This window comes from Malus sylvestris, chromosome 16 (genome assembly GCF_916048215.2).
Source record: "Malus sylvestris chromosome 16, drMalSylv7.2, whole genome shotgun sequence".
In the NCBI taxonomy this organism is placed as follows: domain Eukaryota; kingdom Viridiplantae; phylum Streptophyta; class Magnoliopsida; order Rosales; family Rosaceae; genus Malus; species Malus sylvestris.
In genome coordinates, this window is record NC_062275.1 from 27488283 (window position 1) to 27560371 (window position 72089).

At 37.7% G+C, this 72089-nt stretch overlaps 3 protein-coding genes, 2 long non-coding RNA genes and 1 pseudogene across 16 annotated transcripts in view; 4 read left to right on the plus strand and 2 right to left on the minus strand.

Annotated features, from left to right (window-relative positions):
• The first annotated feature begins 6988 nt into the window (after positions 1-6988).
• Positions 6989-16524, plus strand: LOC126609381 (uncharacterized). 9 transcript variants are annotated; one of them, XR_007618129.1, is made up of 4 exons: positions 6989-7385; positions 7469-7802; positions 8500-8558; positions 16318-16524. It is a non-coding gene; the product is annotated as an uncharacterized LOC126609381 (long non-coding RNA). The 9 variants fall into 9 exon arrangements; XR_007618123.1 differs by lacking the exon at positions 8500-8558 and adding an exon at positions 14571-15325; XR_007618128.1 differs by lacking the exon at positions 8500-8558 and adding an exon at positions 15267-15325.
• Positions 16525-20153: 3629 nt separating this feature from the next.
• Positions 20154-20705, plus strand: LOC126609256 (uncharacterized mitochondrial protein AtMg00820-like). The gene has a single exon (XM_050277222.1). It carries the CDS (start codon positions 20154-20156, stop codon positions 20703-20705), a length of 552 nt encoding a protein of 183 aa, XP_050133179.1.
• A 9067-nt stretch (positions 20706-29772) lies between these two features.
• Positions 29773-37142, plus strand: LOC126609257 (uncharacterized; annotated as a pseudogene).
• Positions 37143-47044: 9902 nt separating this feature from the next.
• LOC126606505 (probable receptor-like serine/threonine-protein kinase At5g57670) lies at positions 47045-52102 on the minus strand. 3 transcript variants are annotated; one of them, XM_050273892.1, is made up of 7 exons: positions 51764-52102; positions 51401-51634; positions 51061-51218; positions 50885-50964; positions 50569-50704; positions 48829-48978; positions 47045-47259 (listed from the first exon to the last, which is right to left on the minus strand). In XM_050273892.1, exons 1-7 carry the CDS (start codon positions 51969-51971, stop codon positions 47098-47100), a joined length of 1128 nt encoding a protein of 375 aa, XP_050129849.1. In that variant the 5' UTR covers positions 51972-52102; the 3' UTR covers positions 47045-47097. The 3 variants fall into 3 exon arrangements, with proteins under 3 accessions (XP_050129849.1, XP_050129848.1, XP_050129850.1); XM_050273891.1 differs by having other exon boundaries at positions 51401-51637; XM_050273893.1 differs by lacking the exon at positions 51401-51634 and having other exon boundaries at positions 51764-52087.
• Positions 52103-60136: 8034 nt separating this feature from the next.
• LOC126608284 (uncharacterized) lies at positions 60137-61020 on the plus strand. Its single transcript, XM_050276148.1, has one exon. The coding sequence runs from the start codon at positions 60190-60192 to the stop codon at positions 60799-60801; it is 612 nt and encodes a 203-aa protein (XP_050132105.1). The 5' UTR covers positions 60137-60189; the 3' UTR covers positions 60802-61020.
• A 10184-nt stretch (positions 61021-71204) lies between these two features.
• The window catches only part of LOC126608285 (uncharacterized), a 2436-nt gene continuing 1551 nt past the window's right edge, over positions 71205-72089 (minus strand). Inside the window, exon 3 of one of the 2 annotated variants that reach the window (XR_007617814.1) lies at positions 71205-71450. This is a non-coding gene — a long non-coding RNA (uncharacterized LOC126608285). Of the gene's footprint in view, positions 71451-71502 lie in introns of those variants that run through there. The other variant, XR_007617813.1, reaches the window with a different exon arrangement.

Below are 72089 nucleotides of genomic sequence, written 5' to 3' on the forward strand. Positions count from 1 at the left end.
TGCCCTTTATATTTAAACTACATTAGTTTAACTTTGTGAAATGTCCGTAAAGTATCATCATATGATTGGTTTTAGGGCACATTTCCAACAATCTCCCACTTGCACTAGAGCCAATCAGCTTGGTCATCAGTGATGATACCTCTTCTGTAGTCATTTCATAAATGGTTGAGTAGTAGGCCTAGACAATGGATATCTATATGTTATCCATAGAAGCAACCTTGAGAATAACGACGTCACCATTATACATGATTCTCAATCTTGTGGTTCAGTCTCTCATATGAGTTCGGATCTTGATGAGACCTTGATTCCCTGGCTTGAGCTATCGCCCCATTAGTGTCATAGTGTCGATACACTAGATACACTTTCTGGTTGGAACCGAATAGAGAGTTCATAAATGAACTTTCCCATCCAAACAACATTGTTGTAAGCTTCTATATGGCAATATATTTTGCATTCATAATGGAACACACTAAAGTCATTACTTTAATGTTTCCATCCAAATATCTCTTTAGTCATAATAAAGAGATATCTGATTATTTCTTCATTCATAATGAAGAAACATCCAATGATGGATTAGATTCATAATCTAATACATTTACGCTTCCATTACGCTACTCTAATTCTTCCTCAATTATTGAGGAATCTATCCTTTAGTATTTCTTAAATACTTAAGGACTTACTTGACAGTTGCCATGGTTTTGATCCTGGGCTTGCACTGATATCGTCTTGTACCGTTCTAGGTACAACTCATATCAATGTTTTTCATACAATATGAAATACATAAATCACCTTTATGCGTATGCATAAAGGATTCTATTTACGCATTATTTCTTTGGGAGTCAAAGAGTACGTTCTCTTTGAGAAGAGCAACTTCTTAGTCTCACTAGAGTTGTCCTTCTAGTTGAAGTTTATCATCATATGAGAAACTTCCTAGCATCTATTGTCTATTATTAGGGATTGATATAATCCAATTATATCATGAAATATATCATTATAGATTTCCATCCCATGTATATAGACTATATCTCCCATATACATTCTATCTTCATATAATGTTTTAAAGTCATAACTTTAACGAAGAAGAATTCTTTTCATTTCCAAAATTAATATATCATATATATTAAATTTTAGGAACATGATTAACTCTCATATACATTCTATCTTCATATAATGTTTTAAAGTCATAACTTTAACGAAGAAGAATTCTTTTCATTTCCAAAATTAATATATCATATATATTAAATTTTTGGAACATAATTAACTCCCATATACATTCTATCGTTATAGAATGTTTAAAGTCATAACTTTAACGAAGAAGTATTCTTTTCATTTCCAAAATTAATATATCATATATATTTAAATTTTAGGAACATGATTAACTCCCACTAATCTTTTGTAAACCTAGTAAACAAAAGATTCATTTACATCTTTATGAGAAATCAAACGATTTGATCCTTTTTCTCATAAGATAATTATAGCTCCCACTAGCTTGCTAAGATTCATGATGGATGGATCTCTACAACTTACATGTCTTGTGATTTATAGTTTTAGACATATATTATCAAGTCTATCTTAATAATGGTTTCGGAAACCCATATTATGTCCAAACATTGAATCACCATTTAGTTGTAGCTAGCAATCTTCGAATTAATTGAAACCAAGACTATCTCAAAGATGGTTTCTTCAAAGTCAACCATTCTCTTTGATTGTAGTCACCTTAAGCTACCAATTAGCTTATGAAGGTTTCATTATTTCGGGTCAAATGGTACTTTACCATTTCCTTGAGTATATATCATATATACACTCAATGTAGTCATAAGGATTTTCATTCTTATTTCTTTCGAATTAAGAGGTGCAACTCTATGACATAGTCATAAAGTTCAAACCATTCAACTGAGACGGTTTATAAATCCTTCTCGACTACCTTGGAGCTTTTGGTATAGGAACTAGGTTGTTATATTTGTTGATTATTATCTTGTCTTTCAAAGAACCCATTCTTTGAGTTCTATCTCTCGTTCATTTGCACTTAGGCAAATCACATTGTAGGATTACAATGAACTACCCAACAAAACAACATTTGTTAGTTGGTTTATAGAAGCGATATCCAAAAGTTAATTTAAGGATATCCCACAAGATTGTTATCAAACAAATATTGCTTATTAGCACACAACCCCAAATCTTAACATGCTTAAGATTTGTCTTTCTTTCCAACTACATCTTATGGAGTTATGAAAATTTTGGAAGATCTTCTAATTGACAATCATATTGTCTTAGAAGTATATATCTTATATATGGGTAATAGATAACATCTAACGAACTAAATCTTATTCGAGTTCGTTCTTCTCCTAATGGAGAAATTTATTATCTTATGATGCTTCTTTCCTTGATATCTTTCAAGGAAACTCATCTAAAGTGTTACCTTTCCTTGGATCAAATCTAATGAGGTCAATACTTTAGATGTCTTACTCATCAACTTACATTTCTTGAATTCTTTGAAACCTTTTGCAAAGTATTCGGACTTGTGTTTATTCAAAATAAACTATAGTCCAACCGAGAGTGATCTTCGGTGAATGTCATACAACATGAGTAGTATTATGTTGTGGACAAGTGCCACTAACATCTAAGTGAATTAACCTCAACAACTTTGTGATTCTTTCTTCTTTCCAAAAGAATAAAGATTCAAACATTTCGCCTCTATACAATTTTAACAATAAGGTATTGGATCCGGATCTTACGATCCAAAGCATCCATCTATAACCAACTCGTAATTTATGTTTTAGAGGTATCACAACTCAGTTGGGATTAGTCACTACCTTGCAACCTTTTGGGTTTTAAGCATCATTATATTCTAAATAGTTAACACTACCATATCATCTCTACTATAGAGACAATCAATTAGATTACTATAATCCAATCATTGATTAATAAAGAACAATGTTTTGTCAAACAAAACATTCATCCATCTCTACTATAGTGACGGAATTAAGTTCCTTAAAATTGGAATGTAAAGACTATCTTTGGTTTTTCCAATTTCTTTGGTAGTTCATATGAGGAAATAAGTACTATCTGCTTTCGCAGAGATCTATATTTTATTCACGTTCCGAATGTGAAGCACCTTTTCTTCTCTCATATATCTTCTACTTCTTATTAGTCACACTTTTACAACGATTGTAAAACATAGTTACTAATACAGAATCAAGCATTCAAGTAGAAGAACCAACTGTTTTGAACTATTCAAGAACAATTTACAACACCTTCGAAAGGTGTGTTCTTGACACTTGCAAGACATTTCTTGCAAATAACCCTTCCAATGTCCATCCTTTCATAAAGAAAGTTTGTTCCCTTGGAGTTAATTTTATCTTCTTCATTTGACTTCTCCTTTGACTACAATAGTCATGGTCCCTAAACTCCCACTATCTCTCTTGAAACTTATTTCAATTGTGTTATACACATCAAACATTTTGGAGAGCATGTGTTTATTGTTCACTACATAGTTTACAATAAACTTAGTGAACCATTAGGATAGGGACATAAAGGTGAAGTCCTAGTCTAGTTTCCGTCTCCTTAAGTGGTTTATCACTTCAACACTCAATGATTCAAAATCATCATAAGTCCATGTTAATGGACTATTTTTGTCAAACAACCATTATGTTCTAAACATAATTACAAACTTTCAAGAGTTGTACAAGGCAACTCTCATTTCTTCATACAACAATTTGTAAGTGAAGAATCATGGCACATAAAGTGTCCATGCCCTTGTGCTTACTTCTAAAGTTCCTTGTTCATGTAACAAAGAAACAAGCACTAAGTGTTTGTATTGACTAAGCGTTGTTCAAAGCAACTCTTATTTCTTCATACAACAATTTGTATTTGAAGAATTATGACATAAAAAAGTGTTGTCCTCTTTATGATAGACTTTTTCTAACATATTCTTCTAATGATACATTATCAATAGGAAGATTGTGAGGATGAGACTACTTAGGTACATTTACAAGCCATTAAAGACAATATATGGTTTTGTAGTACCAAGTCCGGAGACTAAAGCTTTCGGCTTTTATTTGTCAAGTGTTGGATAGCGTTTGCAAATATATTGGTAAATAAATACATAACGAATATAAATTGATTGATTTTAAGCCATTTGATCCGGGTCTTTAAATCAAATAGCACCACCCACTATTTTTGGCAAATTCCATATCCCTCATTGGAATTCGAGAGTTTTGGATAAACTCTTGGTAGGATATGAGAGACTCACTATTACCAAGCCCACCTCACAATGATATGATGTTGGCTAGCATTAATAATAATGAGAAAGTACGCTTACTCATTTGCATCTCTTGGAAGTACCCATCTTATTTGGCCTCTAGAGAATGTTACCTCACAATGATATGATGTTGGCTCCATTCCTCTTAGTTAAGTTCTTTCCCACCATGCCGGTTTAGAAAGGGGTTCAAGTATGACCTCACAATGATACGATGTTGGCCACACTCATTGCCTACCTTAACCTCATCAAATGTTTTAAATAAACTCCTCCTGAGTATAAGCATGCACTTTGCACTCCCCCATGATAGGGTGAAGGCGGTGTACAAGTCATAAACGATTGGAGTCTACCATGGTGGAAGGCCACGAAAGAGTGTTCAAAGCACTCTCACGCTTATCAAACTTAATAATGGTTTGGTTTGAGGGTTTTAGGTCTCATCACATTTAAATATTCATTTTAATCTTTATTAAAACAATTTTGGTCCTATTACAACTATTGGTCCATTTGATTGTTTTAGTTGTATATAATACTCCCACTATGCTTATAAAACGGTTTTTTAAAGTAAGAGTATATGATACTACTAACATAACCTTTTGCATTCATTTGATGGACTATATAGTTGCCTTAGGGCCTTAGGATGACTATGAACCTTTGATTAGATTCAACACGAGCCTTGTGTTGAATCTCGATCTAGGGATGGTGATTGATTTTAGTTACGCGTTTAATCACATTAAGGCGTGTTGTCTTAGGGGCGTTGGACCCAACTACTTCATTTTCATGCATATCAAATAAAGCAAGAAAGAAGTACTTCAAAGTAAAGGTGAGCTTATGCTCATTACAACATTTGAATAATTCAAATTACTTTAAAGTAAAGAAGAGCTTATGCTCTTTTACAACATTTGATCAAATCAAATTACAACCAAAATCTAATCTACACATTTCCATGGTTCAAACAAATTTGAAACGGCCTATCACATAGCTCAATTATCATAGGCTTAGGTTCATAATCACCCTTTAATTAATTAACACTTTAACTAATTAAATTGAATGCAACATTTTCATTTGGTTTTTGTATCCATAAAATTGATTTAAAGGGAGCTAAATGAAATGAAAATCTAATTCTCATTTAAAGAGACAAAACAATTTTGTTCCCAACCTAATTTGGGCCAAAATGCAATTACCACAACTTTTGGGCCATATTGCAAAAACATAAACTTTTGAGGTCACTTTGTAAAAACACAAAAGTCCACTACTTCATGTAATTACAACTAGAACCCAAAATTTAAACAATGCAAAAACTTCATTAAAGGAGCAAAACAATTTGTCCTTTAGCGTTTTTGGACCTAAACGTAAAAACGTAAACTTTTGGGCCAAAGTGCAAATACACAAAAGTATCAAAACTTTATATAATTGCATAAAAACCCCAAAAGTACTCCCTTTGAGGGAGTGGCCGGTTATAGGAAGCAAATGGAGTGATGTGTGTGTTGATTTGTAGTTTTAGACATAAAGCATGCAAGTGGTGCATGACATAAATGTCATGCAAGTGGTGTGTGTGAAAGGAAATTAATCCTTTCACACCCACCAATATTTCTTACACCTTTTAAATAAATATCTAATACATTTAAATATATGATAAATCATAAAACAAAAACTTTATGAAATAAATCAAAACACCAAACTTTTTGTTCTTGGCAAAAATGTCAAGAACAATGAAGAACACTCATGAAAAACTCAAACATTTCCATGAACATTTTTCACCCAAAAAACATCCCAAAACCACTCAAACTTTAGGGAAATAACATATAACCAAACTAGGGTACATAGGGGTTCCAAAAGTCACTTGAAAACACTTTTAACAAGTCAAACAAGAACCCAAAAATCCACCCTTTGGATTTGGCCGAATTTTCCCAAAAACATGGCACCAAATTATAGCTCAAATATTCATGCTCATATGAACTACATCTACAACATTTGAGATGGCAAATTTTCTAACAAAATTTACATTCAAAGAAACAAGAATAAAGCTTGTAACATATTACAACTTTTAAATCAAAACTATGAACTACAAAACCCAAAAGGATTCACCAACTACTAGACGTAGGCTCTGATACCACTTGAAGGATGATTTTGTGAAAACATGTTCATTTGAGCAACATCTATAAGCATGCAATTAACAATTAAAGGCGGAATCATGCTAGCATGCACTCAAAAACAAAACATTACCCATGAAATTCAAAGCCTAGTAGATTGGTGAACCAAGACTCAACTCAAAACAAAGTGAGTTGAGAAATTTATACCTTTGTAGATTCCTCTTTGCATAAGCAAAGGCTAATCACCCAAAGAGAGGGCCTTCATTCCTTGCATCTTAAATCTATGGATTTGGATGGATGAAAAGGTTTCTCCAAGTTCTCAAAATAGAGAACCTCTAAATCTCCACACCAAGGTTAGATTGGAGAAGAAATGAGTGACCTTGGAGGAGTGGGATTGCTAGCTAATCCCTCCAAGGGGGCCGGCCTCCTAGAGAGAAAAGGAGAGACATGTTCTCTCCAATTTTCTCCAAAAGAACACTTAATGAATTTAGGCTATAAAGTCCTTTATATAGTCCCTTCAAATAAGTGACCTAAAGAACCAAAAAGCCATTCTCTCTAACATGGCCGGCCATAAGGGTTTTATTGGGATTTTGGGCCTTTGTGAATTAAGTTGTCATACAACTTAAGTCAATGTGTCACAGCCCGTCCCGGAATTTTTAATTCCGAGGACATGAAATTACGAAAATGTCCCTAATACGTGACTAAGGTATAATTTTCACGTTCGTTATATCTAAGCTCCAAAAAAATTTGGTAATTAGAGTGGAGACTTAGACTTAAATTTTATGATGGAATTTTATGAAATTGGGATTGGATTGGACATGTGGGATCCCCACACCTCAAAACCCTCCCCATTTCCCGTATACTGTCCTTCACACTCTCTCTCTCTCCTCCCTCACGATTACTCTCAGTTCTCTCTCTCTCACCCTCTCGAACACACAGGCAACCACCCAAAACCACCTAAAACTTATACCAACGTCGGATTTAAAGCTACCATGGCATTCCTGAGGACTCCACGATCACGTAGACACCAATTTCAGGTAAGTTTTACTTCGGAAAACCTAGATTCTAAACTCCCCGTGAAAGTCCACTGTTCATGATCTTCGAATTGACTTTGTTTTAGGACAATCCAAGCTCATAGCAAGCTTGGTGAGGTCCCAAGGAAGCTCGGAGTGCTTCGTTGGAAGTTTTTGGACGTAAGAACACGGAGATCGACAAGTTCAAAGTTTGGCCGGAGCTTTCGAGGCGTTTTCCGGCGAATCCCTGGCGAGTTAGGAGTCAAGGTAGGTATCAATCTCTTCGTCTCGTCAAGTACTACAACTTTCCTTTTTGTTTCACTCAATTTCGTTGAGTATTGAAGAAGTTATACTCATTTGAAAAATACCCAGTTTCCGGCGACCTCCGAGGCTTTCGAGGCAGTTTCCGGCCAAACCACGGCGAACTAGGTGTTGTGCAAGGTACCATTATCTTTGTATCTTCAAGGGCTACAACTTTCGTTTTTGAATCACTTGATTTCGTTGAGAAATGACAAAGTTATGGCAATTTGAAAAACTGCCCAGAATACGGCCGCCGGAAAAACCAGTCCGGCGACCCAAGGAAGAAGAAGGTGCTACAGTAAAAAAAAAAATAAAAATAAAATTATTTTAAAAATATGTCGACGTCCGTGACGTCGAGTAGATCACTGTGGTATATTCATATACCTAAATTGAACACCGTATGAGAAAGTTATTGAGGATTGTTGGTTAGGTGTTCAAATAACGTTTTATAGTTTTCACATTTAGGTGAAAATGTGAATTGATGATCCGACCGTTGGATCATCACCAAACTTTGATACGTTGTAATACGTAATATTTGAGGATTATTGGAACTTACGGATTGGGAATCCGAGTTACGGATCTTCCGGAATTGGAATTGTAAGTCCATAATATAAAATGTTAACCGTCACTTAGTTTTGGAAATTGACGGAGATCCGACCGTTGGATGGTAATGAAATTTTAGGATGTTGTCCTAGAGGTATAATGTGGACCTCTGGAAGTTATGGATTTAAAATCTGAGTGGCAGATCTTCCGGATCGATCAACGTAGTGACGTATTTTATATAAGTTATGTATTCTATCGATATGAATTCTGAGCCTGGATTTGATTACTATTCTAGGCGGCGATCGTCATGACGCCTTGATGTGTGGTGCTAGGGAGTTGTTGGACGAACTCCAGGTGAGTGGGCAGTTTTGTTTTCCGTATATATATACTTGACGTTTCCCAGAAATTGAATTGAAATGAAAATATGTTTAAAATGAAATGCATATGAGTTATGTGGAAAAAAAAAACGGGAAGTGAAATACCATGCATAGAATTGATATGAAAAGTATATAGAAATGTGAGTTGAAATGCCATGCATGAATTAATATATGATGCATATGTATGAATTGGTGCGGTGGACGCACATGTAAGAATTGATTTATGATGCATATGTATGAATTGGTGCGGTGGACGCACAGGTAAGAATTGATTTATGATGCATACGTATGAAATGGTGCGGTGGACGCACAGATGAGTATTTAATTACTGTTATGATGATGATGATATATATTGAGCTCAAATCCTGCACCATGGTTTAGTGCTTATAGTATTCACCGCATCGCACGCTCGCCTTGGATCCAAGTAGATGCTAGTCGTACAGTCCACGCGGAGTGGGTACGACAGACCAGTCGCGAGAGTGTTAGTGAGATTCCGACTGGTGGGTGACCTTAGATTATGTGCACAGATGATTTATGAGAAGCACTAGAGCGTAACTTGCGTGCAGAAGGCCGGACGGGTCACAGAGGTGACTCCGGTAGAGTGATAATGATAGATTTTGAGCTCTAGGTTCAACCGTATAGGGCTATTAGAGGGCCTACGGTTGATTACTTTCTTGCACCTGATATGATTATGTTGATGCATTCATACCTTATTACTGTTGAGATGATGTGGCATGGCATAATTAATATGAGAAATGTTGAGATGACATGGCATGGCATGATTGATAAAGAGATAATGTTGAGATAGTAAAAATGAAGTTTTGAGAATATATATGTATATTTATATTTTACATTTCTGGGAAAGTATACAGGTTTTACGGAGAGGGGTTACAACGTTTTGAGAAATGTTTGGATTTGGAAAAGAATTGTTTTACTGACCCACTCAATTTTGGTTTTGCGCCCCTCCAGGTTCAGGAATCACAAAGGTGTGGTGACTACGAGGAATTCGACGGTGTTCTGACAGATTGGACAAAATTAGGACTCACCTTCGGGTGTATCAATTTAAATTGTATCTTAAAGCTTCCGTACTGTGCAAATGGTTACGTCACTCTCACGTGACGGCCAGCATGCCCTCCTTCGGGACGGGGTGTGTCAGTTGGTATCAGAGCATGGTTGCAATCTTGGACATCTTGAGAAGTTTCTAGTGAATTCTGTCAGAACTACACCGCCTCGTAGCAAACCACGTAGTTAGAGGAACTTAGTCTCCTTGATTTAGCGGGTTAGGGGAAACTATTCTTATGGTGATTCAGTATATTAGAAAAATGGACATTTTAAGACGGGTTATAAGTTGAATTTGAATCACTTAAGAGAAATGATGAACCTGAGGGAACAAAGTGACGGATTAACCAATTGGAAAAGATGTTTCGGAATATGCAAGTCAAAGGAATCTTCCTTCTGACAAGGGGTCGAGACGACTACTTGGTTTTGGTTATGAATTTGTATCCTGGTGGAAACAGGAGTATGAATTGTTGTCACCAGAGGAATCAGTCGATTGAGAATTGTTTAAGGACTTGTTTAAAGGAAAAGTTTATCCCTCCGGCATTTATCGATGGTAGTAAACAAGAGTTTACAAATATGAGACAAGGAAGGTGATGATCGAGGGATATTATAGAAAGTTTTCAGACTAGCCTCGTTCCATCCAGATATTGTTGTTAATTTGGTGGAGGTGTTATGTTGTTTTAAGCTGGGTGACAAAAGGGAAGTGGTATTTTGGGTGACCACTATCCATTGTAGTTCTTATCAGGAGTATGCTAGATGTTGTTGAATCTTGAGGACTCTGAGAACATGAGCAACGAGAATAAAGAAGAATAAGAAATGAATGGGAATTAAAAGAAGACGATAAAGTTAATGATTCGTCATATCAAGGATATAGAAAGATTTAGAGCTTCGAAAGAAGTGAAGCTAGAGTTAATTCTTCTAGCTGAGGTTTTAATGTCGCTGGTCAGAATAAAAGTGATGGATATACTGGTAATCCCAGATATTTGAGACAAGGTGTCTCGAGTAAAGGAAATGTACCTTGTGCAGCAGGTACAAAATTAACACTTTGGGAAGTGTGAAATTAATGAATGTGTTTATGTGAACAGAGGGGACACAGAATTGTGAATCGTCCCTAGAATCAGTTGTACTCAACAATTTTCCATGATATCATAGTGTCGATTCAGCAGAGTTATGGATTTAGTAGTTTGGTCGGATTGACCGTGGGTACAGAGAGATTTGATGAGTTATATGTTCAGTCGTACAGACCATGAGAAGTGGATTCGATTGACACATGAGAAATTGGTGAGTTATAGGCTCGGCCGTACCGACCACGCGGAGTGGATCCGGCTGACGTATTATTGAGATAAGAGTTAAATCAGCCGTATTGGTCATTCTAGTTGACTTCGGCTGATATATTTCTTATTATGTATGTTATTACCTAGAGAGTAGTAAATAAATGTAGTTGAGACGAGTGTATGTATTTTGCCTTGAGTAACAAAATAGTAATGTTATATCTTTGAGAGTGGTTGCCTACTTATCGAGACAACGATGATTTATCAGTATTGCGGGCTGCAGACCGTAATATTAATAACTCATTCGTGGATTCGTTAAGCAAGCAAACCGGTAGGTTATTTTATGTTAGTGTTGTACTTATTTAGAATGCTTAATAATAATAGAATATATATTGTATCAGTTAATTCTGTTCCATTAGATTGGTTGGTTATAATTGTGACAAGACGGAATGTTACGGGAAACCAGTACTTTCCATCGATCTGGATGACCAGAGATTACTTTTGTAAGTATGCAAAGTGGATTGAGTCAGGCCGTTATTTATGCTGTGAGAGCAAAGAGATTGTTTTCGAAAGGCTGTCAAAAATACTTAGCTCATGTGGTGCTAAATGATGTTGTTTGGAGTAGTGTGAATAATGTCGAAAGAGTTAGACTTTTCTTGATGTCTTCCTTGAAAGTATACCTGGATTGCCTTCAGGCAGAGATATGAGGTTCATTATTGATTTGTTGCCAGGTATAAATTTATATTGGAGATTGGTTCAGGATGAGTTAAGGGAATTGGAAATTCAGTTGAAAGAATTGGTTGATAAAAGTTTCATTCAACCTAGTACAACACTTTTGAGGAGCCCTAGTTTGTTGGTGAGAAAGAAAATGGACTTAGAGATTGTTCATTGATTATAGACAATGAAGTCGGGTAACGATTAAGAACCGTTATCCATGGTGATGTACTGATGTTTATTTAACCAGCTCAGAAGTAATTGCGAAGATTCAAAGATTGAATTGAGATCTGGTTACTACCAATTGAATATTATAAGTGACGTTGATCATAAGATGGTTTCTGGACTTGTTATGGTCCTTATAAAGTTTGGTGATGCTATGTGGATACTCATGCGGTTTTATGAGTTGATGGATGAAGTATTCCAATAATGCCTTGATAATTGATATCATTTTCATTGAAGATATTCTGGCATATTCTGAGCCAGAGCAGAGCATGTAAACGTATTAAGTCGGTAGAACAAAGATTGGAAGAATGTCGATTGTATGCTAAGTTTAGCAAATGCGAATGTTGGATGAATCAAGCAGCATTTCTGGGATATGTTATATATTCTTAAGGTATTCAAGTGAATCCTTAAAAGGTAACAGAAATTAAAATTTGGAACAACCACGAGTCGTAATTGAGATTTGGAATTTCTTAGCTTACCAGGCTATCTTGGATGGTTGTGAAAGATTTTTCAGTCATTGCTTTGTCATTGACGAGACTGTTGAGAAAAGAGGTTAGGTATGAGTGGGAAGGAATTGTAAGCAAAGGATTCAACAACTGAAGTATTTCCTCACTCATGCACGTATTTTGGTATTCCCAGAGAATAGTGGTAATCATAAATTTTTAGTGATGTTTCTTGAATGGTATTGGAGGCATGTTGATGCAAATGTTAGGGTGATTGCATACGTTTCACGATAAAAGGAACCTCATGAGATGAATTACCCTACGGGTGACTTGGAAGTCATGATTACCATTCTTGCTGTGAAGTTATGAAGGCATTATATTTGATAAGAATGCAAGATTTTACAAATCAAAAGAGTCTTCAATATCCATTACTTGGAAGGATTTTGATATGAGGCAGCGAAAGTGAATTGTATTGCTTAATGAACATGATTGTACGATCAGGGTGATCGTAAAGTTTGTTCTAGCTGAAGCACTTGGTGAGAAGACTACAGTAAGATTAATGTCTGGCACGTTTGCCAAGAGTATCATCTTGTGGATTGAAAACCAATGGAAGAAAAATTAAAAATGCAAGATCGAGAAGAAGTTATACTTGTTAAATTTCAAGTTAGGCATTTTTAGTAAGTTCGTACTCGAAACTTAAATGTTTGACGAGGAAATTTAAGAATTAACCAAGGCAGAGAAAGAAGGGAAAAAGAATGAGTACATGATTCGTGAATCAAATGGTATGTGGATACAAGAAAACAAAAAGTATGTGCCTAATGCTGAGGATTTGAAGCAAGCAAATATTGGACGAAGTTCACTGTTCAACTTCTGCAATATTCCAAAACTAATAAGATTTATCATACCATTCGACAGTTTTATTTGGTCAGCAGATTGAGGCAGAAAGAGATAAACCTTTGGATTGAGATAACTATTTTCTGTTTCGCAGTGGAAATGGAAAGATATTACTTTGGATTATGTGTACAAGTTTCCTTGTACATAGGATGGTTATGATCGAATTTGAAGTGATAATTGGTCAATGTACCAAGTTAGTACAATTACTCCAGTGTTGAGTAATAAATTTTTTTTCAGACAGGGCAACGGTACTTAATGTATTTGTGTTCGATGCGTTGTCACTAGGTGGCAGAGTCGTCTCATGGAATTCTGGTGCAACTATTGAGAATTAAATTGGATTCGACTTGATAAGGAACCAAGGACGACTTTGGATTGGAAAAAGAAGGTCCTGAGAATTAAGACAGAGTAAGTAGTAAAAGCTTTGTGAAGGAAATCATTCAGTAGAAAATTATGTGGGAGAAAGAGAATCGGATGAGAGAGATTTATCCGAGGCTATTGTATGAGTATAGATGATTTAGTTGGTTGCTGGAATTTCGGGGACGAAATTCTATAAGGAGGGGAGATTGTCACAGCCCGTCCCGGAATTTTTAATTCCGAGGACATGAAATTACGAAAATGTCCCTAATACGTGACTAAGGTATAATTTTCACGTTCGTTATATCTAAGCTCCAAAAAAATTTGGTAATTAGAGTGGAGACTTAGACTTAAATTTTATGATGGAATTTTATGAAATTGGGATTGGATTGGACATGTGGGATCCCCACACCTCAAAACCCTCCCCATTTCCCGTATACTGTCCTTCACACTCTCTCTCTCTCCTCCCTCACGATTACTCTCAGTTCTCTCTCTCACCCTCTCGAACACACAGGCAACCACCCAAAACCACCTAAAACTTATACCAACGTCGGATTTAAAGCTACCATGGCATTCCTGAGGACTCCACGATCACGTAGACACCAATTTCAGGTAAGTTTTACTTCGGAAAACCTAGATTCTAAACTCCCCGTGAAAGTCCACTGTTCATGATCTTCGAATTGACTTTGTTTTAGGACAATCCAAGCTCATAGCAAGCTTGGTGAGGTCCCAAGGAAGCTCGGAGTGCTTCGTTGGAAGTTTTTGGACGTAAGAACACGGAGATCGACAAGTTCAAAGTTTGGCCGGAGCTTTCGAGGCGTTTTCCGGCGAATCCCTGGCGAGTTAGGAGTCAAGGTAGGTATCAATCTCTTCGTCTCGTCAAGTACTACAACTTTCCTTTTTGTTTCACTCAATTTCGTTGAGTATTGAAGAAGTTATACTCATTTGAAAAATACCCAGTTTCCGGCGACCTCCGAGGCTTTCGAGGCAGTTTCCGGCCAAACCACGGCGAACTAGATGTTGTGCAAGGTACCATTCTCTTTGTATCTTCAAGGGCTACAACTTTCGTTTTTGAATCACTTGATTTCGTTGAGAAATGACAAAGTTATGGCAATTTGAAAAACTGCCCAGAATACGGCCGCCGGAAAAACCAGTCCGGCGACCCAAGGAAGAAGAAGGTGCTACAGTAAAAAAAAAATAAAAATAAAATTATTTTAAAAATATGTCGACGTCCGTGACGTCGAGTAGATCACTGTGGTATATTCATATACCTAAATTGAACACCGTATGAGAAAGTTATTGAGGATTGTTGGTTAGGTGTTCAAATAACGTTTTATAGTTTTCACATTTAGGTGAAAATGTGAATTGATGATCCGACCGTTGGATCATCACCAAACTTTGATACGTTGTAATACGTAATATTTGAGGATTATTGGAACTTACGGATTGGGAATCCGAGTTACGGATCTTCCGGAATTGGAATTGTAAGTCCATAATATAAAATGTTAACCGTCACTTAGTTTTGGAAATTGACGGAGATCCGACCGTTGGATGGTAATGAAATTTTAGGATGTTGTCCTAGAGGTATAATGTGGACCTCTGGAAGTTATGGATTTAAAATCTGAGTGGCAGATCTTCCGGATCGATCAACGTAGTGACGTATTTTATATAAGTTATGTATTCTATCGATATGAATTCTGAGCCTGGATTTGATTACTATTCTAGGCGGCGATCGTCATGACGCCTTGATGTGTGGTGCTAGGGAGTTGTTGGACGAACTCCAGGTGAGTGGGCAGTTTTGTTTTCCGTATATATATACTTGACGTTTCCCAGAAATTGAATTGAAATGAAAATATGTTTAAAATGAAATGCATATGAGTTATGTGGAAAAAAAAAACGGGAAGTGAAATACCATGCATAGAATTGATATGAAAAGTATATAGAAATGTGAGTTGAAATGCCATGCATGAATTAATATATGATGCATATGTATGAATTGGTGCGGTGGACGCACATGTAAGAATTGATTTATGATGCATATGTATGAATTGGTGCGGTGGACGCACAGGTAAGAATTGATTTATGATGCATACGTATGAAATGGTGCGGTGGACGCACAGATGAGTATTTAATTACTGTTATGATGATGATGATATATATTGAGCTCAAATCCTGCACCATGGTTTAGTGCTTATAGTATTCACCGCATCGCACGCTCGCCTTGGATCCAAGTAGATGCTAGTCGTACAGTCCACGCGGAGTGGGTACGACAGACCAGTCGCGAGAGTGTTAGTGAGATTCCGACTGGTGGGTGACCTTAGATTATGTGCACAGATGATTTATGAGAAGCACTAGAGCGTAACTTGCGTGCAGAAGGCCGGACGGGTCACAGAGGTGACTCCGGTAGAGTGATAATGATAGATTTTGAGCTCTAGGTTCAACCGTATAGGGCTATTAGAGGGCCTACGGTTGATTACTTTCTTGCACCTGATATGATTATGTTGATGCATTCATACCTTATTACTGTTGAGATGATGTGGCATGGCATAATTAATATGAGAAATGTTGAGATGACATGGCATGGCATGATTGATAAAGAGATAATGTTGAGATAGTAAAAATGAAGTTTTGAGAATATATATGTATATTTATATTTTACATTTCTGGGAAAGTATACAGGTTTTACGGAGAGGGGTTACAACGTTTTGAGAAATGTTTGGATTTGGAAAAGAATTGTTTTACTGACCCACTCAATTTTGGTTTTGCGCCCCTCCAGGTTCAGGAATCACAAAGGTGTGGTGACTACGAGGAATTCGACGGTGTTCTGACAGATTGGACAAAATTAGGACTCACCTTCGGGTGTATCAATTTAAATTGTATCTTAAAGCTTCCGTACTGTGCAAATGGTTACGTCACTCTCACGTGACGGCCAGCATGCCCTCCTTCGGGACGGGGTGTGTCACAATGGGCTTGACGTTCGAAGCCCATTGGGCCTTGAGGCCCAAAACTAACCCGTGGTATTTTACGAACTTATTCGTTTGATTAATTAACATATTAATTAATCCTTGCCATAAATAATTAAACCATTTAATTATTCTTACTCATCTCCATTGTTTCTTCAATCTCCACCTTACACGGTGTACGATCCATTAGGTTCCTTTTAGCGAGGCAGCGGGCGATTAAAACCATTTCAAATCGATTGTGAATTGAAACTTACTTTCAATTCTCCCTTTAGTGATTATACACGTTTAGGGCTTCCACAAACCATGAGTGACACCTAGCAGCATATCATGGTTATCCAAGCTAATCAGAAGAGGTGGAGAACCTATTCAGTTTAGGATTACAAATGCAATACGGTCTTTCTCTAATACAATACTCTTGACCACATTGTTTGGTTTGATAGTTTATTCATGTCTACTATCCAATGTGATTCGTTTACTTATATGATTACCTTGAATGTGATTTGGAACGCCTTCCTAAATCTCATTCATACTATGATCAGAGATTTTCAATCATATCATAGAGTATTCTCCCCCAAACGGTTTGAAGGTTAGAGATCCCTTGTTGCGCATTCAATTGTCTCCATGGCTAAGTGGCTTAACCCCAACGATGCCGTGGACACCCGCGGATGGGGTGACTTTGACATAATCAAAGATCAAGGACTTAACCACAAGACAACTGTGATGCCTCAGGTCAAAGGACTACTTTGCATTATCCCAACCATGAGTTCTCATGTGACATGAATATGAGAACTCTTCGTTGATCGTGTTCAGTGAACTCATTCTCTATTGAGCACCTACGTACTTGTCTTGATGTCACACACACCAATGACTCGAGACTAGTCACTCTCCCTAAGAGAAGACACAACACGTACTGATCTTAACGGACTGTCAATGCCCAATTGGCAATCCTATGATCAGGAACGTTTAGGATGTGTCTACGAAAGAATGGTCTCATGAATCTAACTTCTTTAGATTGCATTCTCCCAATCACATATTCCTTGGACTTATCGTTTAAGCTTATAACATTTATATGAGACGGCTCAAACAATAATCTTTGCCCTTTATATTTAAACTACATTAGTTTAACTTTGTGAAATGTTCGTAAAGTATCATCATATGATTGGTTTTAGGGCACATTTCCAACAGAGTCTTGGTTCGCCACACTCACTAGGCCTTGAATTTCATGGGTAAAGTTTTGTTTTTTAGTGTATACAAGCATGATTCCGCCTTTAATTGTTAATTGCATATTATAGATGTTGCTCAAATGAACTTGCTTTCACAAATATTTCCTTCACGTATGTAGGAGCGTGTTGTTCGTGTATGTAGGAGCGTGTTGAGATTCAAGCTTCAGCATAAAAGGTACACACGTCCTTTTGAATTTATTTATAATTTCCAACAATGGTATTAGAGCCACTCACACACTCCTCGCATGAAAGCATGAGAGATATATGAATATGCCATGTATGAAAACCTTGATAGCATGAGATATATATGAATATGCCATGAATGCTTGTCTTTAAAATTGTCGTTTTTTCCATGCTTATTTTTTCTGGGTTTTAACGATTGGGTTATGTTCTTTACATTCATATGAGACTATGTTTAAAATTTGGTAAAGAAAAACCAAGTGGTTAGAGAGATAATTGAAACCCCGCTTTGGGCGGCGCGTGGCAGCGCGTGTGCTGTGTTTTTAGGACACAGCTGGCGAGTGAATCATTGTGGTTCATTGACTTACGTAAGTCTATATTTAGGTTTGGGGCTTACATGATGGATCCTAAGCACTCTGTATCTGAACATCTTAGGAAGATGTCTAGCATGATACGAGATTTGAAAGCTGCTAGGAGTATCCTCATCGATGAACAGCAAGTCCAAAATGTGATTAGGTCACTCCCAGACTCATGAGATGCCCTTAAACATATCATGATGCACAATGATCAAATTAAGAACTTTCATGACATCTCGCGTCATGTTGAATTGGAAGGTGAGTGATGAGTGACGACCCAGAGTACTGCCCTTTTGACTCAAGGTGGGTTCAAAAAGGGTAACCAGTTCAAAGGAAAGGGTAAGACCAAGTCTGAGAAAAATGATGCAAAGCTTGCTCTTAATTCTAATAACATCAAGGCCCACAGAGGTAAAGGTGGCAAGAAAGACGAATCCAAGTCAAATAGAAAGGTAATCCTTAACCCTAAATCTGTCATTGTTTGTGTATGTTTGCATATACATGTTGCTCACACGTCCGACAATTAGATTGTAGACACAGAAGCAACCAAGCATGTGACGCGAGATAAAAGGGGGTTCAAAAATTATCAAGGCTTTCAAGCAAAGTCACATTGGGTGTACGTGGGTGAAGGAAGTTGTACAGAAGCTTTGGGAGTTGGTTCGTATTTACTTCAACTAAGCACTAGGCGTCAACTACTTCTGCATAATGTCTTGCACACCCCTGGAATGCAATTTAATTTACTTTTAGTTATTGCACTTTTATACGAAGGATATTGTTTTTTACTTAAGCACATCTAGACTTGTAATATATTTGGAACAAGTTGAAGTTGGATATGGTTCAATAAAGAACGATTTTGTTTGCTTGGATTTGATTGATTCTTGTTCTTCTACTTCTTTAGTAACTGTTATTAAACATGTTAATTTTGAAACATGGCATGCTAGACTAGGACATATAGGGCAAGATAGAATGACAAGGTTAGTTAAAGAAGGCCTATTGGGGTTACTCACTAATGTCATTTTGTTGTTTGTAAGCCTTGTTTAGCTGGCAAAGCAGTTAGAAAACCTTTTAGAAAGACTGTTCAAGCTACTCAACCATTAGAGTTAATCCACTATGACATCTGTGGACCAATGAGTATGAAGGCTCGTTATGGCACCTTTTATTTTCTGACTTTGATTGACGATTACACGTGATATGGTTATGTGTACTTGATCGCTCATCGTTATGAAGCTTTAGATTATTTCAAATGCTTTGTAGTTAAGGTTGAGAATCAAAAAGGGAAAACTATAAAAGCTCTTCACATTGATCATGGATGTAAGTATTTGTTTGACCAATTCAAGGTTTTTTGTGAAAGTAAGGGGATACCCAGACAACTTTTTGTTCCTTACACACCACAACAAAATGGTGTTGCTAAAAGAAGAAACAAAACTTTATTTGACATGGTCAGGTCTATGATGGCGCAAGCAAATCTCCCCATATCTTTCTGGGGTGATGCATTATTGACTGTGACGTATATACTTAACCTTGTGCCTTGAAAGACGATTCCCTCAACCCCATACAAACTTTGGAATAATGTAAAACCCAATCTGGGTAATTTGCATCCTTAGGGTTGTGCTGGATTTGTTCATAATCAATCAAATAAGTTTGGAAAGTTGGGTCCTGGAACAAATAAACATATCTTTATAAGATATTGTGAAAACTCGAAAGGTTATGTGATGTATGGTGAACATCCAGATGGAGGAAGAACCGAGATTGATTCATGTGATGTGGAATTCATAGAGAACGACTTCCTAAAACTTAGCGATACTATAAAAAAACCTTGATCTCCATGAGTTGGAAAAACATGAAGAACTCGTAACATCATCATGCGAATGAGGGGAATTAATTTCCAATCCGATGGTCGCTGAATATGATGTAGGAGGACTTGATCTAAGTGGGAGTACACAACCCAGTAGGAGTAATGTATCCATAAATATTCAAGAGAATACGCCCAATGATGGGAGTATACCCTCTGAAATTCTAGGTCACACAATTCGAAGAAGAAAGAAAGGCCACATTCCCAAACTTCATTTTGAAGTTGATGGGGAGGCCTACATTTGCATACCGTCAGAGGAAGACAAACCTACTTCTTACAAAGAAGAGTTGTTTTCAACGGCCAAAGAAAAGTGGATAACTGCAATGGAGGAAAAGATGAGCTCCATGGACAAAAATATTGTATGGGAGTTAGTTGACCTTCTTCTTAGGCGTGAAACCATTGGAAACAAGTGGGTTTTAAAAATCAAACGCAAGGCAGATGGTTCAATTGACAAATATAAGGCACGCCTTATGGCGAAAGGATACACTCAGCAATTGGGTGTAGACTATGAAGAGACATTCTCCCATGTGGTGAGGTTTGCCTCTATTCACCTCATTTTAGCTATTATTGCTCAACTAGATTTGGAACTTTAACAAATGGATGCTAAGACAACATTTCTCAATGGAGAACTAGACAAGGAGATATACATGGATCAACCTCTAGGCTTCGAGGCTAAGGGACAAGAGCGAAAGCAAGGGTCTGGACAGTGGAACATTAGATTCCATAATTCAATCACTTCATTTGGTTTTGAGATGATTGAGGAAGACCATTGTGTGCATCTTAAGAAATCTGAGAAAAGTATTCTCATACTCTTTCTATATGTTGACGACATCCTAATAGTGGGAAATGAAAAAACCTCCACAGAAACCACGAAAGCGTGGCTGTCATCCCATTTTGAGATGACATATATGGGTGAAGCACATTATGTGCTTGGAGTTAAGATCACGAGAGATCGCTCAAGGAAACTTCTAAGTTTGTCTCAAGAGACTTACATTAAGAAGGTACTTGAACGATTTAAGATGGAGAACTCCAAACCCATAGACACTCCTATGGAAAGAGGCGCGATATTATGCTTAGAACAGTGTCCAAACACTAAGAAAGAGAAATAACAAATGGCAACCGTCCCCTATGCCTCTGCAGCAGAAAGTTTGATGTCCGTGATGCTTTGCACGTATTTTGACATTTACCATGCCATAGGCATGGTAAACCACTATCAAAGTAATCCTGGACAAGCTCACTGGCAAGCCGTCAAGAGGATTATGAGATACCTGCAAGGAACAAAAGATTTAGCCCTATGTTACTAAGTAGGGGATCTAAAATTGAGAGGATATAGTGATGTAGACTGGGCAAGCGATAAAGATGAACGTAAGTCCACCTCAGGTTATGCTTTTGTCCTTGGAGGTGGAATTGTTTCTTGGTGTAGCAAAAAGCAAACTTGTATGGCTCTGTCCACAATGGAGTCAAAATATGTTACCCTTGGATCAGCTATCTGGCTTAAGAGGTTTCTACGACATATCAGAGTTATGGCTTATGCTCAAGAAGTTGTACTTGTCTACTATGAAAATACTTCAGCCTTAGCATACACTAAAGATCCTAAGTATCATGGCAAATCTAAGCACATAGATACACGATATCATTTCTTTAGGAACAAGGTTACTAAGGGTGAAGTAGTGTTGAAACATATCTCAACGAGCAATATGCTCGCTGATCCTATGACTAAGCCCATAATTAGAAACTTGTTTCTGACTCATGTAAAGAATATGGGTTTATGTAGGGTTTGATGTGTTTTTCTTTGTATTTGACATTATTATTGAATAAAAAGGCATTGAAGTTTTTCATTTCATATTTATTTATTTTTTAAATGATTGTTTACACATCTTTACGAGTATCACCAAGTTAGAATCCATTTTTCACACGAACGATTCGCCTTGGTGCTGAGATAGCGAGTTAGATGAGACATTTATGTCCTCAATGCATTGGGTTGGGAGACCGAACACGTGTATGTTGAAAGTACCAATATGCTCAAGGTAAATTTTGCCTTAGAAATGTCTACAATGAGACTTAACAGAAGTCGAACATGAGATTTGTTTCATGTTGAAGCTTGTAATGCCAGATATGAGTATCTAGGTGGGCGTCAAGAAGGCAACTAGGCTAGAAGACTCAGGTTAGGCGCTTGTGTAGCGACTAGACTAAGATCCGTATGGTGCATGTCCAATGGACATGTGACACACTCATTAAAATAACGATACAATCATATTGTATGTGTTATAACCAACTGATAGTGGAAGTGATGAATTGATCCATGTTTTAATCACTATGTGAACCACAAGGAATCTATATGATTGCACCCTTATGCCCTTTGAACTAAAGTCTACGTTAGAGAGATGAGGTTTAATGATCACTACTTAAGCACATTTATCTAAGACGATTAAGTGAGCTACTGTCCCAAGAAGCGTGTGTAGGCAAGCAGTTAAATCAAATTAGACTGACATGAGAGCTTAAGGAGGACAATTCGAAGATAACACCATGTCGTGTGAATCATTGCGTGGCGTCTTTTGATATTTGTCATTAAACATAAGACATGGATATATGATACTTGTGAGACATGACATTGTTTTTAACAAGGGATAAAGAATGTCAAGTCTGGTGTGTGACGAACAGTCTGGGGCATAAAACGATGAACTTCTGAGTGATGCACTGTTGTTAGTTTAGTGATAGCTTAATGGCGTCCCATTTCCTGTATGAGGAGATAGACTAGAATGGATATGAACTAAGTGATTGAGACTGTGCCACACTCTATGTGGGTGAGTGGGAGATGTAGGATTTATCTTATGGGATAAATAAATATCAAAGGATATTCCACCCACATGAGGATATTAACCTCCTAATTGTCTATGTGATAATTAGATGAAAATCAAGAGATATTCATATTAGAATATACTTGGGATTTTCATGGGTTTTTCAGTCTTTGTACACTCTTCCCAACCACTGTATAAGGAGGTTTTGGGGAAGAGAGAAAATATAAGAAACACAAGCTTTTCCACAGTTTAAATATTCTAGTTAGGTCTTTAGAGCTATCACTTTCGGCTCTAGGTCTTGGAAGGCGAAAACCAAGGGGCAACTCGACATACCATAGTCAACCCAACGACCTAGAAGTTCTAGATGTGCATGGAGGGTTAGAGTAGTTGTTCGTGTATGTAGGAGCATGTTGAGATTCAAGCTTCCTCATAAAAGGTACACACGTCCCTTGCAATCTATTTATAGTCTTCCAACAATTCCAATGAACAAAAATAAACAGAGTAATTGAAGTGGGGGCTTATAAAGATAATGCAAAACCAAAGAGTAGCTTCAATCCAAATGTGTTTTCAATTCAGGACCCAAGCATCTTGAACCACTTCAATGACAACTAAGATTTATGCAGCCACTGAACTAACAAACTCTATATTCAAGATGGCGCAAGCACCAAACACATGCCCTCTATAATATCTTTTATTTAGTTTCATGATTGTAATGTATTACTTGAAAGACAAGAATTATCATTTCCTACTTCTATAAATAAAGGCACAATGGGTGAGAAATCACACAAGATTTTCATGTCATATTTGTTGTGTTATCTAAATGCAATAACATGATTTATCCCACATTAAGTTATGCTCACCTGCAAAGATGATGAGTACACCATTCTGATCCCTCGACGAGGGCTTTCTTGAATGAATTTAGAACTGACTTCATTGGCCTTATATCAGAGTAGAACGGTACTTTGATAATCGCAGTGATACTCCGCCAAAACACAAAAGTTTAGGATACAAACACTTTTTTACCCAAGTGTTGAAAAGCAAATACGCAGACTTATGCCTTATCGTACAAGCTTAAATCATGTTTGGTTTTGTGGCTCCTAACTCTGAAACATGTCTAATCTGGAAAGGTTGTCGCGGTTAAAACTATATTCCAAGAAATGGAAGCAAATGATGAAAAGTTTTACGTGTTTTACTCTTAAAAGGATTAATGATTTGAGTAAAGTGCTTCACGAAATATCCAAGTAAAAAAGGTTTAAATTCAAGTCCCATGACAAGGCAAAATAAGTTCAAATGTTGGAAGCAACATGCCTCCATTCCTGTAAAAAAATTGTCCTAACACTTAAAAGAATAAAACTAAGGGTAAATTACATAGAACTACCTCAACTATTGGGTCATTAACAATTTCATACCTCGTCTTTAAAAAGTTTCAATGTCATACCATATCTTCTAATTTGTTGCAATGTCATACCTTCCGTCAGTTGACTGTTAGTTCCTTTGTTAAATGCTGATGTGGCATGAGGCGGGGTCCATTTTTTATTAATAAAATAAATAAAATAAAATTCAAAAAAAAAAACCCAACCCTCTGCAACTCGAAGAAGAATGAGGAAGAAGAACAAAAGAAAAGAAAAAAAAACCAAAACCAGAGCCCAACCCATAACCCATCCTCGACCTCATCACTCACCCATCTTCCTCCCCCTCCACTCGAGCCCAACCCGCAACCCAGGAAAAAAAAAAAAAAACCATCTTCTTATTCTTCTTCTTCTTCTTCTAGGTTGCAGGTTGGGTGGGGGAGAAGGGGGCTCGGTTGGGGGGGGGGGGAAGAACTGGGTTTGTTTTTGTTTTTTTTTTTTCTTCTTTGTTCTGGGTTGTAAGGGTGGGGGTGGGGGACGAACTAGGTTTGGTTTGGTGTTTTTTTTTTCTTCTTCTTCTTCTTTCTGGGTTGCAGGGGGTTGGCTTTATGGGCGGGGGGACGAACTGGGTTTGGTTTGGTTTTTTTTTTTTTTTTTTTTTTTCTTCTTCTTCTTCTTCCTTCTTCTTCTTTCTGGGTTACAGGGGGTTGGGTTTGTGGGCGGGGTGGGGGGGGACGAACTGGGTTTGGTTTGGGTTTTTTTTCTTCTTCTTCTTCTTCTTCTTTCTAGGTTGGGTTTGGTTTGGGTTTTTTTTTTTAATATTTTTTTAATATTTTAATTTTTTAATATTTAATTAATATTTAAAATATTTTTTTTAAGTTTTTAATAATTTTTTTAATAAAAAGTGGACTCTACCTCATGCCACGTCAGCATTTAACAAATGAACTAACAGTCAACTGATGGAAGGTATGACATTGCAATAAATTTGAAGATACGGTATGACATTGAAACTTTTTAAAGACGAGGTATGAAACTGTTAATGACCCAATAATTGAGGTAGTTCTATGTAATTTACCCTAAAACTAATAATTCTCACCCTCGTCGGTGGAGTCATTCATAAACTTTTGTTTGTACTTAATTGTCTTTTGGCTTCTATATATGTTCTACTAGGCTTTTTTTTCTTCTTCTGAGTTCATCGATATTTTTATATTAGGGGAGGGGGGAGTTCAGCTAAACTATACAATGGCCAGCCTAATTTGACATCGAATTAGCCATCAACGAGATTCTAACCTAAGAATTCTCTTTGTACTAGCCTTTTTAATTAGGGTAAATTACACAAAACTACCTTAATTATGGGTCGAACCACAATCTCATACCTCATATTTTAAACATTGTAATGTCATACCTCAACTTATAAATTTGTTCCACTGTCTTACCTTTGTTAAGCTTTCTGTCAATTTGGCAGTTAAATGATGACGTGGTAGGAGCAGGGCCCACTCCTTCGCCACATCATCATGTAATAGCCAAATTATTAATTTTTTATTAAAATTAAAAATTACCACAGTGATGGAAAGGAGTTGAGCCATTGCATGACGGTGTGGGTTCAAATCCCGTCGGTGGCTAATCTTCCATCTAATATAACAAAATCTATTGTTTGACAAAAAAAAATTAATAAAAAAATTATTAATTAATTTTTATTGCAATTGGCGAAAGAGTGAACCTCGTTCCTGCCACATCATCATTTAACAGTCAAATTGATAGAAAACTTAATGGAGGTATGACATTGAAACGAATTCATAAAAACTTAACGGAGGTATGACATTGAAACGAATTCATAAATTGAAGTATTAATTGCAATGTTTAAAATATGATGTATGAGATTGTGGTTCGACCTATAGTTAAGGTAATTTTTTGTAATTTACTGTTTTAATTAATGGAAAGTTATTTAGTTTGACCAAAAAAAAAAACCTAAATGGATTGGAAAGTGTAAGGGCTATGGGCAATAGGTAATACAATCATCCTAAATGAATAGTAATTGCCAATCAATTCTATTAAAATATTATTATTTTTATAAACTAATTTTATTTTAATTTCGGAATATAATAAAAGATCGGTTGCAAGTATTTGAAATGTGGTGGAAGGTGGAAGAAGATGGTTATGTATTTATAGAAAAGAATTATAATTTTTTGTATTCTTAATTAGTTTTTTTTTTTTTTTTTAAATTTTTTTAGGGAATTGTTATTAGCACTCGCAAATCTCATTCTACACTCCTCATAAGTGTATTTTTCTTTCTAATTATAGAAAGTTTGGAGTGCTAAATAAGATTTTTGGAGTGTTAATAGCAATTCCATTTTTATAATTTTTTGTATTTTCAATAATTTTTTATTACTTTTTAATAACTTGATGTCACGTCACTGCCCCTGGGGGTTGGGCCAATTAATTATTCATTGGGTGAGCAACTGGGCTCCTTGGGAGGCGAGTGGTTTTTTTTGGAGGGGGATTAAATCAACTACCTCCTAAGGGATATTTGTTAGGGTGGCAGTGCTCTGAGTAGGGGTGGGCACTTGGAACCGAAAACCAAAACCGAAACACGAATCGAATCGGACCGCACCGAACAGTTTGGTTTTGCGGTTTTGAAATGGTTTCGGTTTCAAAACCAAACCGCGGCAAAGAAAACGGTTTGGTTTCGGTTTTGGGTTTTCAAAACCACACCGAAACCGAAACCGAAACTGCACCATATATTAAATATTATGTTTTAAGATCAAAATAATGTTGTCTCTCTGTTTTAAATTAGTTTATTGTATCATCTTAGTATAAATTCTATTGTCAAAGACTTACCAGATCAATGCTTGATCTTCTTCACAATGTCATGAAAACCCCTATCAAAGTTTACCTCCTGCACAACGCATAATCTTTGTATTGATCAGTATTACGCAATACAATCTGCACAACCTCTAGCTCATGTCATGCCCCCTGACATATCCATGGTGACAGCCTAACTGCCTCATTCTTTGCAATCCTTTGGAATTCGGATCACACCATATTCTAAGTTCATCATTCGAGTGTAGTCCTTGATCATCGCATGGCTTCAATAATTCTAATAGCATTCTTGGCTTCAAAGGCACCAGAAAATGCTAGACTAGTAGCCACCAGAAAGAGTAGCTAGTGGCCCACTTAATGATTTCATACCAGCTTAATATTTGTAATGTGTTTAAGGTAGATGATTAACTTGCTATCCCGGGATTGCACGCTGCGTTTGTAGTCTTTCATAAGAACATATTGTAATACTACGGAAACAAACTCACACTTTTCAGAATAGCATAGGGAAATTGCATGGAGCATTGTTTTGCCACTGTTTTTTGCTGCAGTTTTGCTGCATTGTTGTTGCTGTTTTTGCTGCATTGTTGTTGCTAAATGTTCATTAATTAATATATGAGGAAAATAAGATCATTTTATGCATAAATAGGTATATATTTTAAATTGTACATTTTTTTTTCTCAAAAACCAAACCGAAACCGTTTGAAACCGCACCGAACCAAACCAAACGGTTTGGTTTCATTTCGGTTTTGGCTTCAAAACCGCACCGAACCGCACCGCAAAATGTTTCGATTTCGGTTACGGTTTTACTCGAAACCGCACCGAACCGCACCGCGCCCACCCCTAGCTCTGAGACAATCCACCCCTCCCAATTGGCCAAGTAATTGGGTGATTGAATCCCCCAAAACCCACAAAATCCTCTCCACCTTAAGCCCAATTAGTCAGGCTACAGTGAAAGGAAGCAGGCTTGACTGCTGAATTGGGCCACAATTGCCCAACCCAACGCCTGATGGAGTATGACGTCATTCACGTTATATTTTTTTGTACCAGGCGTGTGCGCTTCACACGCTCATGAAGTGCGAGTTAATTGTCCAAACCTGCAGCATTAGGGTCCAACCCTCAACCCTTCGATTTGCACTAAGTTTCTATCCTACGGTCCAAATTTTTCTATTAAAAAAAATTTTAAAAAGGAAGAATCCAAAAAAAAAAAAAAAAGCTATTACCCTTTTGGCCCACATGGCACAATATGAGTCATTGGATTACAAAAAAAATGTAATCCAACAATTCATATTAATTATAGATTATGACACGAAGCATGACAGGGTTGGTTAAAAATTTTATTTGAAATTAAACAAAAATTTATCTTTTTGTTAATTTTTTTTATAAAAAATTATCTTTTGCGGGATAGAGATGCACTCGAATAATTACTATTCACTAAGGTAATAATTTCTTGAGAACTTTAACGAAAAGCTCTTGGTACTGTTCACTTTAACGAAAAACCACATTTTTACACTGAAAAATCAATCTTGATGCTGTTCACTTTGCCTTTTATTTTATCCTTATCATTAAAATTCAAAATTTTCATACATTTTTCATTAGTTTTCTCTAATTTCTTTGCCCAATTGCCCGAACACTTATTAATAGATTGGACGGGATGAATCAAGGACTGTTTTTAGTTCTTTTTGAAAGGCCTACCTCGCACGATCATCATCCCTCAACAGGGTTATAGCCAATCATTTTGCTTATCTGTGCGGAGAGGTTTCTAAACTTGCAGCATTAATGGTTCAAAGTAACTAATGGATTCGTGTCTCCTTTAGAAAAACAAATTGTATGACACGAGATTACAGACACGATGATATTTTGTTCAATAATATAAAAACATGTAAAAAAATGCTAACACATCTTTGTATTATGACACAGGCCGCCACGTGGCGCGGAACCGCCCATTAACAAAGAACATTAAGCATTAGGCCTTAGCCGACGGGCCCACAAGTATAACACTGAAAAATTGATAAAAGAAAAAAAATTTGTAGGGATGCTCCAAGTCGAGGGCTCTTGTATTTCCTTTTGGTTTTGTTTTTTTTATTAGCCACCTTAAACTCTTACATTATGTTTAAATGAAGAAATTTAACATTATTAAGAAATTTTAAAATAATGGAAATTGAATTGACAAGATTTTATTTTCTAGAATTTGTGAATTTTTTTATTTGGTTACTAAAAGAACAATGGAATTGAATATGAAATTTGTTATTTTTAAGCTCTCAATCATAGAAATTGGGAAATGACACCTATGTACATGAAATTAAAACTTGGGAATTGGAGATCCCAAATTCCAAGTTTTTTTCCACGCGAAAATTCTAAATTTCTGTGTTTATGAATCTAAACAAGAGAATTCGTGCATGTCAATTTACAAATTCCGACTTTTATCTAAATTCCAAGTTTATTTCTCTCATCCAAATTCCGACTTTTATCTAAATTCCAAGTTTAGGGTACGCTTATTGCATTAGACTATTTTAGACCGAATTAACTTGAACTTAGTTAGATTGACTAAGCATGAACTAAGTAGAATAAAGATAATGAAGCATTTGATGAAATGTCAGATTAAATTACAGATTAAATTATTTTAGAGTTAAAATACTTTTTTTGTCCTAATTCATTTTTTAATATTTTATTATTATTAATGCACACTTTTTGTATTTGACTCTCACCCCCCAAGTCCCTCTATTTTTCTTCTCTGGTTTGCGTTCTGTTCTTCACAAGCCCAGATTTTCTCCCACTAATAATCAAACCCATAAACTTTCTCTTCTTTTCATTTGCTTTCTCTTCAACTAAATCCCATATTTCTCTTCTATTAATTTACTTTCTCTTCAGGTCATACCCTTGTTTTTCTTTTTCAATTTGCAGAGGCTTGGATCGTCGGATTTGCAAATTGATTTCTATTGATCTCTGCAAATCGATGAGTGGAAGACGACTGAGGAAGTCGAAGCCTCAGCACGATGATGATGCGAAGCACTGGTCTTAGCAATCCCATCTTTTTTTGCCCGGCCTCGCTAAGCCCAGCTAGTGAAGAGTTTAGTCGGAACGAGTCCTAGCTAGTCCAATTAAGCTCAGCCCTGGCTTGCGCCAAACACGGATTAATATTCTTTGTAAGCCAGTCTAGTCCAGTGAGGCTTACTCGCTTAAACCCAAAACCCCAAAACCCTCCGGCGGCCACGAAAGGGGTTGCTCAGCCGTTGCAGAGAGACAGAGATGCTTAGGGGCGGCAAGAGCTACGTGTCAGCACGTCCGGCCTTCGCCACCGACGCCAAGCGCCTCCTTGTCTGCACAGGCACCGCCGTCTCCATATTTACCACCTCCACTGGTTTGCAGGTTTTCCAACTTTACCCTCCTTTTCCTCCTCAATTTACACTCCAATACCCCCTCCTGCCTGACAATATTCGATTTTTTTGTTTATTTCTTTCTTGTAATTAGATATCGTCCTTGGAGGGTCACAATGCATCGGTCACCTCCGTCATAGTAGTTCCCGGCAACAAAGCTCTGAGCTTCTGCTGGACCGCCTTTGTTGACGGCACCATTCGCTATTGGGACTTTGCAGTCGCTGAGTTGATGAAGACCATTGATATTAAAATGCCCATTTTCTCTATGGTAGATAGCTTTGCTGTTTTATTCTAGTTTCTTTAATTTTGTGTTTGGAGCGGAGAAATTTTTTGACGGCGTGACGCTATTTGGTTTTGATTTTCAGGTTGTTCCGTCTACAATGGGCCAACCTGTGAAGGAACACAAGAAAATGATTCTAATGCAGCTCACGTTTTTTCTTGTTTGTCTGTTGAAAATACCAAGTGCAAGAAAATACACCAAAGCCATTGCATGGACAGATTCGGAAGTGTAATTTGACTGAATCTCGTTTGGCTAGAGGTGCTCTCTCAGAGGTAGAGCAATAGCGAACTAGAAGTTATTTGACTCTAGATTTTTTTTCCTATACATTATATGTGATATTTGTGAGGTTTACTTCCGGTATGCATGGAAATGAATTTATGAAGGGAACAAAAGAGAAGTGCTATGATATGATTTATTGCATAAAAAGTTACATTGACGTGTTTAGTGCTTTTCTTATAGGTTGATAGGTATGTGCTATCATGTGTTGTTGTGTATTGCCTGCCAATGTAGTAATGTTCTCACACCCTATTTGATGCTGGTGTATTGTTACTCATGATCAGAACTTGAAGGATATAACAGTCGAAGTCCATAACATTGATGCAAACATGTGTCTGTGTGAACTTTTCTATAATATACTGATTAAGAGCTAGTATTTGTTGTGACCAATTTCCTTTATATTATCCAAGACTGAAAGAATTATTTAATTCCCTCTCAGGAATTCATTTAACTTTTTTGAGATGAAACTTCCTTTAAGAGATACATGAAGATAATCCATTCATTCTTGAGTCCTTTATCAGTATCTTGTATAGGAATAGCTTTTACTTAACTACATTAAATTTGTTGGACATCTGAATCCATATGAAAGGAATTGGAACCCCCACCCCCACGGTAACTATTGTTATTTAATTCCAATACTTTTTCTCGTATTGCAATTTAAGAGGCATGAAAAATTCACAATGGGTTTGAATTTGACAAACTCGAAAACCAGACGCTATAACTATCAGTCCCTCAGGAAAATTCTTCGGCATCCGGTACAAGCGGAAGCTTCATATATGGAGAGTCCCTGCTATAGACTCGAAACTCATGATTGCTAAGAATATTACTCTGCATCATACAAGAAACTTTAACGTTCTTGCATTTCATCCAACTCAGACAATTGTTGCCGCGGATGATACAAGTGGGAGAATTCTAATCTAGACAGGATTTGGTAAAGGTACATTTTCTGATGGTGGCAAACTAATGAAAGGAAGATCAATGAATAATGAGGATGAAAGGGATGGAGTTAGGGGAGATGACGATGCTCATGCTTCCTCCACATGGCATTGGCATGGTGCTGGAATAAGTGTTCTTTCTTTCTCTTCTGACGGTGCCTATTTATATTCAGGTATGTGGGTTTTGAGCGAATTCAGGTGAAACTCGCCCTGGATTATGCCTTGTTTTGTCATGGATTTCTTACTTTAAAGCAATGTTTTAAAAGGCTCGCCTCAGAGGGTATTTTTTTTTTTTTTTTTTTACTCCCAAACCTAAATTTTGGGTAGGGTTTTAATTGCCTCATACCTCTTCCTTGCACTATCATCTCTCTGTCTTTTATTTTTATTTTTATTTTTTTTATATAATGGATGTGTGTGCTGTTTGTGTGCATGGTTATATGTGTGCTCATTGTGCTTTTCATTCTCTATTTTATATATAATATAATATATGTATATATATGTGTGTGTGTATTTATAATACATGTGTGTGCTCAGGGTGATTATTGATTAATAATCTTTTTTTTTTTTTAATGTAATATATGTTTACAGTTAGTGTATTTGTTAAAAAATTTAGGTCTTGTGAGGCTTCGCCTCATGCCTCACGCCTAGGCTGGGCTATCCCTCGGATGCCACGCCCACACCTCACGCTTTTAATACATTGCTTTAAAGTGACATATTTATGACACATCTATCTTATCCGAGTGGAATGGAAGGAGTTTTTGTGGTCTGGCAGCTAGACACAGGAAAAAGAAGTTTTTGCAAGTTCTTGCCCAGAATTGGATCTCCTCTTCGATATTTGACTGATTCTCCAGACCCTTCACTTTCTTCTGTAAGAAAACATCCAATTTATTGGGATGGAGTATCGTAGCATAGTAATGCAGTCTCTGTGATAAAGAACTAATGTATTCTACTGTTCACTGATATATGGATTGTAGATATCTTGTGCAGATAATCAAATTCATATACTAAAAATGCCCTCAATGGAAATCTTGAAGTCTATTTCAGGGATCAAGGTATTTGAAAATTCTCAGTTTGTTTTTATAGAATACATAAGAGGCTTCCTTTCAAGGCCATGCTATTGTGTGTTATTGACTATTGAGGTAATAATGATTAGAAGACACGTTATATTGTCTTATAGGAACCACAGATTAGTAGGTTACATTATTGACAGTGCACATCTTTAGGTAGCCACACGTAAGTTGCATATAGAATGCTACTAAGAATAACAAAACCTTGTGGAGTAGTCCTCAATTTTGGAGGCAAACAACGTGCAAATAAATCAGAGTCAAGTTTCCTCTAAAACAAATCAGAGTAGACTGTACCTGTTGTTGTGAGCCAAGTGATGAAATCCTGAAATCCTACTCAATATTTTCTCTTTAAGAACCTTTGGAATTGGTAACAAGAGTCTGGGCCCTGTGGTTTGTTGCATAAGCATGCAAAAACGACATCATTAAGTCACCATACCTTTGCCGGGGGTGAATATCCATGATGAAATTTCTTCTTATAATTACCTTGTGACGGGCCGTAAATTTCTTTAACCTTGGATGCAGGGTGAAAGCAAATTTGTGCTTGTGTGAGATAAAGTGAGCTGGCGTTTTTAAGCTACTTTTTTTCTTTCTTTCATGAATGTACCAGGATACATGCTCAGTTTGATAGATTCCTTCAGATTCCTTTACCTTTGTGTACTATATGTCTTTGTTGTTTCGGCGGCTTGTTGTGAGGAATAAAATAGTTTTGGCTTCTAAATAGCTATCTCTACTTTTCAGCTTCCTTATTCAGGTCCAGAGATATACGACGGAATATGCAGGCAAGTTTGCTTTGATCACACTGATGGGTTGGTTGCTTTGCGTACAGAGAATTATCGAATCCAGTTCTACACCTTGTTTGATGACCGTGAAATGTCTGAGGTGAAGATGTGTTTGTTGTTTAATTGATATTTCAATGGATAATCAGATGTTGAATTTTCTACGGCAAGCGTTGTTTTTTGAGAGAGAGACAGAGAGATTATAAGTTATGATATGTAAGTGAAATTTTTCTAACTTGGACATTTTGCAGGTTCAAATCTGTGAGAGAAATCATCAACCAGGAGATGAAGTCAGTAAATTGCTCGTTTTAGTTTCTAGCTTGAGATTTTTTGTTTTCATTCTTCTAAAACACGACCATAATTTGACCATATCTTGGGTTATTGCGGTCACTGGTAATAGTGACTTTGGTGTCTCTATCTGGAGATGGCTCTATGATGAGCACAGTTGAAGTTAAGCTTCCTGAAGAGGGGTTAGGTGGTCTTGTTTGTCTTAAATTTTGGGCATCAGGGTCACAGAATAAAAGTTTCAGCCTGTCCACTGTTGTTTATGAACCTCAAAGTATGGACCTGACTGATCTGTTGTGGATTTTGATGTCTATATGTTGCTATAATACTAGTTGCAAGCCCTGCTTCTGATAAATTAGTGACTGCTACTGAACTTGCTAAGAATGAGGAAAAACTTGTATCTTTTTAATTTAAAGTCTCTTATCTGATGTGCTTCAAAGTGTTAATTTAAAGTCTCTTATCTTATGTGCTTCAAAGTCATGATGATAAATATATTTGTTAGTTAAGTAGCACTGTCATTTGTATCCATGATACGGACTCGAGGTAACTGTTAATATTTTGTGTTGTATAGGGATGCCAGAATTTCTTCCCTTGCGTGCCATCCTACTCGTCGTAAGGTTGCCAGCTCATCCTATTGTGGGGATTTCAAGGTAATTTCTGAATGATTTGTATGTTTGCTTTTCTGAATTCTGTTTTCCATGAAGTTTACGTTTTGTTTCACTGTCTCAGATTTGGGTTTGCAGTGATGAGATTCTGCAGAAACATGAGGTTCTGCAACATTCTGGTTGGATGTGTCATGCTGTAGGTTCATACAAGTATGTTCCTACTCTTTCTAGGAAGGAAAAGCTTTCATGTAGATGCGGTCACTGTGTTCTTGCTGAGAGTTAAAAATCCATCATTTCTTGAAAAAGAATTTACTAACATAAAGAGATTATTAATTCATGAATGGCCAAAATTTTTGGGGAATTATTAAGATTTTATTGTGTTTTACAAACACATATTTTTTTTTTTATTGGAGTTGGATGTCAATCATGATATCTCGAACTGAATATTGGTTAGTTGTAGTAGCTAACTCTGCTGTGTGAATTTCTTGTTCTGGTGTACTTCCATAAGGGTTTTGATATTGTAGTGTTTTAGAGTACTGTTTTTATAGGCAAGAGGAAACCTTGTCATCTGTTTCGCACTCCATTTTTCTTTTATGAAAATTTGTTTTCTATATAAAAGTGGACACCTCGGGTGCGGAATACAACTCATGGAAAAATGGGCGGGGGATAGAGTACCAGGGTAAAAAGGAAAAAGGAATGATGTACATTTTAGATGCTTTTGCACATGTAACATATCCTGGTGTTCAAAACTCTTGGTTTTTGGTTGTCTTTGTAACATATCTGAACTGCTTTGATAACTGTATCTTATGGATATTCATTTCCTTCTCAGGAATAAGCCAATGACAGCTGCTGTATTTTCTGGTGATGGTTCTGTTCTGGCAGTTGCAGCCGAAAATGTAATCACACTATGGGATCCCGACAACAATGCACTTGTAGCTGTGATTGGAGAGATGCAGATCGTGATTGTTTCAGATCCCAATCGTCTTTGGATTAATCTTTCATCAGAAACATATGTTATTTCATCTGAATCATCATATTAGTGTGTGGAAAATGTGGCTTGCCCTTTCTACTTGTAATCTTTACACTGGGTTCTAAATCATTATATCAGACGTCTTTGCTGCTCCTGGTTTAGCATGGTGGTCTTAAGTTGTCCAGGTATGGGTTGTCTTAAGTTTTTTTGGGGTATGGATGGTCTTCAAATGAGAACTAGACATCTTGAGCATGGTGGTTGTAAGTTTTTTGTGGTATTGGCGGTTGTAAGTTTTTTGTGGTATTGGCGGTTGTAAGTTTTTTTGGGTATGGGTGATCTTCAAATGCCTGAAGTAGGGAGTATCTTCAGAATATACACCCTTTTTAATTATGCTTACCACATCATTTTGATGCTGGTACACTCAATAGAGTTGATGGAAGATACTGAAATGTAATTCAAACCTGCTCTCATATAATTTTTTCCTCAGCCAATTGTGACCCTGTCATTTGCTGGGAAATCAGAGTGTCTCATGTCTGTCACTCAAGGTTCAAAACCGCAACTATCGGTGTGGAGCATGTCAGAACTCTCTGAATCTTGGTCATATAAGCTGCACGTAGAAGGTCAGAAGCTCTTTCTCTTTCTCCTCCTCACCCAGTGTGCAAAGAACTTTTTAAATTGTGTCATGTGTACTTTTTTTCTCTTAAGGTTTTCCTAATAACTTCAATGTTGTTTGTGTAGTAAATGCAACTCAAGTGATGTAGTTTCATCTTTGTCCTGTTGTACAACTCAGTTTAACGCATACACTAAGGCTGCGTTTGGTACTTGGAAAGAAATTAATGGGAAATGATTTCCCATGACTTTTCCTGGGGGAAAGGAAGTCTAAATTTCCTTTCCTATGTTTGGTAACGATGAAAAAGTATGTTGAAATGCCACTTTATTTGGAATATAATGGGCATTTTTAATTGTGAATGACGACATAATTGTCTTCAAAAGAAAGCAATCAATGCTCTTTTTTTAATTTTAATTTTAATTTTTTATGTTTCCCATGGAGAAGGGAAATGGATACCAAGGGGGGTTGAGGGCTTCACTTCCCCCCAATTTTCCCATGGGATAGGAAATCATTTTCCAGGCTCCCAAGCTTTCTTTTCCACATACCAAACGTAGCCTAAGGGCTGAGGAAGCCCCTCAATAACTGCTTCTCTGGAAACCGTGTTTTACTAGCTATCAGCTTGTATGGTTTCCCAGGATAAGAACTAAGTAATAGATTAAACCAGCCATGCACGTTTATAGCTCTTGAAGTGTTCAGAGCAGCACTGATAACATTGAACATTGTGTCCCATTTATAGTGTGGTGACGACAAGCTGAATGTTCCTGTATTTAATAATTGTGACAGTCATGTCTCTAGTGTTGTACCTTCATTTGTACATCTGCTATTTCTAATTTTTTTTCAGCTGTTACCTGTGCGGTAGATTCATCAATGCAATATATGACCTAGTAAAGATCAAATATTGTAAGGATCCAACAATGCTTTGTCATCATTGCATGTACTAGTAATGAATCTAGACTAATTGTTGAAGATTCGGAAGTGAGATTAGACACTGGAGAGATAGGAAGAATTACCTCAAGTTGTGAGTTGTGATGGATAGGTTAACAAAGGTGATGTATCAAATGAAATACTAGAGTGATGGGAACAGGAACTTTGAATTTCAGAACTCAAGGGCCTTCAAAATCTAGAAGATCCAGATTGTGGATCAATTTCTATAATTAATACTGAATCATTGCTCTAATGAAAATCATGATTAGGTGTTGCAAATGAATTCTCAGTAAAGGAAGGCAACTGAACCACAATGGAAGTTTAATTGGACTCGTATGACTCTTTTTGAACCTTGAGACACTGAAACTGACCTCTTCATCATGTATCTAAGAAAAAAACATTGAGTAGACCTTGGTTGCAGCTTGTTCACATTATATGGCCTTAAGAAAGGATAAACAACAGCTCCAAAGACTTTTAAATGTTACACTTCAGGGACTCGGCCAAACAAAAGTTGATATTGTGGTCTCATGCTTAATGTCTTACATGGCATTTTGTTATTAGGAATGCGACATGTGAACAAGCATGATAACACAATGTTGAACATTTTGGACTATTTTGGAGATAGACCCAATCCCTCATAATGAACATTTTCAAACAAGAAAGTAGCTTTAACTTGCTTTACGGGAAATGCTGCTACTTTTTTTGCTATGAATACAAAAGGAACACAAGGATGGACATGAATCTGTACTACCTGAAATTTCTCAAGTCTTCAATATTGCAGCAATTACCTTCTCAGATGGGTGTCCTAACCTTTTATGCCTAACGGAAGTCTGAACGTTCTTTCCAAGAAAAGTAACATATATTTCCAACCTTGCAGCAAAGGAATTTGAGAAGACATTCACTGGAATCGTAAAAAAATCCCTACCATCACTCTGTCCTTGGTACAAAATCACCCATTTTGTCTTGTCCTGTATAAAGAATACAACAGTCTCACATCTAAACCAACATCTATTATCTTTACAAAGCTTTTTAACAAATAAGATATTCACAATACTCTTAGGCACACATAAAACATTTCTCAATAATAAGGAATTATTGAAAGTAGATATGGTAGTAGAGCCAGTATGAGTCAATGCCAAACCTGCACCATTCCCAGTAGTTATCTTTTCATCTCCATGGTCGGGAGTGACTTGATTGAGATTGTTTAAAGTGACTGTCATATGGTATGTTGCACCTGTGTTAATGATCCAATTATCACCTGCTGAGAAACCATGACCATTATCATTTGAAAAACTGGAACCAGAAGCTTCGTTATAGTTTATGTTAGCCTGAGCGGTCATTGCAGTAAGAGACGGTGGTGGTGGATTGCCTTGATATACATAATTGTTCATATGATAGCATTCAAGAGCAATGTGCCCTCTTTTTCCACAGATTTGACAGACTATATACCTAGAAGATTGATTATTCACACTCTCATACCTATAGTAACAATTAGGTACAATGTGCTCCATTCCAGAACAAATTTGGCACTCAGGTGATATAGGAGATTTGTAATTAGTATTTCCACTTCAATTGCCCTTGTTAGAACTACTTCCAGAGAAAGAACTTCTATACTAAGTGCTTCTTCCATTTCCAGAGAAACTATTACGTCCTAAGTCCTAACCTATTATTGAAGCCTGAGTAAGGTTTTGAAAAATTGTTCCCATTAGCAAACTTACTGTTAGTAAAATTTGCTCTTTGTTGAGGATGAAAAGACTTGTGGCCATTGCTCATAAATCCAGAACCTCCTTAAAAACCATTATCAAGCTAATCTCTATGATACCGTCCTTGATATCTTTGAGAATTAGAGCTTTCACCGTGTTCAAACCTCTGATATCCACCTTCATGCCATTATGAATTGGAACCTTCTCCTTGCACATACATTCCAGCCATGGAACTTGTCATTGAGTGCATTCTTGGCTTAATATTCCCTTCTGCTACAAGAAGTTGAACATTGAAATCTTTTAGAGACATGGATTTGTCCTTCGTAAGAATTACTGTCTTGATCAACTCAAATTCAGCAGACAAACCAGATAACGTTGCTATAAGGAGATCATTACAATGATCTTTTCTCCAGCAAAGACCAACCGATCCATTATGTCTTTCAATCTGAACAAGAACTTATCCACAGATTCACTACTTTTCTGTGCAGTATGAAACTCAGTCACATGAACCATTGAAACAGAATCAAGTCTTTCTTGTAAACTGGTCCAAGCTTCCCGAGAAGTCTTGCAACCAAATATATTTTCCATTGCATCATTTACGAGTGTAGCAATTAATAAGCTTGAGTAAAGCCGAATCCTTTTTCACCCATTCTTTATATGCAGAAGTAACTTCCTTTGTAATACCAATTTCTGTGCTAAGGACAAATTTGGGTGGACATGGAGAATCAACAGTACAAAAATAAAACAAATTACATCCCCTATCACAGATTGAAACTGATAGCTCTACTTAACAAAATTATCATTTTGAAGTGTTACTAAACCTCAATTTTAAAAGTTGATTAAGCCATGATTTCAAAATCCCAGAAACACAAATTGGCTAAGAACAGTCTTGAGTGGAAGCCAACACAAGAAAATTCCAATTGATTTTCGGCGATTGGTAACATGATAATAGGACTCCACAAATGCAGAAAATGAAGAAATACAGTATTGCAGAAGAAAGCTAGAAGCTAGAGAGAAGAAGAAAGTTGAGGAATCGATAGATTGTTTGCATTAGATTTACTTGATTGGTACACTGTGATATACAACAGTATTTATAGCTCAAAGGAGCTTCTCTTACAAGCTGAGGAACTTAACAGACTCAAGTGAATCACTGTCTAACTGTCTTTCTAACAACTTTGTTGAGCTGGCAGATGAGCTAGATTAGTCGATGATAATCAAGAGTGATAAAGTTGTATCTACTTTGGTCGATGGAAAAAGTTGGGCAACAAATTGCATCTCAAATTCATGGATCCCTCCCAAGTCCTAATTATGATACTCTAATGAGATATATAGTACAAGGAGGAATAATTTTGTTACTAATGACTCATTCTTCACTAAAACTAATCCCTGGAAGTTCCACTCTCAATGATCCCCTAAACATATGCAGCTAACATTTAACTCTAGATTTAGGTACATGACCATCCTTGCGGAAGAGCCATGCGAATCGTATTGCATGTCCCCGAGGACACGGAGATACCTATTATTTTAATCAATTGATAATGTGATTAATTATTACAAGTTGCTTATCAAATGTTGATGACAGCCCAACAAGAAGTCAGATTTCATTGTTTGGGAAAATATTGTCTGAAATGGAGTACCAGTATACCATATATATCTGGTACTCGGTAGATTTTTTTATTAGGATATTTGATTTATACTCTGTCAATATTTGGTATAAAATTAATCTTGAAAAGTGTAAATTAGTAAATTACTAAAGATTAATCACCTCCCCTTCATCCATGGTGTTAGTAGATCTCTATTCAAAAACTCATTGTAAACACAAATATTCTATATCAAATGAAATGAGAACACGTGTACAAAGTAGATTTGTATTGATGAATTTGTAGGGTTACAATCTCTATTTACAATTTTCCTTTGATTCAATCTTCAAATTTGATGTAGATGCGTACGTTATTGATCCAAGGGTTGCGGTGACTTGATTTCGAACGAACGATTGAACGATTGCTTCAAGTTTGGAGCTTCAAACAATGTGTGGATAGTCTTCACCTCAAGTTTAGGGCTGCGGCAAAGGGAGTGCTGATGTAGAATCGAACGTCGTTACAAGTTTTGAGTTTGCAACAAAGTCTTGAAGGAATCGGCACAAGTGCTTGTTGATTCTTCAAGGGAATGCTTCGGCTTTGGTTGTACATTCTTCGAAGAGAGCTTTGGCAGCGTATTGGTCTTCAAAGATTTAGCAGAGGTTCTCATTTTGTGAGAATTTCGGCCCATTAATGTAGAAATTATTGACCTTCAATGTAGAAATTGTCGACCCCTATTTGTGTCTGGGGACCTTGTATTTATAGACTTCTCAAAGATTTCCTTTGGATGGACAATTTCATCTTTTATGCCGAGTTGTACTTTAATCGAGAATCAGCGAGGAGGTTGTCAAACAAGCTTACAACCAGGTTTGATACATAATTCATGTTCGACAAGGGTCCGTTCGAGACCCGACATTTCATGATAACTCCAAGCAAAACAATCTTTAAACTCGTGAAGTAATTGATGGAGTTCAACTTTCATGGCATGGGGCAATAATGCACTAATAAAGAGCGGCCAAGGATCATCGGCCGTTCCAACATTTATTTCCTCTAGAGGATCCTTTACTTGGGGTCGGTTGTCGTTGAGCTCGGCTGGTGCATCCTGAACTTTATCCAACGATAGTACCGGGCCGTTATCTTCTTCGGCCAAAAATTCGATTAAGTTGATGCCCCAATACAGGTGCTTGGCAATAGCATACCAATGGGCCAGCAGGCGTTCCATTGTGGATGAAACCGCTGCCCAACGCCTCTCGCTTTTGATGTCAATCATCAGTGGTGGGGAGTAAATTGGCCAAACCGAGTCTCGCCAAATCCTGGTGGACAGTCTCGACGCCTACCTCGATGGCTTTTTGGATTGAGATCCGGGTCGGCCATCCATCTTCATTAAAACCCTGTAGGGTAATATAGCCGATGTTATCATCATAATAGCGGGCCTAAATCATGTTGGTTTCAAATGGCTAAATGTCGGCCGGGTGGACCACAACTGATTTACCATCCCAAAAAATGAGAACTTGATATAAAAAAAGAAGGAATGCAATTCGTTTGATGAATCCAATCCTTATCGAGCAAAGCATTATATTCGATTTTGGAGTCGACGTTAAAAATGCGATCATGTGATTACGACCTGCGATGTTTACCTCTAGAGGGAGTACCTTTTTTGTCTGAGACTTGTCGCCAACAAAGTTACTCATGGTTATTCCTAAAGGAATGAGTTTGTCGGTGGATCGTCGTAATGCTTTCATGACGGATACATGCATGATGTTGACTGTTGCTCCGCAATCAACGAAAATTTTAAAGATTGGGTAGCCTTCAATATGGGCTGTGACATACAACGGTTTTAAATGCGGAAGATTAGTCAACGAAGAACGGGGAAACAAGATATCCAAGGCTGTTTTAAGTTTATCGTCGCCGTGTGGTAACTTATCCTCCGTCGTAGTGACGAAATCAACTTGTGTTGCTTCCTCAGTGACCACATCGCCATCCAAGGAACTTGGTTGGCGTGTAGTCAGCTGAAATTCGGTCGGTAGAACATGGATCATGCTGATTTCCATATTTTCAAGGACTGAAAGGCCCATTGGATCCTGGTCGTCATCTTCTGGAGTTGTAAGGACTATATCATCGTGTGTCGGAGCGTTCGCGGCCAACTCGCTGTGTGTCTCAACATATTCAAGCGCTTACGCCATACAATCTGACGATATATCTTGTTAACTATCGTCTTCGGGTTTGCATGCATCTAGTGTCGAACTCTGCTCCTGCCGTATTTTGCGAGCTCATTCTTCATAGGCGATCCGGGCATTCCTGGTGTCCAAGTAAGCGTCCAGTCGTGCCACACGCTCTGTCTCATCGGCCGTTAAGCCGAACAAGAAGACTATCGAAAAAAATTCGAAGTGATACCGAATGTGTTGAAGGTCTTCAAGAGAAAAAGGGAGTTCGGCTGTGTCAATATCCTTGTATGGGTCGACCTCGAAGCTGAGAACCTTAGCTTCTCGAATGTGCTGGAATCTGGCTTTCATTGCTGGATCAGTGGTTTTTTGGATGATCTACTCAGCATCAAGGCAAGTTAATGCCAGGTCAAGAACTTCTTGGCAGGCCTTCGGCAACCCATATAAGTCGTTAGTGGAATATTTCTTGTGAAATTCTTTCATATATTCCAATGATTCGCCAAGGAATGGAAGGTACAGATTCCGTCGAACTTTGATTAGAGGTTTTTTCAATGGTAACGGAGGCAATTGGCTTTCGGCCTCTTTCTTAAATTGCTCGAAACGAGCTTTCATTTCCCCGGGCCGAAGAAGAAGTTTGATGCACTTCTCAGTTTCTTCAATGGTAGTTTCGAAGTCCCGATTGGTTTCCTTCTGCCCTTGTAATTCAGCCATGATTGTTGGGGTTGGCCGATCATCTCCGCTTCCTGCCATCTCTTTCGACTGCCATTTAGTGGCCGAGATAGGCTAGGCAACTTGTCGTCGAGCCAAGCAATCTATACGCTGACGTCGACGTTTCTGAGATTTGGATAGCGAGGTATACATGCCGGTAGGAGAATTGTAGCTGTACCAACGTTGGTCACGTGGTTCAGGTGGCCTGAAGGTTTTTTTATTTGCTGATGAGCTCGAACTGTTGGAATTACGGGAATAATAGTCCTCGTTGTAAAACGGTGTGTCGAAATCAAGGCGCCGTTTGACCAATGTAGGTCCATCTGTCTGTTTCCTTGGGCCGAGCCTGTTGAATACTTTCTGGCGCTGGCCTTCACTAGGTTCCTTTGAAGGTTTTGCTCTAGTCGCCGATTGGTGTTATGATTGTTGCATCTGCATCGGAGACAGTTTCCCCTTGGGCTCGGTTAATACAACGCGTGCCTTACAATTGCTACATAGAACTATCGACCCGCCATTTCCATCTTCGCTGGAGTCTGACATGGACTTGACTATGGCAGGTCCTGAGAGTTCGGTGGGTGGTGCATTAGAAAACAAGTCAATCTTAAGTCGAGGTTGGGAACCTTTCTTTAGGATATGTGGTACTATTGGCCAACCATTTTCTTCGTTGTTGTAGTTCAACATTGGTTCAACTATGCCCGGTCCTGATAGCTCGATAGATGGCGCGTTAGAAAATAGATCGATCTTGAGTCGAGGCTGGGAGCTTTGCTTCCGGATGTGTTGTACTGGGGTAAATTCGACCTTCTCTTTTCCATTTCTTTTAAGCAAACGGGCATCTACCATGCTGACTGTCGCTGAAGGGAATGGATCCGTATCAACCGTCATGTGTTTTTCAGGAAACTTTAGCTTGCCTTTGTCAATCCAGCTCTTGATATCATCACGAAATATGACACAATTGTTTGTTGCATGCTTTGTCGAGTTATGGTATTTGCAATATGTCATTCCTTTAAGTTCTTCGACCTTGGGAATATTATGCCCTGGCTGAAGTTTAATAATCTTCGCTGATAGCAATTGATCAAAAATTGCTTCAGCCTTTGTGATATCAAAGGTATAAACTTTTGATGTTTTTGCTGTTTCTTCAGTGGCCGAGCGGGTTTTGACTTCTTTGGAATTAATTTGAGTCAATGCCTTACACACGTATGGTTTATCTATTACTATCTCGGCCGTGTCCACGCTGACGTACTGAGATTCCTCGCCTTCGATCGACGGGTAATTGACTGTAGGTTTTTGTAAATCGTCCCTCGAGATGGGGGTTTCAACATCTTCTCTTCTCGGAGCAAATAGTCATATTGCTCGACATGCTGGGCTAATTCATACATATCCCGAAAGTTTGCCCCTAGAAATTTCTTTTTGTATTCTATATCGAGTTCGTTCAAAGCAAGTCTAACAAACTCAACTTCAAGGAGGGGTACTCGGCACCAATTCCTGGCCGATTTAAATCTGGTAAGATAATCCATTGGTGACTCATCAGATGCTTGAGCCATCCTTGCCAACGAAGAAACTGACATTTCCATCCCTGGCCGATAAAACTGCTCGTGAAATCTCTCGACCAATTCCTCCCAGCTTTGGATGGAATTGGGTGGAAGGTTGATATACCAGGCAAATGTTGAACCTGGCAATGAAAAACTGAACAGTCGCAGCTTGTGAAAATCACAGTTGACATCTCCGCATTGCGCGGTGAAATGGGCCACATGTTCTAATGAGGATAAAGACGATTCTCTAATGAAAAGACTAAAATCTAGAATTTTGAAACCTTTAGGATATTCGAACCGTTCCATGTAAGCTGGATATAAGTAGATGAATTTAGGGAACTTCGGCCCGTTTTTCATAGCCGAATCAATCATCCGCTGGACCTTGGTTATATCGACGGACGTTACTTTTACTTTCTAGTCAAGTCCATCTGTCCTGCTACTTAATCCTCTTTTTTTTTCTAAGTCAATTGGCTTGAGCCGAGTAGGAATTGGCTCGGCCTGTACTACTGGCAACAGATTATTCCTTGGTGGCAAGTACCGGGAAAGATCGAATGACCTGTCGTCGCAGACCTTGCTAACTAGTATTTCAAGCAATTTGTTTTGTACCTCACTGTTACTACGTATCACATTGTGCAGTTTATCGATTCCTCGACTAAACGTTTGTTCAACCACCCTAGACTGTTCGTCAAGTCGTCTTCAAAGAAACGATCTTGTTGGTGGATCAGAGCCTTCACCATCATCCTCATCACAGACCTTCACTAACCCTTCATTAAGGACACAGGTGTTCTTGTTGGGGATTTCTAGACTGCAAAGCTGACCACCTAGACCAATTTCCTTTTCTTGGCGAGTCGCGCTTGTGGACTCAGGTGTCACGGCACTAAGTGGATTCTGTGTCTGTGATACACTTTGTCCTATGTTCTGAATTAGCAAATCGGTTGTTGATTTTTCCATAGCTATTTTCTTTTTAACCGATCGTGTTTCAATTGGCATGAACTTCGTAGTTTAGCACTGGGTCCCACTGGGCGTGTCAAAATGTTGACCCTAAAAACTACCAAGCCTACGTGGCGCGTAGGCTGAGTAATCTATAAGCTAACTACGTCCTTTGGTTGAATGCAGGGCGTGCCAACTCGTCGGTCGAGCTCGACCGAGGAGTAAAATTTATTGATGTTGCGTTAGTGCGTGGCTGACTTCTGCGTTTCACGATTACGACTGAGGAAGGAACACATCTCGACCTCTTGGGTTCTCGAACCTGAAGACAAGGCTACTATTCTTACGAAGTTCACAAATCGTCATCGTTGTTGGATTCGGTCACAGTGATGGTATTTGTCAAAGTAAACTCACATCGAATAGACACCAAGGTGTAAGGGCACAAATACTCAAAGCGGATATATATCTTAACAATAAACATGGTTCAGCTATCGGAATGCCGAACTCTAAATCCCACTTGAGAGTATCCAATCATAAACCAACTCGGCGTGCAATGTGCCGAGCCTAATAAACTGTAACACCTCACTTCGCCGAAAAGGCTAATGATATGACCTCGACCAATAAGGATTCAGAAATCCTTCTCGGCCGAAACTTGGATCAATAACCAGTCACCCTCGACGCAATGCTATCTTTGCCGACTGAAGATGCTGCGAGACTGGCTGGTTCTACGGTGACAGTGCTATCTATGCCGACTGAAGATATCTCTGGTTGCCTTCACAGTGTTGTTTATCCAAACTGAAAGTGGGTTGGCGAAAAAAGAAAAGGAAAAAGTCTCAAGGTTGTTGAGAGAATTTGCGCGGGGCAATTGTGTGTTGAATTGGAAGGGGCTTGAACGATGCACATCCTTTTCTATTTATAGCACCAGGCACTTTCTAGACCGAGTTAAAACCCTACTCGGATTAGGATTTCTTCTTCTCATCAAACACCATCTCGACCAGTCCTATTTTCACTATGACTTTGAACCTATTCCTTTATCAAACTGGATTCACTTCTTATCCATATCTTGCCGAGACTCCTTATTGTGCCAGGATTCAATTACTCGTCTCGCAGCATGACTTGACCGACCTATATTAGAAAGCCCATGAACTAAATGATCCACAGTAACCTTTTTTGTACGGCCTTCCGGGCCGAGAATACATCTAGGCCCAAACCAATATTCTGGGCCCAAACATATATAATAATAATAAAATTGACATAAAGTTCGTGCCTAACCCCTTTTCTTTATAGCTCTTCAACATAATTATTACATCTAATTAACAACTTGCTGTTGATATGGAATCGTGTGGTGAAATTGAGAAGTAAGCGTTGCACTCATATTCTAGATCCTCAAAACCCCAAAACTCATCTACTTCTTCCTCTGCCATCTTCCATCTCTCTTTGTCTATTTGCCCTTCTGATTCCATCACCTCCAATACCTGCAAATATAATGGCAAATTAAATTACTATATCGAATGTATTCATGCCAATTCTTCATTTTTTTTTTTTTGAACAAACGATGTTATCTTCACTAAGAGGAGGGGATCAGTCTAGCCTCACAATGAGTTAGTAATAATGTTAATGCACAAAACCGGAGGTCTTGGAACAATGTAAATCCGACCGTGAATCTTCAAGTAATGTAAAGAACACAAGATGTATCGTGGTTCACCCCAAGGTTTGGGCTACGTCCACACTGATATTGTATTTATCTGAGAGGTGAGGAAGAGAACCTCTGAATATGAGAGGGGATGTGAGAGGGGTGAGAAGGCTTAAGAAATGGTCTCCCCTAATTGTAAGGGTGAGAAGTCCTTTTATAGAATAAGGGCTCCTCACTTATTACATATTTGCCCCTCAATTTATTACATAATTACATTTGAGTCTCCCGAGTATTTGTACAAAATCTAAATACGGAGACCCTAAGTATGGTATAAACAAATCTAAAGACCTCATTTACAAGTAAAGAGAAATATCATTAGACCGTAGTACTAAGTGACCATCGTTTCTTAAAGTTGAACCATAATATTGAACCATAATGTATTTTCTATATACCATAACAAGTATACTAAATCCACAAACTCATTGATTAGATTGGATAATGATTTTCGCACGCTTTTTTTTTTCTTATGCTTATCTCTTTTTATTTTTGTCTATTAAATATCATAAATAATTAGAAGTGTGCAGAAGGAAAAGATAGGTGTACAACCTACAACATAATTATGATACAACTAATTTTTATATACTTCTATCTTAAACTCATAAATTTATGCAAGGGGAAATGATATGGATGAACTTGTTGTGATTCACATTGTGCAGTTTTGCGAGACCAAATTTTTCAAACCAAATAATGTGTCACCAATAAGAAATAAGCACGTTAATCGATACTTAATTAATAATCCAATCATCTACAACCATATCATTTATTTTACGAATTTTGTTTAAAAAATTTGATCTCCCTAACAGCACTCATGTGTTATATATGCAAATGAAAATGACTAGTGAAGATGACATGGGTTAAAAAAAATGAGACAATTAGGACCCACTCGCCTAATCAATTTGGTGATCACATCTAAATCTTTTTTTAAATCATGGTGCATGATTGTTCCTTATTATAGATATTCACCAACTTCCAAAAGGAAAGGTAATTATAATTAGTTTCTTCTTCTTTCAGGCATACAACCGCATACCATAAATGACTACTTTAACTAAGGAGGTCATGTAGTAATGTGTTTTTTACGGCTTAAAATGCTTTTAGGTAATCAAAACTAGCACCTGGGATAAATTTTGATAATTAAAAGTGTTTTTAAATTATAAGCATCTTTTTGCGTATATAACAAAAGTGCTTTCAACAAGAATAGTTTCGGGCTAAAGTACATTGTACAAATGTCAATTTTTTGCGAAAGAATAGCTAGTTAGGTGACTGGTAAATCAGAATTTTACGATTGGGAATTTGCATTCATCAATATGACAATTGACACACAAATGAGCTTATAAATAAAATAAATAGCTACCTCGTTCATAGGAGGGCGCCATGTTGGAGATGCTCTAATGCAGAGAGATCCTGCAAAGGCGAGTCTTTTCAGCTGTGTAACATCAAAGGCCCCTCTAAGCCTTGGATCTACTAGCCTTTCAATCTCCCCAAGATTCAAAATTGGTTTTGCCTGTTGAAAAACCACAACAATTTGCAAAATATAATATATACCTTTTCAATTATTATTCACTTAATTAGTCTTGCTAAGATGGAAGGGTGGGTTCAAATAACCGAAAACCGAAAAAAACCGAAAACCAAACCGAACCGAGGCCGAAAAAAACCGAACCGAAAAAAAACCGAACCAAAACTGCCAAACCGAACCGAACCGAATCTGGCTGGTTCGGTTTCGGTTTTTAAGGTTCGGAAACCGAACCGAACCGAACAGATATATATATTTAATTTTGTTTTCAATATTATAAATAATTTAGTGATACAATCATAACAAGACATAACCTGTTACCAAGTTGGTTTGCTTGAAACTTTTCAAGCCCCTGTGCATGGGTTCGAATCCTCATGCCTCCAGGGTTTCCGAAAAGTTTTTTAGTTTTTTTGAGCAATCAACAACCTTTTAACTTAAAATTAAATATAAATACTTAAAACCTGCTGCTGTGAGGAATCGAACCCCTTCCGTCCAGGGGGGATAATTCCTTCAAGCCAACTTGACTGTAGGCTTTGTCTTGTTATAATTGTACCAGTAATATATTTATAGGTTTCTAATATTTAATGCTTTATAAAATTTCTTAAGATTAAAAACCCTAGCCGTCACTCTCCCAATCCCATTTCGGTTTTCCCTTTTCTCAACCACTCTCTCCCCTCCGCTATTTCCTCTCTGCCTCTCTCTCTCTCTCTTTCTCTCCCCTTCCTCTCTTCCTCCAAATCACTATCTCTCTTTGTGGATTTCGACGGTAGCAAAGAGGAGAGCCAAACCACAGTGGCAGTGGAGCAGTCCAGTGGCACAACATGGGACTGATGGGCAGTTGGGACTGATGGGCAGTTAACGGCGGACGAGGGCAGTCATTAATCGTTGTAGATCCATGATCCATGGTTCTTTGTTTTTGTGTTGTGTTGTTGGTTAATTTTCGTTTGCAGATTTTTTTTTTCAATTTCGTTGGTTCTGAACTTCTGATGAATTTGATCTGTAGCTTCTAAATTTCATGGTTTTGCAATTTGTTTTGGGTATGCTGGATTTGGTTAGGTAACTTCATTTATGAACACTATTAGACTATTAGTTGAGGTTTGATTAATTTGTGAGAGTACATACGGTTTGATTAATTTGTTTTGGGTATGCTGCTGCTGAAGCCTGGATTTGTTGTGGCTGTTTTGCATTTTTTGGAGGAAAAAAAAAAAACCGAAAAAAAACCGAAACCGAACCGAAAAAACCGAACCGAAAAAAAAACCGAACCGAAAAAAATCGAAAAAAATTTGGGCCGAACCGAACCGAACCGAAATTTCGGTTTGGTTTCGGTTTTGGCAAAAAACCGAACCGATAAGAACCGAACCCAGCCCTAGATGGAATAGGATAGTGACTTGCATGCACCTCTCGAGGCGGCGTCTCAGACAAATATTTTATTATATTTTGTGGAAAGCTGAAACAGATGATATTGTATTTTTAGCTTGAAATGTTGAGGGGTATATGTAAGTCCATCCTGTCCGTGGAATATGGTAAGTTGCAATAAACAAAAATCATATAATAAGATTTGGGAGGGTTTCCATTACTTACCCAGCCATGTAAGCTTTGGTTAGAGCCATCCACTGGTTTCCTGCCTGAGATGAGCTCTAATAAAATCACTCCAAAAGCAAACACATCTGTTTTCTCATCCATAATCCCATGCATATAGTACTCTGGTGCTAAGTGCCTGCACAGTTATATACAACATCATCGATTAATCAACAATAACAACAACAAAGCTTTATCTCACTAAGTGGGTTGGCTATATGAATCCTAGAACGCCACTGCGCACGGTCGATTAATCATTTAAGAAAAATGGTATTTAGAATTTTAATAAATCATGGATTTGATGTTTATTCAGACTTACCCAAATGTCCCTTCAATTGGAGCAATTGAATGATGAGTCCATTGAGATGGAAGCCACTTTGCCAGTCCAAAATCTGATATCTGTGACATTTCAAACAATAAAAAAACATCACATTCAATACATTGGTTTCAAATCTTGGTTAAGAAGAGAGCAAGAGACTACGATTCTATGTGAACCTGTGGTTCCAAATCTAGAGTCAATAGAATATTTGTGGACTTTATGTCCCTATGAATTATCCTTCTCTGGCAGCCCTTGTGCAAATAGCCGAGGCCTCTTGCTCTCCCAATAGTTATCTTGTACCTTGTTTTCCAATCCAGAGGTGCCAAATCCTCATCTGCAACAAGGATTTCAAGAAAAATATATTATCATAGAAATTCAAAGCCCAATAAGCAAAACAAGATTTCTAAATTGGTAAATTTGTGTCAGAAAATGATTTATGCGCACCTTTTTAAAGAATAATCAAGGGCCAGAGGTGCGCGGAAATCATTCCCATATAAGTTATGGTGAAATGTTTACCATGGAGAAGAGAAGCAATAGAGCCTTTGGAGGAGAAATGGAAGATGAGATAAAGGCCATTATCAATACAACAACCCACAAGAGACAACACATTTGAGTGGCAAACATGGCCAATGGTCCCAATCTCATTCAAGAACTCCTTCTCTTTCCTCTCATCAGTCACAGTTTTTGTGAGCCTCTTCACCACAATTTCCTCACCATTTTCCAGAACTCCTCTATAAACTTCTGCATACCCTCCTTTCCCAACCAGATTTTTTGCCAAAACCCACATGACAAAATATGAATACTATATAAATTTCAATCACCCAAAGAAAACCCTGAAAAGATCAAATAGGTTTTGAACGAAAACAAACAAAAACCTACCTGAGCTAAAAACATTTGTGGCATCAGAAATCTCTTCATAGGAGAAGCATTTCCAAGTGGGTCTTGGAGAAATCTCTTTTGCTTCAACATTCTTCAGGATTTCATTGTTTTCTACACCTTTGGAGCCATTCAGACTAGTGACTTCCTCTAAGCTTCTCCATTTGAGGGAGAATAGCCTTTTCAGGCTGTTTGTTCTAATGTATTTCATTCCTGCAAATTTCTGAATTATGAAAAGCACTTTCTCATATGCAGAGCAAATGGGCAATTAAGCAACAAATCTCCAGCCAGAGCCAGCTCTCAAGTGAAAAAGCAGAAACAAAGGGGACCAAATTCTCTCTCTCAATTTATGGAGAAAGAGGCAGAGAGAGCAGGGGCAAGGGATGTCTGTTTCTTTTGTCTTGGTTAAAACTTCGAAGGAAGTGATTTGTCCTGTTTTTGTGGGTGTGGGTGTTGTGGGACTTGGGAGGAATGATGGTTACCCATGCATGGGGTAATTTACTCTTTTTTTTGGGGGGGGGGGGTTGGGGGACTAAAAGAAGCAACAAACTACAACACAACAATGACAACAAAGGTCAAGCTAAAAACAAGGGTAAATTGTTATTTGACCATTTAAACTATTACTCCAATTAAAATTGACCACTTGGACTATTTTTTTGGTAAATTAACCTCTTGAACTATTTGAAATAAGCCAATTGACCCCTTGTCTGTAAATTTCATTCACTATTATGTCAAATTCAAAGGAAAATTAATCTTTCATTCATCAATTCTTACTTCTCAACTGTAACCACCAATGAAATTATTCACATGTGAAAACAAAATAATATGTAATGACAATGTGAGATGGTCCGTCATGTAAATGTTTGATTTCTTTTTATGTTTTCTCATTATACTATATGTGAAACCGCACCCTCAATAAAGATTGTAATTTCACATTTTTGTTAAAAGATTAATAAAATTACGAAACTACCCCCCCAAAACTTTCTACCAAATCCGAATCCCCTTTCTAGATTTTTCTCCTCTCTCTATCTGCCACTTGGTAGCACCCTATCTCCTTTTCTCTTCCCCCCCCACCCCCCAAGTTAACACACTATCTCTCTCAACTCACACACTCTCACTCTCTATCCTGAAGCTCTCTTGGACCCCCACCCTCTCTTGGACCCCCTCCCTCTCATTTTCCCGGCAACACCCACACCTACGTACACCCGAGGAGGCACACCAGCGACCTCACCACCACCACCAACATTGCGTAGACTCTCTCTCGCTCTCCCTCGTCTTTATGAAGCACGGCAAAGCACAAAGAAACCCCCCAGTGAACCCCTGAGACCTTTGAGCGAAATCTCGGCCGTCTCTGGCCACTTTACAGTGCATCACAGGTACAAATTATCTTCCTCTTTCAGGTACCTTCCTTTTTATGGTTATATCATAGGTTAGTTTGGTCGATCGGCGTCAGCCAGGGCTCATGAGGCTCCAGCCTTCATTCCCGAAGAGAAACGGGTCGAAAGACTTATAATCGGAAACCCAAACCCATATAACCCAGGCCTTCGGGCCTTGGCCCGCTAAACCCCTGAGCCCAAACCCAAGGGAACCAGCCCGTTTCCCCAACCCATAACCCTTTTACCTTGGGTCGGACTATCAAGCCAAGCCTGTTGAACCCAAAACCCCACTAAACCTCAGGCCCTTTGGGCCATCCAACTTAGGCCTTTGACCCAATAGCTTCAAGACCAAATCCTTTTAAGCCTCGGCCCAGCCTATTAAACTGGTCCAGCCCAAACCCTAGGCCCGTTGATCGACCTTTGACCCGGCCCGTTGACCAACCTTTGACCCGGCCCATTGACCGACCTGTGACCCAGTTGACCCAACCCAAACCTGTTGACCCGTTTTGACCATTAACTTTGATCGATCAACGTTGACTTTTTTTTACTTTTTTGGGTTTTGTCCAAGACCCCTCCTAGGCTACTTTCGACGTCATGGATCCATTTTTTAAGTCCGTTTTCCGAAATTCAATCGTTTGGGTATAGTTGTGCTTACCCGTCATTCCTATTTCGTACAGCTCTTCGACAATGAAGTATGTGTGAGTGGATCTCTTCTAAAATGCATGTTTTAATAGTAGAAATGCATACATGAAAAATATGATTTAATGGCTACGTTCTACGAAACGTTTTATGAGTAAATTTGATTTACACTTTATTATTATTATGCTTTATTGAGAATATTTTGGAATACCATACTCTATCGAATTTATGTTCTTTGTAGTATATATGATGGATGACTATATACTATTTATGAACATGTTTTTACACTTCTTTGTAGTATTTATGATGGATGACTATATGCTATGAAGATGTTTTTGAGATATATGTTTATGTTGGAAAGATTATATTCAATGATTTTTATGCTTATCTAGTCGTCACATATATGCCTTCGGGTGGGTGCTGTAGGAGCTTACGGGCAATGATCATTATATATGTCTTTGGGTGGGTGTTGTAGGAGCCTACGGGCGATTGATATTAGAAGTATTTCTGAATGAAGGCCTTCAGACGAATGAAGAGTTCTATGTGCCTTCAGGAGACACTGATACCATTATTTAGCACATTATATACGAGATATGTTTTATGGCATGCTAAGGTTTTCGGAAAACCTACTACTTATTATGCTATGAGTTTTCATAAAACTTTGGGGGATAGTAAGATAATTGTTTCAGTATTATATATATATATCAACTTGATCCACTTATGTTTGTTTTGCGCCCCCTCAGGACATAGGAACAAGGCATACGATCCAAACTACGAGACATTTCCCTACTAGTGATATCATATCATCATCTCTATATCAACTTGGTCCACTTATGTTTGTTTTGCGCCCTCTCAGGACATAGGAACAAGGCATACGATTCGAACTACGAGACATTTCCCTACCAGTGATATCATATCATCATCTCTGCTTTGACATCTATTGTAATAGCACTTCTCTATCGTACCTAAAAACTCCTATAATACTTGCAAGAATCACAAGGTTGTTGTAGTATAAACGGATCTTGCAAGGTCATTCTCCACATGGATTATTAAATAATTCGAAACAAACCAAATTTCAATTAATTATTGTAAAGTACAATTGAGGTGATTGATTTTATAACTTACTTAAAATAAAAACGAATTTAACTATTAAAGATAAGACAATCTGTAATATTGAAAACTAGAGGGAAAAGAAAACAATTTTGGGAGAAATCAAATTAAGAAAGCACTAGGGTTCCACCATCACCTAGCAATCCTATGAACTTTTACCAATTACTTATGATCTACACATGCCACTTTGAAGGTTAGATTTTCCTAATTCATATTCTACTTGGAACCTCCAACATAGAACGTATATCTAACATGCAACCCGTCCGGACGTTCGGATCAAATCTGTACATGAAAGACTCATTATGCTTTATGAAAACCCTTTGAAAAGCCATGCAACCCTTAAGACGTGGTGTTCATCCTAAGTGAAATTACAATTATTAATCACAAGAAGCCAGCGTCAATTTCAGGGAACCTTCCGACCAAAATTGCATCAAAGTACTTTTCTAAAGATCCTAATGGTGATCAGGCATTAAGACAATTAGATAGTTTTTATCCCGGTGATTAACAATTCAAAGTATGCATGCAATCAATCATAAGCAATTAAATAAAAATCACATACTCATGCTAAGGCTCAAGGCTTCGCCCTAGCAAAAGGAAATTAGTTACGCATATTCATAATTGAAATCATAGAAAATATTATTAAGAAAATGATTGAAAACACCTTCAAGTAGAAAATCTCCGAAACCCTAGCACTTCTCTCTGTCTCCAAAATTGCATAAAATAAAGCGTACCGAAAAACTGTAGACGGCCAAGCAATATATCTGCCCCCCTCACAAACCCTAAAAACATGTCCTTTATTCCCACTAGGAAACTAAAAATAATAATTAAATAAAATAGGAAACATAACCCTAAATTAAATGGCAAAATTTGCCTAAAATCTGAACAGCCATGTTTTGGACCCATAAGCTGCTCCAAAACTGGCCCAATATAGCTGGATTTAATGTTTGGAATATTTTGAACACTTCTCCAGAAGGCCACGAACCCATCCGAAGTCATCTTGGGCTCCAGAAACGCAATTTAAGCCCAAAAACGTCATTTTTCAGCATTGTGCATCACTCCTTTATTTTATCGCCAGAATTTGATACAATCAAGCTAAGTGACTCATGAACGTCCTCCAACTAGAATTACTCCAAAATTCGTCCATTTGATCCTGTTTGGCTTCAGAGGAAGTTGAAAGTCCTATATTGAAAATACAATTCAAAGTATCAAAATTCTTCCAAAGTATTAACCAAAATATACTAAGATTAGGGTAAAATATATAATATAAAATCTACTCATCAATACCTTCCGCTTGTACTCTGGATTTAGTTGTATGCTCTGAACATGTCATGCATCATTATATTCATTGTTGGCAGTTGAATATTATTATTGTATTTTGTAAGACTTATATTTGAATACTACTTTGCGTAGTTATGTGCAAAATTTATATGCATGTTTCACATGTTATTGGCATATAAATTCATTAAATGGCTTGCGTCAGCTTCGGGTGTCGGCCAACATATGGCCATCCCGATGTCATTCGGACATTACGATCAGGGCATGTCACTATATGTTTTCGAATTACTCTGTGTCTATATGTCAAAATTTTATGGTGGTTATAGCTGACAAGTAACAATTGATGATGAAAGGACTAATTTGCCCTTGAATTTGACGGAATTGATTCCACAATCTAATGGCAAGGGGTTAATTGACTAATTTTAAATAGTTCATGGGATTAATTTACCAAAAAAAATAGTTTAGGGGGTCAATTTTCAACTGAAGTGATAGTCCAGTCGGAACCATTCTTATCAATAATCTCTCTGACCAAAGAATTTGGTTGGAGCCCTGATTCCATAATGATACTAGAAGGCCATCTAAGGGTACGAGACTCGAATAGGTGTCAATTGTCACCATAGAGAGGTGGAGCTCCCATCACTAATGACATGAAAGAAGAAGGGTCTAACAAGTCCTATGAGATGAAGAAATTTCCTCCAATTCTAAAAGCAAACTAGAGGAAAAGAGGCATTCTACAAAGAATTACCTTGAAGTAAATACACCTTCACCTAGATAGACCATAAATTAAGCTCCAAATATGACAGTTCATAAGAGCTTTATTCCAACCTTGTAATCTGTTTAAGCTAAGGCCCCTCAGCATCAGGGAGACAAATGTCAGACCAAGACAAATGTCATACATTTCAATTTGAATGAGGAACTTAATTTGTCATTGTAATTTTAAGAGATGAATGAATTGTTATGTTTAGGTAGAGCTTACAAACTACCAAGCTTATGTGGCACGCATGCTGAACAACAAATGAGTTAACTACGTCCTTCAGTTGAATGCAGGGCATGCCAACTCGACAACTGAGCTCGGTCGATGAGTAAATGAATGTGTGGTGGTGGTGTCAAACGCACTACTGACTTCTTATCCGAGCAATTACGGGTGAGGAATGAACTAGTCTTGGCCTCTGGGTTCTAGAGTCCGAAGACAAAGCTGCTAGTCACTGAGAAGTTCAAGATTGTCTACATCAGGCTCAACTACTTCAATTATATTTGTGTAAATATAAGTGCACTGAATTGGTACCGAGCTGTAAAGACACAATACTCAAAATAGATAAGTGTCTTGACTGTAAATATGGTTCGGTCGTCGAAATGCCGAAGTCTAAAATGCACTTGCGAATATCCAACCATAAAATGGGTTTAGCTTTCAATGTGCATATTTGTGTGTTGTGTTGAAGGTCACTTGAATGTTGCAAATCCCCTTCTATTTATAAGAGTGATTTTCACCTTATACCGAAGTAGAGTCCTATATGGATTATACTTCCTTGTCACCAATCTGTTCCAATCTTTTCATAGAGCTCGAGAATATGGACCTAGTCCCTTCTTCATATTTCATTCATTCTAATCCTAATCAGCTACAAATATTAATCCTCAGAATATTACGAATTTGATCAATATTTATCTTAATCCTTGACAAGTTTACCAATTGAGGACTCAATCGAATCCAACCCTGACTTTTAGAATGTCATGCTATTATAAGATTCGGCTACTTTTCCTTGGGCGAGACCGAACTCAAACCAACCCAAGGTACTGAAGGCTTCCATTTTGGCCAAGCCCAAAGAGTTACTAGGCTTAGGCCCAATTATTTTCGGCCCAAACAGTTTGACAAAACATTGTTCTTTATTAATTAATGATTGCATTATTGTAAGGGAATTGTTATTAGCACTCCAAAAATTTCATTCTACACTCCAAACTTTCTATATTAGGAAAGAAAAATACACTTGTCAGGCACTTAGAATGAGATTTTTGGAGTACCAATAACATATCCCTATTGTAATCCAATTAATAATCTCTACATCGATAGAGGTGATGTGGCAGTGTTAACCATTTAGAATACAATAATGTCATACAGAGGAGTGACTAACCATATTTGGTTGTAACACCTTGGTAACATAAATTACAAGTTGGCCTTAGATAGATGCTTTAATTTGGATCGTTTGACCCGGATCCAATGAGCTTCTCTTAAACTTGTATATAGGCAAAATGTTAGAATCTTTATTCTTTGAGAAAGAAGAATGATTCACAAAGTTGTTGAGGTTAATTCACTTAGGTAATAGTGGTATATATCCATTGCATAATACTACTCATGGTTTATTACATCCACCAGATTTTTACTATCTAACCAGGTTTTAAGGAGGCACTCATCCTGGGTTGGTCCTTACTTTCCTACTTACCTCAAGAAGACGTATAGTTTTGACTTATTGCAAACTTCTCATGTGTTCTTCTTAGACTATAAGTTTCTCTCTCATATTGGGTTCCACCATAGCGATGTTTTGTGAGTTTTACCTTTTTATGCATTCTTTCTTTTAATTTGAAACTCGCATTCGCTCATTGTGCCAACGACTTTATCAACTGAATTTACTTCATTGCTAAAGACATGATGCGTTATTTACTTGAGTATTTACACACCCAAGAGGGAATGTTGCAGTCCTAACCTAATTAGGAATGCGATTGTGTAATTCCTTATGAGATTCTATTTATATCTTATAGATAGTTCCCAAATTGTATTGTAATACTTAAAGGCTAAGGAATTTACTTTTCAGCTACTATAAATAAAGGTGAGAAATCACATCTTAGAATTCACTGAATTCTCTCTATTTCATGCTACACCTCTTTGTCTCTGTATCGTTCTCTAGGTAAATAAGGCTACAACAAAATTTTATTTTTCTTTGATAAATAATTTTCACATACTTTTTTTCACTCCTCAAATTTTTTATTTTTATTTTTGACAGTCTGATTGAAAAAACTAAAAAAACATCAAACATAATTAAGTAAAAACATATATGCTAAAGGCTTTTTTTATTAGCATCCCACATAATGTTGAATGCACCCCACATTAAAATTTAATATTAAGTGGCTTATGTAACATACTATACAATGACAATTTCGACTTTATGAGGTTTAAAGAAAATAACAAATTTCTAAATACACCCCAAATTACTTTTAATGTATTATTTATTTTCTTCAACTATCAAAACGCCTCTCACCCTCCACTCCATTGTTGAATAAAATTCTAATTATTGAAACTATAAACTCGTTGATTGAGGAAAAAAATTTAACGAATGGAACATGATATCAATATTTCGGAAACTTAACATGAGGTAAAATTTCATATTTGTTATTGTTTTAATTATTCAACGACATCAGTAATTATTTAAGCTTGCTTTTGCTTTCCATACTACCCAATTTCATAGGAGGCCAACCCAGCAACACCTTTACCATTCTTATTCAACTTATGGGGTTTACTTTTACTCTGTTAGGTTCCTCCCAATTGCCATTTTTTAGCAGAAATCCTCTTTTTTGTTAGCAAAAGGCTTAAGAGACAGAGAAAAGGAGATTGGTTATGATGATCCAATGAAATTCAAGCTCAACAAACCAAATTGTAGACTTCTCTTTTTAGAGAATGTTAGGGTTTTAATTCTAAGTCAATTTAATTTATAAAAATGAAAATGAGTATTATAAGATTTAAAGAATGTGGGATTGTATAGAAAATGTGTGGTGTATGTGGAAAATATTAGGTGTATGAAAATGTGAGGTGTAAGGGTATTATGAGAAAGTATGTGGGGTGTATTAAGATAAATTTTAATTAAAAAAAATAAATGTGTGATGTATTAAATATATGAGGTTTAATAAAAAAATATATGAGGTGTTAATAAAATAAGCCCTAAATCCAAACTCACACCGGAATCAACTTGGTTTTACTTGATAAAAGCACCTCTCCTAAAATCATGAACCACCTCCCAGTTACTCCTTACTCTCACGCGGACTATGGGGGACCGAGAACGAGACAGGGACCGGGATCGTGACCGAATTCGGGACAGAGACCGTGACCGAGAAAGACGCCGAGAGCGAGACGACCGCGACCGTGACCGCGTCCGCATCAAGAGTTCACGTACACCCGAACGCACCAGACCGCGCCACACCCGCTCCCCCACGCGCTCGCCCGACCGGTACCGCTCCCGCACTCGCTCCATCTCCCGTTCTCGGTCTCCAGACGACAGGTCCCACCGGCGGCGCCAGCACCACCACCGCAGCCCCTCGCCAGAGCCACGCAAGCGCCAGCGGCGTGAGTCGACTGTAGAGGACGAGAGGGAGCGGCAGAAGGCGGCGGTTTCGAACTCCGTTGAGGGCATCTCGAAGGAGCATAAAACTCAGCAGAAGCCGAGTAGCGATGGTGGTGGTGGTGAGGGTATGGACGAGGACGAGATTGAGATGATGAAGAAATTGGGGATTCCGATTGGGTTCGACTCGACAAAAGGGAAGCCAGTGGCGGGGGCAGATGTGAGTGGCGTTAGGGCGGTCACTAAGCGGCAGCCGAGACAGTATATGAATCGCCGCGGTGGATTTAATCGGCCGTTGCCTGCCGAGCGCAATCGCTAGATTACTGGTTAGGGTTTATAATCCCCTTATTTGCTGATTGAATTAGGGTTTTGGAATGTTCTTACTACTGCTCCTTCAAGTTTACATTATAAGTTGGGTATTGTTGAGTGGTATAATGTTAGTTTATGATTTCTTTTATTCGTGTTCTGGTAATTAGAATTGGATTAATTTGAATTCTGAGCTTACTAATTTCATGTTTTGTGCTGCAATTGACTTAAATTCATCAACCTATCTATGTTTTTGTGTATTCATCCTTTTGTCAGCTATAATCTAGAGATATTAATGTGGGAATCAATTCGTAATTTATGGGTTATAGCCTTCTAGGGTAAGGTTATTCATGTTTTTAGTTTCGAGGGGGACGGTTCGTTTTACTTGCGAAGTGGGATGGAGGGTTTATTTTGTTGAAAAACCCACACACTAGACCTTGTTCTTTAATGTAACCAACGGCAAAAGACTAAACTAGCAAATATTAGAAAACTTAGAAATACACAAGAATTATACTGGTTAGGCAGAACTTTTGCCTACGTCCAGTTGTGATTTCTCCTTTGATTAATAATAGAGATTACAGAACTTTTGTAAACCCCAGAACTAATCTCAAAACTCTTGGCTGTCTGGCTGTTTTCTTTCTCTCTTAAAAAAAACAGTCTTGCCGCACCCTATTTATAGACATAGGGTTGGCTTACATGTCCCAAGGCTGATTGAATTCCTATTTTTAAGTGGACTAGGAAATTACACTATCCAAATCCAAATAGACTTCTAAAAATCCAAATCTAAATTGAATAAGGAAACTGAAATTCTTTCCTAATCCCTCTAGCACGAGAATCGGTTTACCTCTAGGTTTTCTAAAACAATCCTAAACCAACTAGGACATATTTGACGAGCCAAAAACCTAACAATCTCCACCTTGGTGAGTCAAACCAAGTCTTGATCGTTGCACCCCAGAGTATCTTTGAACCTTCTTGAAGCAGCTCCGGAAATCTTCAAGAGTCTTCACCTTGGCAATCTTCTTCTTGCCTCATTGCACCTCAAGTGAGGAGGTGCTCCACTTTAATCAATCAACGAGATTGATCAAGTTCAAGCAATGCTTGAACTTCTTGGCTGACACTATCTTTTTAAGGAAATTTGCAGCATTGTCATCCGTATGAACCTTTTCAATCCAAATTACCTTTTCAATCCAAATTTCCTTAGACTCCACCCAATCTCTGATTCTGTGATACCTTGCTTCAATGTGCTTTGATCTTCCAGAAAAAACCTGATTCTTTGCCAAGTGAATGGCACTTTGACTATCACACTTCAGCTTCACACAATCTTGAGTGATTCCCATTTGACTTACCAAGCCACTAAGCCAAATCACTTTTTTTCGAGCTTCGGCCAATGCAATATACTCTGCCTCTGTGGTCGACAAAGCTGTAATTGATTGCAGTAGTGCCCTCCAACTGATTGGTCCTCCTGCACATGTAAACACATAACCAGAAGTTGATATTCTCGTCCAAGTCCCCTGCATAATCAGCATCCACATATCCTAACACCCTTGCACTTTCCTTTTGCCTCTCAAACATAATCTTTTGTCGCCAAGAACCTTTCAAATAACGCAAAATCACTTTACTGCATCCCAATGTTGCTTTCCTGGATTTGCCATGTATCTGGAAATGACACTAATTGCTTGAGCTATGTCGGGACGTGTGCATACCATTGCATACATGAAGCAGCCCACTGCATTAGCATAAGGCACATTCTTCATTACTTGTTGCTCTTCCTTGGACGTAGAACACTGTTGCCCACTTAACCTGAAGTGAGCCGCCAAAGGAGTCGAAACTACCTTTGCTTCTTGCATGTTGAACTTCTTAAGAACCTTCTGAATATACTTGGCTTGTGATATCCAAATCCTTCCAGCTGTCCTATCTCTCTGAATTTCCATGCCAAGAATCTTCTGTGCAGCACCTAGATCCTTCATGTCAAACTCCTCGCTCAACATTTTCTTCCAAGTCTTGAATTCTAGACTTGTCTTGACAAGCAATTAGCATGTCATCCACATATAGCAATAGCAATATGATCATCCCATCTTGGAACACATGATAATACACGCAACAGTCATATAAACATCTTCTAAAATTGATTTTCAGCATAAATGAATCAAACTTCTTGTACCACTGTCTTAGAAACTGTTTCAGGCCATACAGGGAGTTCCTTAGCTGACATACTAGGTTCTCTTTCCCATATTCAACAAACCCTTCTGGTTGAGCCATGAAAATTGTCTCCTCTAGATCTCCATGAAGAAACGTGGTCTTCACATCCATATGCTCAATCTCCATGTAATGCTGAGCTGCCATAGCTAAGAGTAATCTGATAGAAGTATGCTTGACTACAGGTGAAAAGATCTCATCATAATCCATCCCTTCCTTTTGTGAGTACCCCTTAGCCACGAGCCTTGCTTTGAATCTCACGGCATCTTGTTTATGTAGTCATTTTTCCTAAATACCCACTTGCATCCAACTAGCTTTCTGTCTTTCGGCTTAGGAACCAACTCCCAAACAAAATTCTTGTAAAGAGACTCCATTTCTTTTGTCATAGCACTTATCCAACTATCTCGCTCATCACTAGCTATAGCTTCTCGATAAGTAGTCGGATCTCCTTGACTAATGTTAAGAGCATAATTAACTTCGTCTTGGTCAAACCCAAATCTATCAGGTTTCTTCTTGTTCCGCTTAGGTTTGTCTAGTGCTATGCATCTCTGGAATGCAGGTGGATTGTTGGTTGGAGTTCGAACCCTTTGGGATGTCTGGCGGATTGGAGTGCCTTCAATCTGCCTTGTTTCTTGCTCCACCTGATTCCTAACTGGTGAACGATGCTGATGGTCTTCTTCCTCAAAACCATCAGATTCGGCCTCTTGCTCGATTTGCTCCACCTGAGCTTCTTTTTCATCTGAACTGATTAATGGAATCTTTATTGCTTCAATTTCAACATCGTCCGTCTTCTCCCTACTTCTCTCGACTTTATTAAGACGCATGGTTGTCTCATCAAAGACATCTCGACTGACAACCTTTTTCCTGTTGTTGAAATCCCAAAGCTTGAAACCCTTAACTCCTTTCTCAAAACCTAAGAATATGCAATGTGTAGACTTTGGTTTGAGCTTGGACCTTTCATCACTTGGAATATGTGCATAAGTACTACAGCCGAACATCGTAAGCTTGGAATAGTCCACCGGCTTCTCAGACCATACCTCTTCTGCACTCTTAAACCGAGAACTGTAGATGGTGACCTGTTAATCAAATAACTTGCATGATTAACAACCTCTGCCCAAAAACTATCAGGCAATCCTACATGAAATCGCATGCTCCTTTCTCTCTCCATGAGAGTTCAGTTCATCCTCTCAACAGCTCCATTTTGTTAGGGATTGTTCTTTACTGTGAAGTGCCTTATGATGCCTTCCTGCTTGCAATAATCGGTAAACTCATTACTTGTATATTCACCTCCATTATCACTTTTGAGGTACTTGAGCTTTCTTCCAATTTGATTCTCGACTTCTGTTTTCCATTCCTTGAACCTTGCAAAAACCTTGGATTTCTGCTTCATGAAATAAACCCAAACCTTCGTAGAAAAATCATCCATGAAAGTAACAAAATACCTGGCTCCACCATTTGATTTAGTTGGTGCAGGGCCCATACATCTGAGTGAATATAGCTAAGTTGCTCCTTGCTTCGGTTATCTGCACTGTTACTTGCGAATGATACCTTTCTTTGCTTCTCGAGAACACAGTATTCACAAAAGTCCAGTTTGCAAGATGACACGTCTTCCAACAGGCCTTGCTTGTGTAATTCTTGCAACCTTTTCTGGCTTATGTGCCCGAGCCTATGATGCTAGAGTTAAGTCTTGTCTTCTACACTCTAATTTACAGAAACAGCTGCTCCCCCGACTATAGTGGTCCCAATTAACTTATACAACTTATTGGGTTGTAGGTCACCTCGCATTACCACTAGCGATCCTTTGGTTACCCTGAGTCTTCCTTTTTTAGACTTGTACTCATAACCGGCCTTATCTAAAGTACCCAAGGAAATCAAATTCTTTCTTAGTCTAGGGACATACATGATGTTCCCCAAAGCTCGTATCATCCCATCGAACATTTTGATTCGAACAGTGTCGATTCCTCTTACAGGACATGAAGAATCGTCCCCCATTAAGACTTCCCCGCTGCTGACTTCTTTGTAAGTATCAAACCATTCCCTTACAGCACACATATGAAAAGTGCATCCAGTATCCAAAATCCAATTGGTGAAAGCCTTGGAGCCTGATGTTACTGAAAGAAGCTCCCCGTCACTTTTATGCTCGGTGACTGCACTAGCTGAACCTGAGCTTCTGTCCATCTTGGCTTTCTTCTCTTTCCAAATCTTGCAGTTCTTCTTCCAATGATCGACTGAACCACATTTGAAGCAACCTTCCTGTTTTTTCTTTTTCTTCTTGGATTTTGACCTACCTCTATTGCCGATTTTCTCTTCCTTAGTCTTTTCCCGCCCCCTCTCCTTGCCTTTTGGCATAAAGGCCTTCAGGGACTCTTTTCCAAACATTAGAGTTGTTCGAAAGTGCTTGAAAGACGAAGGTAGAGACCTCAGCAAGATGATAGCCATATCATCATCTTTGTAAGTTTCTTCGACCTTCTGAAGATTAGCTATGCAATTCTGGAACTTACATACAAGATCTTCAATATCACCTCCTTCTTCTAGTCGAAGCCCGAATAGTTCATCCTTTAGAAAAAGTTTATTGGACACGGTTTTGCCCATATAAACATTCTCCAACTTTTCCCATGCTTCCTGGGCAATCCTCTTTTCGGTGATGTGTGATCGAACTGATCTTGTGAGATGGATCTCAATGGAACTCTTGACCTTCTTGAGAACCATAGTCCATGCTGCCTCTGTCGTGTTTTCTAGCTTCTCACCATCGAGTGCATCATCCAAGTCTTGTTGTATCAGTACGTTTTTCATCATCCTTTGCCAGTCCGTGAAGTCATCCTTGCCATCAAAAGGCTTTAACGCAGGTCCTTGATCCGCATTCATCTTCCTTTTTAACATCGTAGAACACCTTGATCCTGGCTCTTGATACCAATTGTTGAAAAACCCGCACACTAGACCTTGTTCTTTACTGTAACCAACGACAATAGACTAAACTAGCAAATATTAGAAAACTTAGAAACACACAAGAATTATACTGGTTCGGCAGAACTTTTGCCTACGTCCAGTTGTGATTTCTCTATCCTTTGATTAATAATAGAGATTACAAAACGTTTGCAAACCCTAGAACTAATCTCAAAACTTTTGGTTGTCTGACTGTTTTCTTTCTTTTTAAAAAAAGTCTTGCCGCACCCTATTTATAGACATAGGGTTGGCTTACACGTCCCAAGGCTAATTGAATTCCTACTTCTAAGTGGACTAGGAAATTACACTATCCAAATCCAAATAGACTTCTAGAAATCCAAACCTAAATTGAATAAGGAAACTGAAATTCTTTCCTAATCCTTCTAGGACAAGAATCGGTATACCTCTAGGTTTCCTAAAACAATCCTAAACCAATTAGGACATATTTGACGAGCCAAAAACCAACATATTTATGGGCTAAACTCGTGCCCATTTGTTAACTTGTGTGGTACAACTCTCTAGTATCCGTTTGCTAGTTTTGAAGATATAGGGCTTATATTTGAATGTATGTCAAGTAGAGATAAGAACTAGGCCTTAACATTTAGGCCTTAATACTAAAAACATCCCCAATGCAGCATCATTTGGCATTGCTAAATTTGCTCAATACTGACAGATGTATTCGAGAGTCAAGATGATTCCTTCTGGTCTGTTAGTTTGAATGGAAATTCACTTATGGAAGTCATCTCCAAGTTATCTAGATATGTTTCTCTTCTTTTCTTCCAAAATTAAGTTAGTTTAACTGTGAATCATGTTAACAGTCACTATCAGGAACGGGATCATTACACATAAAAGTACAGTTTGAAATGGCTGAATGTTCACGTCTTTTCTGCTACCTTGTGTGACTCGATTTTTGGCTTGGCTATTTTTTATCATAAATTTTGCTTCCTGGGATATATCATATATGGTTTGTCCTTCTCCTTCCCTAACTGAACCTGATTTTTAAATACGTTAATTTTTCTTTGGTAGAGCTTTTCTTGCTTTTGGGGTAAGGCCGGGATGCTTGGATACGAGATGTTATTGTGAATAAAATTTATTGACAATGAATACATCAAACATGTTTTTAAGGTAAGAATCAATAAATAGTTTGATGCATATATCCAGCAAAGGCTTTCAGGGCATTCCTGAAAGTGTTGTATTGAAGCAATGAAAACTAGAAAGATGTGAGAAAGATGTGCGTACTGTGTATTTAGCAAATTCTCTATTAGATTGAGCTGTGAATCAATGTTTTCATATGAGCATAGAATTTGTCTTTGTTACGGGGTGACTTCAAAAGCTGTGATAGGTGTGTTCTGTTGATTCTTTTGTATGAGTTTATTTGTTTTTGCCGTAATGTTTGTTAACCGTATGGAGGCTGAAGACAAAAGATAAAATGGGTTTGGAAGTTGGGATACTACAAATGGAAGTTTTGTTTTATAAGTGGTCCTTGGTTTTTTTATCAGCTATTTTTCAATTAAAATGTCCGGGAAAATTTGAGTTATGTTCTTAGACCAAGTTCACCCCTAAAAAAATGCGCTAGCATCTAGCCCATTTAATCTACTCAGTGAATAGTGAGACCCCAATAGGCCAAATTCATCTTCATTCCTAAAAAATGTGCAGGCACAAAGTCTAAAAAATGTGTTGGCACTAACGGTCTTCAACCCTAAAAAATGCGCTGGCATCTAGTCCATTTAAAATATTATTAAATTTTTTATAAAATAATAAATAAATAAATAAATAATTTTAATTTTGGTTAAGATTTTTAGCCAATCTCGTCACGCTATGTGTCATTATCATAATAAAATTACGTAAACTCATCAAATAAACTTAAAAAAACACACTAAATAAAATTACGTAAACTCATAAATAAACTTAAAAAAAAACACACTAAATAAACTAAGAACTTTATTGTTCCACCACAAGCTCCTTTTAATTTCCTTTTAATTATCTTGACCTTGTTGCAATCCCCATTGGTGCTCAATCAAGTCACTTTGACAAGTACAGTGCCAGTATGGCTCTTGCAATGAAATGTACCATTCAGCGATCAATTGATTGCAACGTCCATCCCGTTCCAATGGCTCGTGTTGCATGGGATCTTCGGTGCCGTCATGAGCACAAGAGATACGTGTTTTTTAGTTGTTCATTGTGTCTTGCTCGTATTCGTCAACGACATCATAATCATACTCATCTTCCACAATCATGTTGTGGAGAATGATACACGTCATCATGATGGATCGAAGTGCCTCGACATCAAATATTCTGGCCGCTGACTTGACAATCGCCCAACGAGCTTGCAGGATACCAAAACAACGTTCCACATCCTTCCTACACCCCTCTTGACATTTTGCAAAGTGTTTCTTTTTCACTTTGTGGATGTGGGACTTTTTTGACAAACGTTGTCCACCTTGGTAAATGTCGCCTGCAAGGTAGTACAGCATTTCGTATGTATGGCCATTGATTGAATATGTGACTTTGGGTGCTTTTCCTTGTAGCACTTCGTCGAAGACTGGAGATTGAGCAAGGACATGTAGGTCATTTTGAGCTCCTAGAACACCAAAAAATGCATGTTACCATGTATCAAATGAAGCCACCGTTTCCAAAATGATACTTTTGGCTCATTTTCTGTTGCCATACGCTCATTGCCACGCACTTGGACAATTTTTCCAGGTCCAGTGCATGCAGTCGATGCTTCCAATCATGCCAGGGAAGCCTCGCATCTTACCCTTCCTCAGTAACCTTCGCAGATCCCTTGGCGTCAGTTTCCAAAGGTACTCCTTCGTATAGAGGGCTTTGATTGTGGAGCAAAACCGCATCAGAGACATTAGAACAGTTGATTTTCCCATCCTCCTTATCTCATCCACTTGATCTGTAGATGCTCCATATGCAAGCATCCACCAGGCAACATTAACTTTTTGCTCGAGAAGAAGACCTAGAACATGAAAAGCATCATTTTTTGCACAAAGTATTGATCATGGTTGCAAATAGCACTCATGATTTTGTCGAACAAACTTCGTTGCATTCTAAAATGACGTCTAAAAACATGATCAGGGAATACACAGTTGGGATAAAATAATCTTCCAAGAGATTTGTACTTCGTTTTTCCCTCTTTCTATAGAAGTTTGCAGCAAGTATGGGTTTGGATATCTGACCCACATCTTCCATGACATGGCGGGAATGTGAGGCCCTCTGCCTTCTATGGTCATCATCCTCATCATCCTCCATTGCGAAAGCCTCATCTCACCAATTCTTCGTGTTGTGCTAACAATCTTTTATGTTGCTCCTCAAACTGTTTATACACTCTCCTTGAAGAAGACATTGTAAGAACTCAAGATTTGAAAATGATGAAAATGGATGTAGGGATATAGGGTTTATATGGACAAAAAAAGAAAGGATGAGGTTCTTGGTATTTTTTTTCACACAAAAAGTATATGAAAGCTTTGGTAGAAAGTGTTGAAAATGTTGAAATATGGTGAAAGGTGGAGGATGAGGCTTATGTATTTATAGGAAGAATTTTTTTTTTAATTTTTTATGTATTTTTTAACAATTTTTAATAAATTATGTATTTATAGGAAGAATTTTTTTTTTAAAATTTTCTGTATCTTTTAACAATTTTTAATAAATTTTAATTTAGGTAATTAATATGGACAGTTAGATTTGAAAAATAATTAAATCCAACAGCCTATACATTGACATGTGGTCAACGGTCATAATTCTGACCGTTGTGCCTTTTTTTTTTTTTTTAACTTTTGGGGAAAAAACGTGGACCAATGATCTATGGATCGGACGGTCCAGATCAAGCCACGTAACTAGCCGTTGGATGTCAAATTCAAAATTTTTTTACTGTTGGAAATCCAACGGTCCAGAAAACTAGTCGTTGGAAATGCAACGGCCCAAGACGGGCCACGTGGCCTCCCATCAGTTCGGTTTAGTACGCGTGGGCAAGCGGGCCAGCCTCTGATTTCTTGTCGGCGCTTGGCGCAAAAAATTTTTTTAAATGGCCTTTGATATCACGCTGGCGTTAGCATGATGTCAGATGGGCCTGTCGATTTTGGGCTGGTCTGGAGACTAGCTTGGGTTGGGTGCCGTCCTATCCATATGGGCTGGAGGGTATTGACTGGTGCCGGGCCAAAAATGGTGCTGGGTGCCGGCCTAAAAGTCCCCGGTGGACTTGCCCTTTTTACTCTAAGTTTGAGGCATAACTATTTAGATTTACAGACTCCAGGGATGATTTTAGTATTATCATGTGCAATTTTTCTTTGTTTTAGTTTGGATATTTCTAATGATCAGTTTGTTTAAAATGCAGATGATGGTCTTCCAGCATGAGCTGAATCATGTAAGGTTTTCTCTAGTTCATTGTATTTTGCATCTAATGATGGATTCCCATGAGAGATTCATGTGATGATGTTATGTCGGGGTTTTTTTTTTTATTTTTTGAACAAATTAATCATTTTATAGTAGCTTTTACATTCCGAATTCATATATTGAACACAATTGAAGATTTGCAGTGCAATGTCAGGCTATTTAGTATAAGCTATACTCTCCTATGTTAGAGACTTCAGCAGCGGTAATGACTTAAACAGGATGTACCAACAAGCTCTAGGGGTGGTGTTCCTTGAACCAGAGGTAATGACTTCCCCGTGGATAATATGTAGCGTATTAGCAGCAGCTCATTCGATCTATTTGAAGTTGTATCCAACAAGCCAGAGGGGCCAAAGCAGCGTTGTCTCATTTTGATACGTTTATAACTTCCGAGTATTTCATTTTTCTTCCCCTGCTCACAAGCCGGCTTCTTGTTGACGTTAATCCTTCAGGTTTCGTTTTGCTTTTAGGTCTATGTACCCTCTTATTCCGATTGATGGTAGAGCGATGGGCGGGGACTTTGGTAGAGAAATAGATGGGGTTGGGGTTTTATGTTCTTCTAGGGCAAAAGCTGAAGGGGATTCTTGAAGAAATAAGGTACCTACTGTTGGATAACTTGTTTTGAAAAAGAAATTTTGTTGGATCTAAGAACACCAATGCCCTTGTATATGTTCTTAATTTAGCTAACACCAACCTTAATTCAATGGATGCACATACAAAATGCCTTGAAATGAGCATTTTACATTTATATTGTTGACCGAAAACCCTTCAATAGACTATTTTACATCTTTAGAATGTGGGCCTGTGAGAGGGGAATTAGATGATACTAGTAAATTTTAGCCGCACGTTGTTGCAGGAGCGAAAATATAACTATAGACTACGTTTTTAACATGTAAATATGCAGAGTGTTATAAATACTAAACAGAAAATGGAATAAATAATTTTACAAAGCTATCTAAGTTTATATAATTTACAGAAAAGACATTATCAAACGCCTTATCAACTATTTACACAGAAAAAATGTGAACCAATACTTGTTTGTTTTAGATACACGGACTTTAATTATGACAACATTTTTATATGCCACCAATTGATCAAACCGAGTTGGACCTTCGTCTTCCATTTAATCTATACAAACGAAATACAAATTTTAAAATTTATAAACGGCCACAGGATCAACTTGTTGGAAACTGGAATTAACTTAAACGTAAAAGGATGCTTGAACAAATCTATTTCACGGTGCTTGAACACTGCAAGTTTTTTCTCTTGTTATCAACTGAAAACAAAGCTTACAACTTAAATAGAAAAGAACAATCTACTGCTGCAAGCAACATAACGTCCCCTTTGCAGATTTTTGTGGAACCACTTTACAGGTTTTGCGGAACTAGTTTAAAATTCAAATCTTTAAGCACCTGATGATCAGATTTACTGGAAATTCAAAACTTCAATATGTATCTCTCCTTACCACAGATATGTAGTTTTAAAAATAAAACCAAAAGGATTCATTCCAATTAACATATACTTTAAAACTACCATAGTAAGATTGATTAATTAAACTACTTTTTAACTATACCCAGCAAGGTAAAATTTTAAACCTACGAGTGGATATATCAAAATGAATTTGAAAGTATGATAAAAGTCCCTATGACAGTATCAAAGCAACTATAATCACAAAGAAGTTGAGAGATTACTTTCTGATTATGAAAACAACTACTGGATTTATCCATACACACTACACCATCTCTATAATTAACAGCTTCAACTAAT

Bases quoted from the DNA above. Each gene is read 5' to 3' on its own strand.
- LOC126608284 (XM_050276148.1), top strand. From the start codon at position 60,190: ATGGGGGACCGAGAACGAGACAGGGACCGGGATCGTGACCGAATTCGG.
- LOC126609256 (XM_050277222.1), top strand. From the start codon at position 20,154: ATGGTCGCTGAATATGATGTAGGAGGACTTGATCTAAGTGGGAGTACA.
- LOC126606505 (XM_050273891.1), bottom strand. From the start codon at position 51,971: ATGAAATACATTAGAACAAACAGCCTGAAAAGGCTATTCTCCCTCAAA. The intron at 51,219-51,400 runs GTAAACATTTCA...TCCTTGTTGCAG, and splicing joins TATTGCTTCTCTTCTCCATG to ATGAGGATTTGGCACCTCTG. The intron at 47,260-48,828 runs GTAGCTATTTAT...TTATATTTGCAG, and splicing joins GGCGCCCTCCTATGAACGAG to GTATTGGAGGTGATGGAATC.